Source organism: Hibiscus syriacus, unplaced genomic scaffold (genome assembly GCF_006381635.1).
Source record: "Hibiscus syriacus cultivar Baekdansim isolate YM2019G1 unplaced genomic scaffold, ASM638163v2 tig00002237_pilon, whole genome shotgun sequence".
Lineage (NCBI taxonomy): Eukaryota > Viridiplantae > Streptophyta > Magnoliopsida > Malvales > Malvaceae > Hibiscus > Hibiscus syriacus.
In genome coordinates, this window is record NW_024061918.1 from 8,416,950 (window position 1) to 8,489,038 (window position 72,089).

Here is a 72,089-nt window from a genome sequence, read left to right on the forward strand (position 1 = left end):
CATTGAACCATGCTACCACCAAGGAAGACACAAGTTCCAGATATAGACCTTCTATCATCAACGTTGCCTCCCCAGTCAGCATCAACAAAAGCCATAAGCTGAAGTGGTTTTGTCATTGGCAAAAACACCAACCCATAGTCGAGAGTCCCTCTAAGATACCTCAGCACGCATTTAACAGCCACTAAATGTTGTTCACAAGGTGCATGCATAAATTTTGCTAACTTATTCACACATTAAGTTATGTTTAGTCTCGTATGACATGCATGCAGCAAAGAACCAACCAAACTACGGTATTCCTTTGCATTTACTAACGATCTACCTGCATTAGCACTTGAGACCTTAATCGATGCAACCATAGGACTTGGAGTTGCTGTAGCTTTACTCATCCCTAATTTAACCAGAAGCTCCATTATATACTTCTTCTGGCTAAGGAACACAACACCATCAACACAAGTAACTTCAATACCAAGGAAAAAATTAAGTGGACCCAGATCTTTGAGTGAGAACATTTCTTCCAGTAGCCTCACAACTTCCTTAATATACTCATTTTTACCTCCTGTAACAATAATATCATCAACATATGCTAGAACATACGTACTATTATAATCACCATGTTTGATGAACAATGAATTATATGCACGAGATCTTTGAAACCCCAAGCCCACCAGAAAGTCTCTCAGCTTGGAGTATCAGTTCCTTGGCGCCTGCCTCAATCCATACAAGGCTTTTTGTAGATTGTAGACCAACATTGTTCCATCTGCAACATGTTGTTCAAAGCCTTGAGGCTGCTCCATGAAAACCTCTTAATGTAGCTCACCATTCAATAATGCATTATTAACATCTACTTGCCTTAAACTCCAATCATTATGAGCAACAATTGTCAACACTACATTCACTGTTGACATCTTTACAACAGTACTAAAGGTGTCTTGAAAATCCTGGCCAGACACCTATGACACCCTTTGGCCACAAGCCTGACTTTATATTTTTGCACAAAGCCATCTGCGTTGCACTTGACTCTAAACAACCATTTGCATCCTACAATAGGCCTTCCTTCTGGAAGTGGAACAAGTGACCAAGTATTGTTCATGAGAAGAGCTTCATATTCAGTAAGAACAACATCCTTCCACAACGGATTCTTGAAGGCTTCTTGAATACTTAGAGGTTCAACCTCATCTTCACTGTCATTGTCATGGTGTACAGGTTCATTCCTACCACCACTGAGAGTAGAAGAATATAACTTGGGTTTAAACACTCCATTCTTGCTACGTGTGTGATGGCCTGTCACTGGTAATGATACATTATTTTGAATATCACTGCCTTGACTACTGTTGCATGTTTCTTCACCAGCCCGAGTAGGTGAGATAATAACTATCTCCCTTGAATTTTTCTATACAAACATATTTTCATCTTGCTGCTCAACATCATCTACCTCATTATTTCCTGACACCACAACATCTGACTATGAACAGAATCTCCAGGTAGATTCACATTGTTGAAAGGGTTTGACCCTGACTCATCCACACTTAACACAGTGTCATTACCATGTGACTTATCACCTCACATGCAAACACCTTGAGCACCATCCATTATAGGAATCTTTATGCAATTCCTACGCAACGTACATTTACACCCAATCTTGCCACTCAATACTGCAAAAGGAAAGAATTCTTCATCAAAAACTACATGGCGTGAAATAAACACACGACCACCCAAATCCATGCACTGATAACCTTTAGGTTGAGTGATATATCCTAAGAACACACATTGAGTGGACCGATAACTGAGCTTGTGAGCATTATACGACCGTAGATGAGGAAAGCACCGACACCCAAAAATCTTAAGGTAACTATAATCTGGTTTCTTAGAATACAACACCTCGTATGGAGACTTGTCTTGGAGAACACGTGTAGACAACCGATTGATGAGATGCACATCAGTACACACTGCATAGGACCAAAACTTGAATGGAAGTGAGGCTTGAGCCATTAGAACTAAGGCTAATTCAATGATGTGTCTATGTTTGTGCTCAACCACACCGTTCTGCTCAGACGTATCTGGACAGGCCAAACGATACACTACACCCAGTGATTTAAGCCAAGTCGAGACCGATCGATACTCACCTCCCCAATCGATTTGAACTTCTCTTACTGTAGTATTAAATTGAGTTTGTATCAAACTTAAAAACAACTGAAAGGCTGGCAGGACTTGATCTTTAGTTTTGAGCAAGTAAACCCAGCTCTGCCTCGTACATGCATCAACAAAGGAGACATAATACCTATATCCATTGGAGGCTATATGTGCTGGACCCCATACATCTCTGAAAACTAGGTGAAATGGCGTGGTATACACAGTTTGAGATCTACTAAATGATAGTTTATGGCTCTTACCCAATCGACATACAACATAAAATGAATTATCAATTCTATTATTTTGAGAGGGAAACATTACACCAACTTGTTTACAAGCTTGCACAAGAACAGAATGAGCATGATGCCCAATCCTCTTATGCCATAGATCATAACTTCTATTACTACTACTAGAGTCTTCTACCATCGTGACATAGCATGTTTTCAATCCTTCTACATCTGTGGTAAATTGATAGAGACCAACACATTCTTGTCCCTTCAGCAGCACGTTTTTAGTTACCTAATCCTTAACCAAGCAAGACCCGGTATGAAACTCAAAGAAAACCTTGTTATCTCTAGAAAAATTTGACACATAAAGAAGATTTTTCAGTATTGAGGGAACATGCAACAAATTATTAAGAATCAACATGCGAGAGTTAGTAGCCATAACTGAAGAACCAGCTCGAGCTATACTTAGGCTATGCCCATTACCGACAACTACCTTACCTGGTCCAGTATAATTTGAACTAGTAGTAAGATTCTAGACATCAGGAGTGATGTTATGAGTAGCCCCTGTGTCCACAATCCATATACCAAAATTTGTAGATACAGTATGTGCTTGAGCTTGTACACCACTACTGCATGAATTGCATTCATCTAATATAGTATGATGTGCCTTAGTATTCTCATTATTGTCAGCCAACACACCTGGAAATGTTTGATCGAAGTGATGCCAATAGGGATCAATCGAGTGCCCATTCTTTCCATACAACTGACATTGTAACCGAGGATGGCCACGACCACACCCTGTAGATTTTCCAGCCCTATTATAATTGCCAACTCCATTGCCATTGTATACCTGAGCTGCAGACCTACCATTCTCACGACTGTTGCCTCGTACACTGACCACATTTGCACTCATAGGAAGAGACTGTTGAAATTGAAAACCATTCAATTATGATTCAACATCCATCAAGATTGTTTTTACACTATCAACTGAAAACATATCTTTGTTGGATGTGATCATGGCCACAAATGGTTGATATTCAACCGAGAGACCATTGAGAATGGTAATAATTTGTTCAAGATCAGAGATCGCACTCCCACACGTTGCATCACACACTTATTTAATCTTTGTAAGATAAGATCTCAAGCTATCATCACCTTTCTTGATAGACCTAAGTTTGCAATGCAAACTCAACACACTTGTAGTTGACCGGTTAACAAAGAACTTCTGAACCGTTCTCCATACATTAGCCGCTGTTTCAGCACCTACAAACTAAGGTAACAAAGGATCGCTGATCGTAGAAAGCATCCAGGATGCAAGAGAACTGTCCTGAGCAACAAAGCTTTCATAATCTTCATTAACAATACTTGCACCTGATTCATCAGTAATTCGTGCCGGTGGTGGTAACAGCTCTCCATTGAGTAGTCTCTCCAGCCTATGACTATGAATCGTGAGTAGTACTTGTTGTTTCCACAGTAAAAAATTCGCTTCGTCCAGCAAGATGTTGATCTTCTTATTTGTAAAGATCTTGCCACTACGAACAGATTCATCGAGCTCGAAAGCAATATTGCCACAGTCACCCATGGAAACCGCAAGCTCCCGGATCAAAAGACGAATGATACCATATTAGAATATGTAGGAAACATTAAAACTAAAAGAAACTTCTTGATTGATTTCCATTAATGAATACATGGCTTATATAAACTCGATAAGCAGCTCCCTAATCTGGTGTAACTAACTAACAACCTAACTACCTTAACATTCTACAACACATGCACAACAAATCGCTCAACATTCTAGACTCATTCTAGAACACTCCAATATATATAACAATAATTTATGAATTTATTCATAAATATATCTATAACATCCAACAAGTGAATAAAGACAAACCTAGAAGTACAATGTTAAGCTTTCACATAATCAAAATCTTCCCATGATCTACGATTGTACTTGAATAGAAATGATTTAAACCCTTCAATATCTGTGAAGTAAATAAAAAAAAAAAACTCACAAATGGTTAGACTTTGTCTCTTGAACGCACATAATCAAATTAGAAAAGAAAAAAAACAATGGCATCTCTATAAGTAAACTGATTAAACAAATTAACTTAATATTAAATTATATCAAGTTGAAAACACACTATGGAATTACAAATTTTAAATTTTAAATTTTAAATAAACATACTATTGAACCTTAAAAAAGGTTTATTTTTTGTATCAAAAGAATAATTCTTGCATGTCCAATGTCCTGATAATATTCGATGAAACGTGAACGTTTATGAACTACGATATATAAACCCAAGCAAAAAAGAGGAATATGCCTAATAATCTACTTAAGAATCTGAACCAAAGCAAAAATTACATAAAAAATTAAATGAGAAAGTAACTAGTAGGCAATGGTTCTGACCAATAGTCAAGTATTGCAATTAAATGAGAAAGAGGAGACTTATGATAACGGCAGTAACAGAAAAAAGAGGGGACTTACGATGGTCAAAAAGGCAGAAAAACATGTGAATCTCTAAAATGTGTTTAATTTTGATTTTTTCAACGACGATTGGAGTTGGAGTTAACTAAAAACAACGGTAACTTTGAAAAATAAATTTATCGACGATAAAGATTGTTGAATTCACTTTGACCGACAATAACTTTTCTTCTTCAATTGTGGAGAAGATGAACAATTATTTTCCGTTCTTATAGAAAACTAAATAAATCTCTGAGGTGATTTGAATTTTAAAATTAAATTAACAGTTAATAGTTTATAAATATCAAGTTACTGGGGGAGAGGTGGTTTTTAAATAAATGGGCAGGAGATGGTTATGAAACCATTTTGAACTCAAATACTAAAATGATTAATTACCGTTTGACTCCTCTAACATTTTAAATATTTACCAAAAAATTGTGGTGGATATCAATGAATAGCGTTATTGGTGAATAGCGGTGAATGACACCCGGTCTAGAGTTTTCCTTAATAATTATACATTTTAAGATTTTTTTTGGGTAAAATTACCTAAAATTGGAAGACAATCTACGGACGCTTGTGAAAATTGAAAACAACACGTGTTCATCACGCTTTACACTAGGGTGTTTAAAATTCGGTTTTAACCGAATTACCCGATTAAACCGAATTAGTTCGATTAATTCGGTCGGTCACCGAATTAGTTCGATCGGAGAACGATTAAGAATTTTTTTATAATTCGGTTAACGGTTAATTCGGTTCGAAATTGATTAATTAACCGAATTAACCTTTAAATATAATTATATTAAGAGACTTAGCCGGTCTAATCCATTTAAAACCCAAATTGGTGCAAAGTTAATACTGATGGCTCCCGTAAAATAGGAAATGGTTTTGCTACATGTGTGGGCGTCATTCGCTCTTCGGATGGTAGTTGGATCCTTGGATTTGCTAAAGTACTGAATATGCTTTATCGTTAAGGCGGAGTTATGGGGACACATGAAGGCCTTTCCCATGTGTGGAATCTTGGTGAAAGACAAATCATGGTTGAAGCGGATAACTTGGAGGTTATTCGGATGTTACAGGGAAATACTAATAGAGATTCGATATTTACTTTGTTGGATCGAGTTCGTGTTTTATTAAATCAGGAATGGTCAGTTACTTTGAAGCATATTAACTGGGATGCGAATAAAGTGGCCGATAAACTAGCAAGGTTAACAGCAGCAAGAGGCGATGTTCATACATTTTTCTACTCTCCACCGTCGGAAGTACTTAGTTTAATACAACAGGATTCTTTTGATTGTAATGTGGCAGTAGCACACTAGGTGCAATCCTACATCTTTATTTCATAAAAAAACCCAAATTAATATTAATTAATTAAAATAATCTCAAAACTAAATATAAAATATTTGAATCAAATTAATTAGATATTATTTGTAATTAGATATTATTTAAATTAATTGTAAATTATTTTTTTAATTAAAAAATATTAAATTCTAAAATTTTAAAAAAATTTGGTTAATTCAAAAATTAATCGAATTAACCGAAATTTATTCGGTTCGATTAATACTTTAAAAAAAAGTTCGGTTGGATTAACGGTTAAAGAAAAATAAGTTCGGTTAATTCGATTTAGGGTATTTCGGTTCGATCGACCACCGTTTTAACCGAATGAACACCTCTACTTTACACTTCTTACGTGTGAATCATTGATCTACCATTTTTTTAATTAATTATTGATATCTAATCTATTGATCGACTAATCCAAAACGGATACTATAGAGGTAAGCGTGACTCTCCCAACTCAATTTACTTCATTCAAAAATATGAGAATTTGAACCTCTGACCTTACTTAAGTAACCTAATGCTTTATCCCATTATATCAATTTGTTGATATTGATGTATTATTTTTAAGGTGCGATTACAGTGGTATTGCCACGTACAACCACTATAGAGAATTAGTTGCTCTGTCTATAGCAAGCCTAAACTCGTAAATATTAAAAAAAATGGGTCAATCTCGAATTTCACTCAATATCCCGCGTCAGTCCCAAGCTAAACTAATTTCCAAAGGAGTGAAGTAGTGTTTCTGTATCTCGCTCGAGTCTGAACAAAACTCGGCCTAACTTTTGAGAAAATTTTGGACCTGAAACAGAGAGAGTATGAATCGCCACCACGATCTGTAGATGCTTAATTTGTCTGGGCCTATATCATGGGCAAATGAAAGTAGTTTTTGGGAGTTAAAAACCAGAAAAAAAAACATGGGGGAGGACACGATCAGATAACAGAAAACAGGAGACAAAGAAGGGGCATAAGAGAATTAACCGGGGGGAATCATAACAAAAATTGAGAAAAGAAAGCACAGAAAAAAAAGAGAGAAAAAGCAGAGATCATTTTCTGGAAAAAATCAGAAAAGCACAAGAACAAAGGCCCAGAAAATCCTTCATTCATTTTTTTTCTATAACAAAGCAAATATAAAAAGAGTGTGTAAGTATTATTCCTGGCCCGAGCTGTTCAAAGAGTACGCAATATAACAGGGGTACCTTACCTTTTTCGAAAGCAATACAAAACAAACTCAAAATTCAATTCCTGTAAGATTTTATTTCTATGATTATTTTCATTTGCAATTTTTTATATATTTGTTTTAATAGCTTTCAATATAAATTCAAAACTCAAAACAAAGGAAATAGAGTGAGTCTAGTTTACTGTCGAAGTAGAGAAGTAGACAATCGTTGAGGTCCCTTCGTCGGAGTTGTAACGTCGTCAGAGTCGAGAGAATCCCAGATTCAAACTTAGATTTAGGACATTTAAGGTTTAGTTTCATTCTTAGGCTACAGATCTGAAATTTGGGAGAAGATAAGGGTTTGTTTAAGTCTAATTAGGTCAGTTTTGATCTCTCTGGCCGCAAATGATGGCCGAACCGCGGTGATGCCATCTTTGGGTGAGTTTATGCCCGAGCGTGGAAGAGAGGAAGAGGGTTGAGAGATAGGAATGGCGTCGTTGAAGAAGAGAGTAAAGGAGGGGAAAATGAAGAGCGACAGTATGTGGTGGTTCTGTTTTGTGAAGGGTCTCGATCGAGAGATGTGAGGAGAAGGAAGCATTAGGTGAGAGACTGCTCTCCACTTTAGTTTTAGGTTAATGCCGTAAATTGCCATAATTTGGCATGTATACTTTAGGTTAAAGGTTTATTTTATGGGTTAGTCCTTATAGTTTAATATAGGTTTTGCTTTAATCCTAAACTCTGATTGGTTTCATGTTTCCTTGTTTAGTTTCTTAATTATTTAGTTTTATTGGATATTGATTAAAATTAGAAAATTTATGGCCTTGTAATTAATTAGAATTTAAATTTGGTCATTTATATATATATATATATATATATATATATATATATGTACATATACTTTTTAAATTTTTAGTTTAGCATGTTATGTTTTTGTTTTTATATTTGAGTCATATGTACATTATATGTTAATCTGCATGGTTTATATTTTTAATTTTAAATGCATGTAAATGATTTTTTGTATGTCATGTTGTGTGATATTTTTAATTTTGTATAATTAATTTTGGCATAACATACATTTTTTGCATAATTTGTATGATACCCTCATGTGCATAACTCGACCATACGACATAATTGGATTAAGGGTAATATATTTTTAATTTAAAATTGTTTCAAGTGGGCAGTCATAACTGATTTGAGGTCCGCTTTTAGTGATTTTAAAATAAAAGTGTATCCCGAAAGTGAAACCAAAAATTGATTCGTCAACTAAAATTTGGGGAACGAAAGAAAAAGAAATGTTCGTTTATTTAAATTTATCGAGAAAAGGTTGTTATAACTTTTAAGACCTGGACTCGACATTTGTAAATAATCGAACATTCTTTATCTTTCTAAAACGACTCGGTAATTTTAATTTAATTTATTTGAGTACTTTTGAATGTTTTAAATTTACATTTTTATTTTATGGGATCAAAAACTAAATTAAATTCGAATTTGTAAAGTTCATTACAAAGACGCTAATTAATCGACTAGGTACCGATTTAAGGCGCTGTGGGGGTGCTAATCCTTCCCCGCACGTAACCGACTCCCGAACTTGAATTTTGGTAACGCAGACCTTAATTTGTTGTTTTAATTAAAATTAATTTTTATTTAAAATAACAAAACATTTTTTGGGTGCCCAATCACACCCTAATCAAAGATTGGTGGCGACTCTTTGAACAATATTTTTTTTTAACGTAAAGAGAATTTCAAAATTTTCGAAACGAGAGGTTTTTAAATCGCATTTGTTTTTAAATTAAAAATCAATTGAAAGAGATAAGTTAAAAATTGATGTGGTTTTCAAAATCTCACCTTTTCACATTTAAGAAAAAAATCGTTTCGACAGCTTGGCGACTCTGCTGGGGACTTTTTTTTTAGAGAGTCAAGCCGATAGTCGATTAATTAATTGTCTTTGCAATTGAAAATTACAAATTCGTTTTAATTTGATTTTTGATCCCTTGCTTTGTTTTTAATAAGTTTTGTTTGTATTTTGATTTCTTTAATTTAATTTGATTGACAATTAAATAGTTATACTTATCTGTTTGCTAATGATTTCAGAATAATTGTGTGTTTTGAAAATTGATTTTGAGTGTTTTTATTGTTTGTTTTTTCGCTTTTCCTCACACACTGCACAGCTGCATTATCATAACATGAGCTAAAACCCCGCTTCGTCCTAATTAAGTAGGAGTGAGAGACTATGCCCTCGTGTGGTTTTCACCTCTGCATGGGATAGTGGATCGCTCCTGGAGCTCACGCCTTATGGTCCTCGTGATGGTAATCACCTCCGCATGGACATAAGGAGGTGTGTTCCCTCGAAATTGAACTCAATCCCCTAAAGCCTGTGATGGGCCAGGATTGAGGGTTCGGCAGCCCAATAGGGTACCGAAAAGGACAATTCGAGAACCTATTACTTTAGAACCTAACCCGGCATATAGTGAACGTAGAGCCCGAACTTAGGTTGAGCTAAACCCGAACCTTAAGAATCCCGTGAGGAGGGTACACAAGGAAAAGTTTTTTTGAGTCATTTATTTTCGTTTTTTTTCGAATAAATGCATGCGAACTAGATATCATGCAGTTAGGTTTATTTTTTGAACAAGCATGTGAATTAGATATCATGCGGTTAGGATTTATTTTTGTTATTAACAAAGCATGGGGATAGATATCATGTTGGGTAGGATCTGATAAAGCATGATGGGGTAGTCAGCATTTGTGGGTAGGATTTTTGAACAAATTATTATCCTGAATTAATTGCTTCGTGTTTACTAACCGATCTTTTGTTGTTTATGCCTTGTTTTTTTTTCTATTTTGCATTGCATTGTCCATTACATGGTGTTGATTTTGGGTCGATGTCCATATAGAAGGCCAGTAATATGGAACGAACAGTTCAGAAAGAGGTTGAGGACAATGCAGATGTTCTGAGGTTGTCGGAACAGTCCCAATTGACCAATGGAGACAGCGTGATGCCTGGATATGTGTCAGAGTTATTTGGTTACACTCACATCAACGTACGTCAGAATGATCTGAGCGAGCTAAGAGAGATATGGGGAAGATGGGAAGCAGCCGATAAGGAGATGTTTTATCAGTTGTACGGCGATATTCCTTATCTTCTGGATGTTTCTATTGACCGAAATCTGTTTAGAGCATTGGCGCAGTTCTGGAATCCTGCTTATAACTGTTTCACATTCGGTAGAGTGGATATGACACCAACAATAGAGAAGTATCAAGCATTGGTCCGTTGTCCGAGGTCCCAGATAGATAGAATATATACCAAGCTTCCAGTCACTCCTTCATTTAAGAAGAAATTACTATTGATGACCGGAATGAGTGAAGATTGGGTAATCATAAACATTAAGAAGAAGGGAGACAGTGAGTGCATCTCTTGGGCTGCTCTGAAAGAAGTAATTGCTCATCATCCTGATAAGAGAAAGAAGCTTGACTTGTTTGCTTTAGGGATTTATGGGCTCGTTATTTTTCCAAAGGTGTTAGGATATGTAGACGTATCAGTCGTTGACCTGTTTGAAAGATTAGACAAGCACGTGGATCCTGTTCCAGCCATTTTAGTTGAGACGTTCCGGTCTTTGAGTTCTTGTAGGCGCGAGGGAGAAGGACGCTTTATAGGATGTGCGCCTTTGTTGCTAGTGTGGATTCTGAGTCATTTTAAACATGTTGAAAGAGCACTAGGACGAGTGTTTCTAGAGGGGTTTTCACCTTTGAAAGATTTTCTTTCTAAAGAATGGCCTGGGGGCTCCACCGAAGAAAAATGGATGGTTATCTTCAAGGATATCAGAGATGGAGATATTTTGTGGCGAGCTTCGTGGAATACCTCTTCGAATATACTTTACCGATGTGGAGAGCGAGATTGGGTTCCTTTGCCAGGTATATGGGGTTCTGTTGGGTATGCACCGCTACTAGTTTCCAGACAGTATGGATCGAGGCAGTTCATTCCAGCCACGTGGGACTTGGTAGGATCGGATTTTGCATTCAAAGGAGATCAGTATAAGGGTAAAGTTAAAGGGGTTGCTGAGGCCTGGAAGCAAACTCGTCGTGTGAATCTGTTCACTTATGATCTCGAGTTATCTCAAGAGTACGAGCAGTGGAGAAGTGGTCGAGTAAATGACAATATCCCGATGGTAAATCCTGAAAATATTCAGCCGGTGGAGGAACAGTTGAGAGTGGTGCCATCTCCATTAGAGTTAGCCAAGCGCGATTTCGAAGCAGAACGGAGACAATGGAGAATGACTTTGCAGAAGCTAGAAGATGAAGTGTATCAAAAAGGATTGGAGATTGACATTCAGAAGAGTAGAGCAGATCGAATTGAAAAAGTAGAGAAGTAACTTCGGCTGGATTTTGACGATCTTCGGTCAACTTATCAGCGAATGGTAAAAGCTCAATTAGGTTCTAGCTCGAGTAAATCTGTCGAATTGAGGCAAGAGGTGGCGAGCCTCAAAAGAATAGCCGGAGAGAGTCAAGAAGAGCTCAAACAAAGCAGGCACCAAGTTAAGCTTTTATCGAAGGAAAATGATTCTTTAGAGCAGCGGTTACAAGAGAGTCAAGCCCAGAATGAGAAGTTGAAGGGGAAAATTTCAAGTTTAAAGACTGCATTACGACGATACCGAAGCGGGGAAGGTAGCTCGAGCCGTGGGGAGGTTGAAAGTTTGAAGAGACAAGTGGGTGAGCTTGAAGCCATAGTTCAAGAGTTTCAGAGGCAAGCAAGTGAGCTATCGATAGTTCCCTATGAGGGGGATATACAGTGGCGTTTTCGGTGGGAACGAGCTCAAGCGATAGTTAAGCAAATAGAGGATTTTATTGCTTGTTACTTAGACCACGCGCGGGGAATAGCTCAATATTTGGTCATTCTATCTGAGGAAGCTGCTGATGTGACTGAAGAACTGGATCCCGAGGCTGAAGAAAACCAGAAGATCATGGAGTTGCTAGCACATGTATAGCTAATAGGAGAGATAGTGCAGATTTATTTGTGATATGTTTCAACTTTGTAACTGAACGTCGTTCTAATATAAAGAGTTGTTCTAAGGAGTCGTTCCAGGATCAACACCTTGCATTTTGCATATGCATTTTTATTGCATTTAATATTTGCATCGCATTTTATTCATTCATAATCATATATTTCATATTCATTAATAAATATCAGCGATAACAAAATGACTCTGTGACAGAGTAATACTGGAAAATCCCAAGCATATCTACAGAACCAGGAAGAAAGTTATGGAAGACAAACTTGCCCAAATTGAGAAGGCTCAGTTGGAGTTACAAGATAATATCAAGAAAATGCAAGAAGATATGATGAATGCCCAAAATGAGATGTTTGCCAAGTTTGCGAGTATGTTGGAAGGAAGAAATCCAGAACATGGGAAAAGCCCTATGCCAGAAGGTGTAACTGAGGACCCACTTCATCATCCAGGGTTAACCCCAGAACAATCTCAGAATGTTCAAGTGACCCCTGTTCATGTCGGAAAGGTGCACATTAATCCAGTCGGTGCTTCTGTTAACGTACAGCCTGGATCTAGTTCGTATCAGGAAGAACATCAATATCATCAAGTTTCGGACCTTGATGAAGAAGCCAAGAAAGACCAAAAACAATCTGTTGGAAGAGAAATGGAAGCAGTTAGAAAGAGAGGTCAGAGCCATGAAGGAAGATACCAGTGTCTATGGATTTGACGCAAAGGAGTTAAGTCTAGTTCCTGATCTGGTCTTGCCTCCAAAGTTTAAAGTTCCTGACTTTGAGAAGTTTGATGGTACTAGGTGTCCCTCTGCGCATATCACGATGTTTTGTAGGAAGATGACCGGATACATAGGGGACGATCAATTGTTGATACACTGCTTTCAGGAAAGCTTAACTGGCTCGGCAATCCGGTGGTATAACCAGCTGAGTAGAGCTAATATTAAATCGTGGAAAGACTTGGCTAAGTCCTTTCTTGAGCAATACAAACATGTGAAAGATGTTAGGCCCAACAGGATGATGTTGCAAGGAATGGAAAAGAAGTCTAACGAGAGTTTTAGACAATATGCTCAAAGATGGAGAGATGTAGCAGTGCAAGTCCACCCGCCATTAGAAGAGGAGGAAACAAATATGCTTTTTTGTCAACACCTTAAAGGCTCCTTTTTTCTCGCATCTTATCGGTAATCCTTATCGAAGTTTTGTTGATGTAGTTACGGTGGGAAAAATGATTGAAATGGCTGTTAAAAGTGGAAAGCTCGAGGGAGGAGAGTCTAGTAAGAGGCCACCAACGAGGAAAAAGGAAAACGAAGTCAGTAATGTGAGGCAGTACGATTCTAATAACATCACTATTTCCCATCCTCAAGGAGTAGGGTCATCAACACAAAATGACAATAGACAAGGAGCAAGGGACCAAAGGAGAGAGAGGCCTCAATTTGATCCAATTCCGATGACTTATAAGGAATTGTTTCAGATTTTGTATGATAGACATGTGGTTTTGCCGTATCACGTGACACCAATGCAACCTCCTTTTCCCAAATGGTATGATGCTAGTGCTCAGTGTGAGTACCATGCAGGGAACCCTGTGCATTCCATTGAGAATTGTACTGCTTTTAAGAAGGTTGTCCAAGCTTTGAGAACGAGGAATGTCATCAACTTTGGTGACAGTGAGCAGCCAAATATAGCTCAGAATCTGTTGCCAAGCCATGCAGGGGAAGGAGTTAATGCGATTACTGAAGAGAAAAGAAAGAGAATTGTAAGGAAGGTTAGTGATGTAGTATCACCCATGAGTTGGGTGTGGTGCCAGATGGTCAAGGTAGGATTGTTGAAGCCCAGTTTGACAGGTGAACAGTTTAACAGTGGAGAGGTATGTCTGTATCATAACAGTGAAGGACACAATATTCAGCAATGTCCTGACTTCCTATCTTTGGTACAAGACATGATGGACAGTAAAGAAATTGAGTTCTTTAGAGAGATTGCTGAAGAAGAGGAAGCAGAAGTTTGCGCTTCAGAAGGATCGTCTAAAGGGGTATACAATGCCAGTTGTCCCCTAATTATTACTCCCAAAAATCGAGTTGCTGAGAAGGTAGTCCCGAAAGTGGTTATTACACCTCCATCTCCATTCCCATATCGGGATAATAAACAAGTGCCTTGGAGATATGATTGCCAGATGGGAGATGTAACAAAAGAGAATGAGGAAGCAGATGAGGTGGGACGCTTTACTAGAAGCGGTAGGTGTTATTCTCTTAATCCACCTAAAGAGTCTGAGAAGAAGGTTGTAGTTGATAAGGGGAAAAAGGTTGATGTGCAGATAGAAGAAGATAAGCCTGTTATCAATGAACCAGTAACCGAGAGTGAAGCGGTAGAATTTTTGAAATTTCTGAAACACAGTGAGTACAGTGTTGTGGAACAGTTACACAAGTTGCCTGCCCGTATTTCTGTTTTATCATTACTTTTGAGTTCACAGGCCCATAGGAATGCTCTGTTAAAGGTTTTGAACCAGACTTTTGTTCCAAAAGAATTACCCATTGAAAAGTTGGATCAGTTAGTTTCTAATATACAAGCTGATAATTTTTTATCTTTTTCTGAGGATGAGATCCCTTCTGGGATGATTGGTAGTCAGAAGGCTTTGCACATTACAGTTAAATGTAAAGGGTATGTGTTGTCCCGGGTCTTGGTTGATAATGGTTCAGCTTTGAATGTGATGCCCTTAGTGACTCTAAAGAAGCTTCCATTAGATAGTACACTTATGAGAACCTATCAAAGTATGGTTCGAGCTTTCGATGGGACTAAAAGAGAAGTGTTGGGCAAGATTGATGTTCCTCTGAATATTGGTCCAGTAACTTATGAAGTGGAATTTCTCGTAATGGACATTATGCCTACGTACAATTGTTTGTTGGGAAGGCCTTGGATTCATCAGGCTGGTGCAGTTCCGTCCACATTGCACCAGAGACTGAAATTTGTGATTAATGGAAGGTTGGTATGTATTCATGCTGAAGAGGACATTATTGCTTATGTTTCTACTACTGTTCCGTATATTGAAGTTGATGAGCAAGCCGTCGAGTGTTCTTTCAGATCGTTGGAGTTTGTCAATGCTACGTTTGTGGCCGAAGGCAAGAAGATACCAAAGCCTCGATTGTCAAACTGTACCAAAATGGGGCTCAAATTGACTCTTGGAAGAGGAGCGAAAGTTGGAAAGGGGTTAGGTCGACAGTTTCAAGGACCAGTGAATCCAATATGCCCTGTTACTAAAAGAGATCGATTTGGTTTGGGGTATCAGCCAACTCCGAGGGATAAGCTGAGGGGAATTAAGAAGGGTCAGGAAATGAGAAAGGCCAGATTGGCTGGTAAAGACCTTAGCTGGGAACCCATGATCTTCCCGCCGTTGAGCAGCATTTTCATATCTGGAGGGTATATGTTTCAAGGGAATTCAAGGAACACCGAGGTGATGGTTGAGAATGCCTTGGGAGATTTACGCATTAATGTTATAACTGATGGTGAGTTTGAGGAAATGAGAGCTATGGGCATTTATCCTGCACCGCCGGGCTTCGTGTTGAACAATTGGACTGCGGAAGAACTGCCTGTAGTTTACAAATCTTTTACAGAGTAATGCACTGGAACTTTCTCCCTGTTGTTCATACCCTGGGGCAATAGGTGATTTTATGTAAAGGGTTAAGCTGTTTGTTTTTTCTTGCTTTCAATAAAAGATGCATTCTGTTAGTTCCAAATGGCAAACATTTTCCTATGCATTTCATTCATTCATTCATTCTTTGTTGTATATATGTATGTATTTATTTATTTCTATTTATTTATATGGGAAAAGATCCTCCCATATGTATATATGTATATATATCTTCTCTTTCATTATTTTTTCAGGAGTTCAGATATCAATAATATGAATGCCAATGACTCTGACCCAGAGATTGATTTCGAGAAGCCTATATATCAAGGAGAAATCGAGGATTGTGATGATGATGAGGGATGTGAACTACCTTCTGAATTGCTGAAAATGGTGGAAAATGAAGATAAGTAGATTCTACCTCATAAAGAGCATACTGAGATTTTGAATCTGGGGACAGATGAAGATAAGAGAGAAATAAAGATTGGTACCACTCTGTCAGTTGGAGGTCGACATGATTTGATAGAATTACTTCAAGAATACAAGGATGTGTTTGCTTGGTCATACGAAGATATGTCGGGTTTAGATACAGAGTTGGTTGTTCACAAACTGTCAATAAAGCCTGAATGTAAACCGGTACAATAAAAACTGAGAAGAATGACACATGAGATGCTGCTCAAGATTAAAGAAGAAGTGAAGAAACAATTTGATGCAGGGTTTCTTAAAGTGGTTAAATATCCTGCATGGGTAGCGAATATTGTCCCAGTACCGAAGAAGGATGGGAAAGTTCGAATGTGTGTCGACTACAGGGATCTCAACCGAGCTAGTCCAAAAGATAATTTTCCCTTGCCACATATAGACACTCTAGTGGATAATACTGCTAGAAATTCTTTGTTCTCTTTTATGGATGGTTTCTCTGGCTACAATCAAATTAAGATGAATCCTGAAGATATGGAAAAAAATGACGTTCGTTACCATGTGGGGAACGTTTTGTTATAAAGTAATGCCGTTTGGACTGAAGAATGCAGGGGCAACATATCAAAGGGCCATGGTGACGTTATTTAATGACATGATGCATAAAGAGATAGAAGTTTATGTCGATGATATAATTGTCAAAGCCAAGACAGAGGAAGAACATATTGGGAATTTGAGAAAGCTTTTTAAAAGACTAAGAAGATGCCAGTTAAAACTCAACCCAAATAAATGTACTTTTGGGGTGACATCTGGGAAGTTATTGGGATTTGTAGTAAGCCAAAAAGGAATTGAAATAGACCCAGATAAAGTAAAGGCTATTCAAGACTTGCCAGCCCCACGAACACAAAAAGAAGTCAGAGGATTTTTGGGGAGATTGAATTATATAGCTCGGTTTATTTCACAGCTGACGGAAAAGTGTGATCCCATATTCTGCCTTCTTCGCAAGAATAACTCAGGAGAATGGAGTGAAGACTGTCAAAGAGCTTTTGAAACAGTGAAGAGATATTTGTCAAGCACTCTAATTTTAGCGCCACCTATCTCAGGCAAACCCTTGATTCTTTATTTGTCAGTTTATGAAAATTCAATGGGGTGTGTGCTGGGGCAACGTGACCAAACTGAGAAGAAAGAAAGGGATATCTATTATCTCAGTAAGAAGTTCACTGAATGTGAGACAAGATACTCACCTATTGAAAAGTTGTGTTGCGCTTTAGTATGGGCTACCCGAAGGCTTAGACAATATATGTTGTATCATACTAGTTGGCTTATATCCAAGCTTGATCCCTTGAAGTATTTAATGGGTGTGCCTGCATTATCTGGAAGATTAGCTCGTTGGTAGATCCTATTGTCCGAATTTGACATCCAGTATATAAACCAGACGACAATTAAAGGAAGTGCTATAGCGGAATTCATTGCAAGCAGGGCTTCGGAAGAATATGAGTCGTTGAGCTTTGATTTCCCAGATGAGGATTTAATGGCTATTTCGGTAGAAGAAGCATTTGCATCCACTAGTAAATATTGGAAGTTGAACTTCGATGGTGCTTCAAATGCCATGGGACATGGAATCGGGGCAATTTTGGTCTCACCAGAGGGAGAGCATTATCCTTTCACCAGTCGGCTTAATTTTGATTGTACTAACAATATGGCCGAGTATGAAGCTTGTGTTCTGGGTCTTAGAGCTGCTGTTGAACGCAAAGTAAAAATGCTCAAGGTGTATGGAGATTCAGCTTTGGTAATATACCAGCTCAGAGGAGAATGGGAGACAAAAGATCCCAAGCTTGTAGAATACCGTAAGTTAGTTATGGAACTTGTTGAAGAATTTGAAGAAGTAACTTTCAATTACCTCCCCAGAGAAGAGAATCAAATGGCAGATGCCTTAGCCACACTGGCAGCAGCATTTAAGATGAACGAATATTCAAATATGATGCCCATTGAAATGAAGGCTTATGAGTATCCAGCCCATTGTTTTAATATTGAAGAGGAAGAAGATGGAAACCCTTGGTATTATGATATCTTGCAATATATAAGGTATCAGAGTTATCCAGAATAGGCTACTGAGAATGATAAGAGAACCATTAGAAGAATGGCATCAGGGTATGTGCTTGATGGTGAGACCCTATACAAGAAAAGTCTGGATCAGGTCTTGTTAAGATGTGTGGACGCAAAAGAAGCCAAATTGATTCTTGAAGAAGTTCATGAGGGAATATGTGGTACCCATGCTAATGGGCATGCTATGGCTAGGCAGATTATGAGATTGGGTATTATTGGTCAACTATGGAAACAGACTGTATCAATTATGCCCGAAAATGTCACAAGTGTCAGATTTATGGGGATAGAATACATACTCCTCCTCATCCGTTGCATGTAATGACAGCTCCGTGGCCATTCTCAATGTGGGGCATGGATGTTATTGGACAAATTTTGCCCAAAACTTCAAATGGTCATCGCTTCATTCTGGTAGCCATAGATTATTTCACCAAGTGGGTAGAAGTAGCTTCTTACGCAAATGTTACCCAGTCTACAATATGCAAATTTTTGAAGAAGGAGATCATTTGTAGATATGGTTTGCCCGAGAGGATTATCTCCGATAATGCGTTGAATTTAAATAATAAGATGATGGACTCGGTCTGTAAACAGTTCAAAATAAAGCATTATAATTCCACAACTTATCGCCCAAAGATGAATGGGGCAGTAGAGGCGGCCAATAAGAACATCAAAAGGCTCATAGAGAAAATGACTGAGACCTATAAGGATTGGCATGAGAAGTTGCCCTTTGCTCTGTTTGCTTATCGAACTTCAGTACGGACTTCAACCGGGGCAACTCCGTTTTCTTTGGTTTATGGGATGGAAGCTGTCTTACCTATTGAGGTGGAAATTCCCTCACTTCGGATTTTGTCAGAGGTAAAGCTCAATGAGGTAGAATGGGTCCAAGCTAGGTATGACCAGTTGAATTTGATTGAAGAAAAGAGATTGAAAGCTATTTGTCATGGTCAGATGTACCAAAAACGTATGATACGAGCACATGGTAAGAAAGTTCGCCTTCGAGAATTCCATGAGGGAGATTTGGTGCTTAAAAGGATTTTGCCTATTCAGAAGGATTTTAGAGGAAAATGGATGCCCAATTGGGAAGGACCTTATGTTGTCAATAAGGCCTTTTCTGGGGGAGCTCTAGTCCTAACTGAAATGGACGGATCAGAATTACCATATCCAGTGAATTCCGATGCTGTTAAGAGATATTTCGCTTGAAGAAGAAATAAAAGAGAAAAAATGAAAAAATGAGAAAAATGAAAAATGATGGAAAAAACGAAAAGGAAAAAAACAAGAAAAAATGGAAAAGGGAAGAAAAAATGAAAAATGAAAAAAGAGAAAAATGAAAAAAAAGAGAAATAAAAGGAGGGTTCAAGATGAAAACCCGAAAAGGGCGTCTTGGAACCAAAGGAGGTCTCAAGTTGAAAACCCGCAAAGGGCGACTTGAGTTGAATTTGAAATTCAGAATTCGTGCATGGTGGAAGGTTCTGAATTAATTTTGGAAGTGGAAAGAGCTCCTGATATGGATAGTAAAAATGACAGTTGGTGATCAGGGATTAGACTAAAGATTAATGAGTCTCGATTGAAATAACCAAGAGAAATTGAATGCACATAAGATTCAATACTGGTTTAGGGCATCTAATGATAGAGATTTGGGAGTTTAGAAGTAGCTTCATACTCTTAAGCATCATAATTTTGAAGATCTTTTTGACAGAAGCTACGCTCGAGACATTCTAACGGCGTGCCAGTTCAAAAGCATTTGCATTATTGATATTTGAAGACGCCTACTCTTTTGTTCTTTTACTGTTTCCAGTTAAAAGTTTATCATTTAGTTGCCTAAAATTCTCTGTATTTATATAAATAAAGAGATGTCTTTTCTTGATAATTTCCCTTTTGCAAACATCTTATTTTGAAAGGTTAAAACATATAGCTTAACTTGAAGTACATGAGATCATTTTGTATTATTGTGCAAAAGATTTTGGAAAATGCAGGTATTCTGAAGTTGACAATGGTTTAAACATGTAAGCTTGTGTGGCCATGGGAAATTAAAATCCTCAAATTCAAATAAAATCTCAGCCATTAAAAGATGACCCAAGGAGGTTATCATTGATCAAGAAGTTGGTCATGGGTACTGACGGGTTTCAAGAAAGAAATAAGTCAAGGTACTGTTAAGCCGAGAGATATGGAATTGAGATTGTTAACTGGGGTGAACTGGTTAAATGTTCTGTGCCCAATATGAAACCGAGTTCCATCGAGATCAAAAGGAGATAGAGTTCCTTCAAAGAAGAAAACGCATTGAATTGCATAATTGCATACATTTTAGGCATGAGTAGGATCATGGCATTCATAATCGCATGATGGCTTAAATATCTACAGGTTTCCCAGGGATAGTTGAAGATTGAAGATATGAAAGCATCGAGATGAAGATAACTGGTCTTGAGATTTTGACAAGAATGATGTTTATACGAAAATTGAGTCAAAGCAGATTCAAATATCCAATGGCTCCAGACAAGTTTTCACGATGGAGATGGATTTTCAAAAAATTTCTCAACTTCTAAATTTTTTTAGTATAATATTTTTCAAATATACATTCATGATGAATAATGTTTGATTTTCAGGTTTGACCTTTGAAGCAAATCATCTATAAGCCTTCACGAAAGAGTAGTGAAGCAAATTCGTTTGTTGAAGATTGAGTCCTATACTCTCTGAAGGAATAGGGAGCGGACAAGTTCGTTGAAGATTGAGTCCTATACTCTCTGAAGGAATAGGGAGCGGACAAGTTCGTTGAAGATTGAGCCCTATACTCTCTGAAGGAATAGGGAGCGGACCCATTTTTTTTTTAAGATTGTTTGAGTCTTATACTCCCTGAACGAATAGGGAGCAGACACGTTTACTGAAGATTATTCGAGTCTTATACTCCCTGAATGAATAGGGAGCAGACACGTTTACTGAAGATTGTTCGAGTCTTATACTCCATGAAAGAATAGGGAGCAGACCCGCCATTTGAAGATTTTTTCAAGTCTCGCTTATCCTGAAATAGCAGAGAAGCGGATTAATCTTCTGAAGTTCTAATGGCCGGACAAACTTGATCATCTATTTATCTTTGCTCTATTCTCGTTGCACAACAATGAGCAAAGAGGGGCAGCTGTAGATGCTTAATTTGTCTGGGCCTATATCATGGGCAAATGAAAGTAGTTTTTGGGAGTTAAAAACCAGAAAAAAAAACGTGGGGGAGGACACGATCAGATAACAGAAAAAAGGAGACAAAGAAGGGGCAGAAGAGAATTAACCGGGGGGAATCATAACAAAAATTGAGAAAAGAAAGCACAGAAAAAAAAGAGAGAAAAAGCAGAGACCATATTTTGGAAAAAATCAGAAAAGCACAAGAACAAAGGCCTGGAAAATCCTTCATTCGTTTTTTTCTATAACAAAGCAAATATAAAAAGAGTGTGTAAGTATTATTCCTGGCCCGAGCTGTTCAAAGAGTACGCAATATAACAGGGGTACCTTACCTTTTTCGAAAGCAATACAAAACAAACTCAAAATTCAATTCCTGTAAGAATTTATTTCTATGATTATTTTCATTTGCAATTTTTTATATATTTGTTTTAATAGCTTTCAATATAAATTCAAAACTCAAAACAAAGGAAATAGAGTGAGTCTAGTTTACTGTCGAAGTAGAGAAGTAGACAATCGTTGAGGTCCCTTCGTCGGAGTTGTAACGTCGCCGGAGTCGAGAGAATCCCGGATTCAAACTTAGATTTAGGACATTTAAGCTTTAGTTTCATTCTTAGGCTACGGATCTGAAATTTGGGAGAAGATAAGGGTTTGTTTAAGTCTAATTAGGTCGGTTTTGATCTCTCTGGCCGCAAATGATGGTCGAACCGCGGTGATGCCATCTTTGGGTGAGTTTACGCCCGAGCGTGGAAGAGAAGAAGAGGGTTGAGAGATAGGAATGGCATCGTTGAAGAAGAGAGTAAAGGAGGGGAAAATGAAGAGCGACAGTATGTGGTGGTTCTGTTTTGTGAAGGGTCTCGATCGAGAGATGTGAGGAGAAGGAAGCATTAGGTGAGAGACTGCTCTCCACTTTAGTTTTAGGTTAATGCCGTAAATTGCCATAATTTGGCATGTATACTTTAGGTTAAAGGTTTATTTTATGGGTTAGTACTTATAGTTTAATATAGGTTTTGCTTTAATCCTAAACTCTGATTGGTTTCATGTTTCCTTGTTAGTTTCTTAATTATTTAGTTTTATTGGATATTGATTAAAATTAGAAAATTTATGGCCTTGTAATTAATTAGAATTTAAATTTGGTCATTTATATATATATATATATATATATATATATATGTACATATACTTTTTAAATTTTAGTTTAGCATGTTATGTTTTTGTTTTTATATTTGAGTCATATGTACATTATATGTTAATCTGCATGGTTTATATTTTTAATTTTAAATGCATGTAAATAATTTTTTGTATGTCATGTTGTGTGATATTTTTAATTTTGTATAATTAATTTTGGCATAACATACATTTTTTGCATAATTTGTATGATACCCTCATGTGCATAACTCGACCATACGACATAATTGGATTAAGGGTAATATATTTTTAATTTAAAATTGTTTTAAGTGGGCAGTCATAACTGATTTGAGGTTCGCTTTTAGTGATTTTAAAATAAAAGTGTATCCCGAAAGTGAAACCAAAAATTGATTCGTCACCTAAAATTTGGGGAACGAAAGAAAAGGAAATGTTCGTTTATTTAAATTTATCGAGAAAAGGTTGTTATAACTTTTAAGACCTGGTCTCGACATTTGTAAATAATCGAACATTCTTTATCTTTCTAAAACGGCTCGGTAATTTTAATTTAATTTATTTGAGTACTTTTGAATGTTTTAAATTTACATTTTTATTTTATGGGATCAAAAATTAAATTAAATTCGAATTTGTAAAGTTCATTACAAAGACGTTAATTAATCGACTAGGTACCGATTTAGGGCGCTGTGGGGGTGCTAATCCTTCCCCGCACGTAACCGACTCCCGAACTTGAATTTTGGTAACGCAGACCTTAATTTGTTGTTTTAATTAAAATTAATTTTTATTTAAAATAACAAAACATTTTTGGGTGCCCAATCACACCCTAATCAAAGATTGGTGGCGACTATTTGAACAATATTTTTTTTTAAACGTAAAGAGAATTTCAAAATTTTCGAAACGAGAGGTTTTTAAATCGCATTTGTTTTTAAATTAAAAATCAATTGAAAGAGATAAGTTAAAAATTGATGTGGTTTTCAAAATCTCACCTTTTCACATTTAAGAAAAAAATCGTTTCGACACGATCCAAACCCTTTCGATTAAGAAGAAGTCAATCCATTTTCGGTACTCTATTCCTTTTTTTCATTTTCTAATTTTCCTTTTTTGTCCATTTCAGATCTGGATTTTTTTCTGTTTTAAGTGTGCGGTAGCTGGTTTCCTGACTTCTCAAGTGTAGTTTGGGAATAAGGTTTCGAGAATACTGGATCTAAGAACTATGCTCGCTAACATTTCGGTGATGAAAATGGATTCTAATTGTGGGGTTTTTTTTTCATTTTATTGTAATTAATGAAAAACTATAGGATTTGGCAGTCGAGACTTCAGTGTATAGTTTTTTCATTTTTGAACCTTAAAATGTAATATATATTAAAATGCTAATCCTTATTTTTCATATATTGACTATAGGTTCTAAATTGGTTGTATGATTTGGAAATTTATGGACCATAGAAGTTCAATATAAGCTGAATGTGAGTCTATTTCTTCATTATTAACCGTGAGACCGTCTATGTAATAACCTTGATACACACTAGTCATGTATATAGTTTTTGCCATGTTAAGTGCTGTGATTTGGACAATTAATGCTTTGTTAGGCATGATTCATGTCTCTTGGTACGGATGTTACCCGTGTCGTACTTGGTCGTGATTAGTTGTTCAGGTGTGCATTAAATTTAAATATATTAGACTGTGCTATTTAGTGTTACTTATTTGTGAGTCATTGCAGAATGGCGGTGTTGTTGGTCCTGCACGCCCACTGGCATCTGAGCCTTTGGGTTTTGGGCAGAAACATGATGCTACTGTAGATATACCTCTGGATACTATGAATGTAATGAAGTTTCTGTTTCATTTACATCTATAAGATGACTACTCAAGGGATGGCTTATTACTTTAGTTTATTGATATTGATTATTGCAGGATTCCAAGAAAAGAGAAAAGGATCTTGCTGCTTGGGAGGCTGATCTTAAGAGGAGGGAAAAGGTTTTTTTAACTTGGAGCTTGATTAGAAGCACAAATGACTTCCTTTCTTTTTTCCTTAAGTGAAGGCTTGTTCACTTGATTATATCCTGTGATGTCTCCTTTCTCGTGCCCTGCATTAATTGTTTTTATGTTTTTAACTTTCTATTTAACCTTTATTCCTCTATTTTGTCATTTTTATTTTCAGGATATAAAGGGAAGGGAAGATGCTGTTTCCCAATGTAAGAGAACTGGAGCACAAGAAACTGTTTACCTTTACTTTCTTTTCAAGTGCTCTGGTAGAGTGGTAAGTGTTCCCTTTTTTTGGTATGTCAGCTGGTGTATCCACAGATAATAAAAATTGGCCACCAATTTTCCCAATTATACATCATGATATAGTTAATGAGATACCGGTTCATGCTCAGAGGCTGCAATATCTTGCATTCGCAAGTCGGCTTGGTATGGAAGTTTATTTTTTGGCTTCTTATTGGATTTGTCTGTACTATTCATTCCTGACTTTTAGTGTAAATTGTTATGCGAAAGATAACTTGTAAACTTTATTGAATTTAAGTTTTTGCACTGAATTTTATTGTTATATTAGGTGCAGTTTGATAAAGTGAAAAATTAAGTGCTAAAAGCTAAGCTTTGAACTGTAAATACTGAATTTTATAAGTGCTGGATTTATATTTGGAAATTGTTTTGTAAATTAGAAAAAATAAGTACCGAAGTAAGTTTTTTTTTTTTTTGAAATGATTTATTTCTTAATTTTAATACTATTAATATAGAATTTTATATTATTTTTGGAGAGTTTGGGATCATAGGTGTAAAAAGCGCGTCTGAGGCGCAAAAGCGCAGAGGCTCATTGGACGGGGCTTTTTCAACACTGAAGCGAGGCACGTAGCATAGGCGCACCTAGGCGCAGCGAGGCTCTGAGGCGCGAGGCTCAGTCGAGGCGCAATTGAGGCGCGCGATGTGGGATTAAAACCTTGTAATTATTACTGTAGGGCCTTCTCTTCTATGCATACATGGTCTGCAAAAATGAACGACCATTTTCGTTATGTTGTTTCAAACAAATAAGCTTTGTAATCGTTTTTGGTCCTTTCTTCACCTAAGTTTATTTATCTATCAGTATTTGATATTTTCTTTTTCGCTCATCAAAATTTGTGACAGTGTAAAAATTAAGCAAACCTATAATAGGAATGCATTGCGATTAACAAAAGAAGAAACCGACTTGCGCAAACTCAGCTCAATAATTTAGTCTATGTGAAATATAATCGAGCGTTAAAGCGGCGTTATAATCATCGTGATGTCATTGATTCAATCTCTTTGGATGACATTGATGAAAGTAACGAATGGTTGCTTGGTAGAATGGATGAGGATGAAGAAGAAAATGAAGATTATGTGATTGATGATGACGATTTGACATGAAATGATGTTGGTATAGCTTCCGGAGCTTATGAGCATGACCATAATACTAGAAGAAAGAACGTTGTTAGTTCAAGCTCGAAAGGAAAGGAAAAAGCTAGACCACACCTTGTAGATGAAGATGATTAAGTTGTTATGCTAGAGGAGAGTGACACTGAAGAAGAAAACATTGGGGATTGTGAGACGGATGAGGAGGAAGATGATGACATACCACTTGACGATGATGATGAGGATTAGTTTGATGTTGGATGATGATTATCAGTGACTTTATTTGATGTTTTGTTTTTGCATGTTGAATGTTTTTGTTAAACTTAGTACTTGATTATGCTTGTTGATAACTTTTATGACGTTAGGTTGGTATTTTGAATTTGAGAATAAACTCTATTGAAGCCTAATATTGGGTATCTATGATATTTGAGTTTGATTGCATTAATATATACATGTGTTACAATTTTTTGTATATCATGCGCTTCGCCTTCGTGAATCCCGCGCCTTTCATGCGCCTCGTGCCTCAAGGCTCCAAGACACTTTGCGCCTCGATGCTCCTTGAGCCTTTGATAACTTTGTTTGGGATAAGAGTTAATTATAATAATTTGAATTTTTAAAAGTTAATTTATTTCAAATATAGTTTTTTTTAAAAATAAAATCAACTTTACTTTTTCAACATAAGTGGTATGTAGTTAGCTTCCTAATCTTCTTCAGCTCGTTTTTGTTGTTTTTTTGTCCAGTAAAAAAATTAATATAATTACCGAACGCATTAAAAAATTAAATTATATATTTTTTCATTTTCAATGATATACCAAAGTAACACACCCTTAGCTTTTACTCAAATTTATATAAAATTATCCTATTCACTTTATTTCTTTTTCCAGTTTAATCCTCAAGTACGCAATATTATTATTATTTTGTGCATTCATGCATGTGGAAAGTGATGGTCAATTTTATGTTATTCGTGTAGATGCCATTATCATGTAATGTGTTCAGAGTGTCTTCTCTCTTTTTATTTTATTGCTTGAACCTTGAAATCCTCAAGTTAGGAGTTTCATTGAATCCTCATTTAACGGTTGCAGTTTGGAATTAATTTTGGCAAACAAAGTTTATACCTTATTACATCTTGTTCTGTATTATTGACTTGCTTTAATTTTTCATATTTCAGGCATAGTTCTTTGCCTTGTTTTTAACGTTATTGCAGTGATTGTTTGTTGGGTTCAAGGTGGTGGTAAGTATTTTCTAATTCTCTTTCATTCTGCCTTTATTGTGGAATGCTATCTAGGCATACAATAGTCTTTTTGTTCTAACTTGGTTCATATGTTTTAGGTGTTAAAATCTTTTTCCTAGCTGTAATCTACATGTTACTTGGATGTCCTCTTTCATATGTGTTGTGGTACAGACCACTTTACCGAGCAATGGGGTAAACATTAGTGATTGGTTAACATATTCTATTCTAAGGATGAAAAGAAAAAATTTGGTGTCCTAATGGTTGTTCTACTTGGTTTCACCTGGCAGGACAGATAGTGCATTGAATTTTGGTTGGTTTTTCATGTTCTATGTGGTGAGTTTAGTTGTGATTGGGAGGCATTTTTATTATTTTTTGTTTCTTTTTGTTTAAATTGTCTATTTACATTGTGTAGCTCCACCTTGGGTTTTGCATTTTTGCTGCAATCCTCCTCCTGTTGTCTTTCATGGGAAGTCATTAACGTAAGTTCTTCACTCCCTAATTTGTTCCTGAAGTCAGGACCTTGAGTTGGCATATCTGCTGATTGTCTGAGTAATTTTGTGCATGTTTTAGTTGTGATTGAATGTACAGATGATGCCAGCTTGTTTAGCTGCTGTTATTGCTAGTTACTATGACATTTCAACCTATATTTTTTTTTTGGGGGGGGGGGGGGGGTTAAGTTTTGTTGCCTTGTCAAAATGGTGCTTGTTCGAATGTTCTCATGATTGTATCACACGTTGACTTGTATTTGACCATATTTATCTGTTGCCTCTGCAGTGGTATCCTGGCAGCAATCGATGTTATCTCTGATAATCATACGTTAGCAGGGGTAAGTTTTATTGCTTTTGCATGTTGGAATTGTTTCTCTTATTAGTAGTGAGTCGTTGATGTGCACTCTTTTCTCCATCACAATTTTTTTTTGACATATAATTTATTAATTTGGTATCATTGTTTGGACACTGTAGTTCTGAGGAGAATATATGATCACACATGGATGCTTTTGCTTCTGATAGTCTTTATATAGTTTTCTTCTCAAAACATTCTTTTATTAAATGTTTGTGCCTAACTAATTTATTTGTGTTTTACAGATTTTCTTCTTTGTTGGTTTTGGTCTCTTTTGCTTGGGGAGTCACTGCTGAGCTTGTGGGTTATTCAGGTTAGATACAGCGAATCTCTAGATTCATAACAGTTAAATTTATTTTATTGAAAAAGGATGTCCATTTTATTTGATTTTTTCCCTTTTAAGATTCAACTGAACTCTATTTATCATTCTTGGTAAGAAATATGCTTGTACTCGTTCTTCCCATTACATTTTGTAATGCGTACAATTTATTAACAATACTGCACATGAATCTGCGTTGTTGCTTTTATAAGGTTTGGTGAATATGTATTTGAGAAGATATATACACTAGAGTTTCATGGAATTAGTGTCTTAATAGGTTTAAAATATTTATACGTTTGATTATGTAGATTCTGACACTTAGATTTTTCATTGCTGTACGTGGGTTTGCTTTGATATTTACTTTTACCATTTGTGTATTGGTATGTGCAGAAAATTTATATGTACTTTAGGGGGCACAAGTAAGAGATATGGAAGTGCGGCTATGCCGTGATCATACGCAGACGATTGTTAATGGTTCACTCTCCATTTATTGGTATTCTATATATAATACAGCGTAATTGCGTTATCATGTTATGATTGTAGAAAGGAGTGATATAATGGGCTTGTATGCATCATTACAACTGAGTATATTCTAGGAAATTGTAGTTCTTGCTGGTTTTTTGAGAGTTGGAAAGAGTGTTCCAAGTCATTTCAGATTCTTTATCGTCGCAATTTATTTCCAATATCCGGTTTCTACTTTCGTATGTTTCATTTCCTTGACATTATTCAAATAAATGAACCCATCTTATGAAATGTAAAACAAAAGCGAGAGAAATTGAAATTATTCTGTATTTTTTTCCAAGTAAACTTGGGTCTTCGTTCAAGAATTGAGTTAGGAATGGATGGTACTCTAAGTGGGCCGGCAAGCTTTTACACTTATAACCCAACTTGAAGGGCTTGGAAAAGATATCCATTATGGGCTTACTTCTGTAGTAGCAGTGATCTTGATTGAAAACAAAGGTTGGCTAAGCAGCTTTGTATGTAGATGTGAAGGCACAAAGCGAGAAAAGCTTTTGCAAACCGTCGGCTGATGCTAGTCTTCTGCCCATTTATTTCTTTGTGGGTATGAAAATGAAATAACCCCTTAGACATTACTCCTTTCCATATCATTTATGGTACGCTCAACTCTTCCACACTCGACACAGGAATAGCCCAAAGATTGAATTACATAATGCATGGCACAGGCTCCATGTCACCTCAGCTCATCTCCACACCACACCTCACCCCCAAGCCCCTCATCTTTAACCGGCCACTCCTTTCATGCCACTTGGCACATCAAATATCCTAAACTACTACTCTAGTAGTAACCCCATGCTTTGTAGCATATGAATTTCGAAATGACTCTTTTATCCATTGCCAATTGAATCAAGTCCATTAATGTACCTTGATGTCACCTACAAAAACTAGGGACAGTCGCAGGAACAAAGAAACACCTCAGCCCTCCATCACCATAGCTATACCTTTTTTCTTCAACCCTTCCCTCTCGGTTTTTTGTGTTCCAAAATCTTCCGGGGAAGGACAAGAATCCAAAATCGTTTTTATGTGGTCTTTGAGGGCCATCTAAAACAATTTACCGGGGCACCCATTTTATCAATCTCTGTCTAGAGTTCTCTTTCATAGCAGAAAGAAGTTGAGAGAAGTAGCTAAGCAATGGCAGTTTGCACAGTGTACACCACCCGATCTCTCAATTCAACATGTTCAATCTCAACACCATCAAAAACTCAACAAAATTCTCACCAAAAGCAGCTAGTTTTGTACAGCAGCGGCAAGAGAAGCAGCAAGAGAGGTAGCAGTAGCAGCAGCAGGCCATGGGTGATAAGCTGCTCAGGCTCAGCTGGTGACTCACAAACGGTTGTGATTGGTCTGGCAGCAGACTCGGGGTGTGGGAAGAGTACCTTCATGAGGAGGCTGACAAGTGTGTTTGGTGGTGCAGCAGAGCCACCAAAGGGAGGCAACCCTGACTCTAACACACTCATCAGCGACATGACGACCGTGATATGCTTAGATGATTATCATTCACTTGACAGAACTGGAAGGAAAGAGAAGGGAGTGACAGCACTCGACCCCAGAGCCAACGACTTTTGACCTCATGTATGATCAAGTGAAGGCTCTCAAGAGTGGAGTTGCCGTCGACAAGCCTATCTATAATCACGTTACAGGTCTCTTAGATCCTCCAGAGCTAATTAAGCCTCCAAAGATCCTTGTCATCGAAGGCCTGCACCCCATGTAAGCCCAAAACTACAAATAAAACCCTTCATTTATTCTAGTAAACATTTCGGTTACAATTCTACTTTTTTTTTCTTTCCATCAATATTCACAGGTATATTGGAGTAACTTTTTCCCTTTTTTAAACTGCAATTGTTGATGCAATTAAGGGGTGCTTTGATATAGGTTTGATGAGCGTGTGAGTGATCTGTTGGACTTCAGTATCTATTTGGACATCAGCAATGAGGTCAAATTTGCATGGAAAATTCAGGTGACATACTATTGCAATGTCAAATATGTTGTTCTAAGCTTGGATTTTGCTCATCAGCGTCATCTTACTTTGTTGAAAAACATTGCAGAGGGACATGGCTGAGAGAGGACACAGCCTTGAAAGCATTAAAGCCAGTATCGAAGCCAGGAAACCCGATTTCGATGCCTATATCGGTAATTCCCACCACATCCATATCCAATTCTATTTACAAGGGACCGCGCACATCCCATTTGCATAAATAAATCCAGCAATGGTAGCTACAAGTTTAATAATCATGTGTTTGGTGGTTGGACTGCAGATCCTCAAAAGCAATATGCCGATGCAGTGATTGAAGTGCTGCCGACTCAGCTGATTCCAGATGACAACGAGGGGAAGGTTTTGAGAGTTAGGTTGATAATGAAAGAGGGGGTAAAGAATTTCAGTCCAGTTTACTTGTTTGATGAAGGCTCAACCATTTCATGGATACCCTGCGGAAGGAAGCTCACCTGCTCTTACCCTGGCATCAAATTCTCTTATGGACCCGATTCTTACTTCGGCAACGAGGTATTCTTCCTTCTCCGTCAACACCAAAAATGAACTGTCAGGTTGTGTTTGATGCCACTACATATGTTTTTGTCTCTTCAGGTATCTGTTCTGGAGATGGACGGGCAATTCGACAGATTAGATGAACTGATATACGTAGAAAGCCATTTGAGCAACCTGTCTACAAAGTTCTATGGAGAGGTCACACAGCAAATGCTGAAGCATGCTGATTTCCCTGGAAGTAACAACGGAACCGGCCTCTTCCAAACCATTGTTGGGTTGAAGATAAGAGACCTCTACGAGCAAATTACCTCTACCAAAACCGCAGCTCCACTAGAAGCAACAAAAGCCTGAGTGTCCTTTTGGCTTTGGCTTCACTCTTTTCAGCTTTCCCCAATTTCCACTTCCTATTTAACGTTTCATTTTGAGTGTTAGGCTTTTGCTCTCCAAAGAACGAATATGCTCCTACGTATTTATTTTCTTCTGTTGTAATTTAGAAAAATGAATCCGAAATCAACTTCACGTTAAGAAGTTCACACAAGCCTGACATTCCCATGTTGTTTGTAGCCTTTAATGATGCTTATGATTTCCTTTCTATTTTTATGGAATAAGAGAAATGGGTATGGAGGCATAACCATAATGTGAGGTTCTCCTTGAATCTGTTGCGACACTTTTTAATAAGATAATGATTTTGCCACCTATGTATTTATTGATTCACCACCACCCATGACAGATGAAGCAAACAAGTAGTGCAGAGAGGGAGATAATATACAATCGAAGTAATATATATGCGAAACTACAGCAGTTTATCCTATATTTGACTGTAACATGCGTAGCTCAGTGGTCCTTCAAGTCACGAGGCTCTCAAGGATGATGAGCTTCAGCTGCAAGCCTCAGAGCTAGTTTCCAATATGCTGCATTGCTTATTTGTCTCCCGGCCAGGCAAGCAACCGGCCTGGCCTGTTGGGCTCATGGGAAGATGAATTTCTCTTCTTTACTTAATTTTGCAATTTTACATTGGGTAAACCACACATTTAATACCTAAACTATCAATTTTGGTATGTTTTACTATCAATTTTTTCAAAACTATACCTAACGTTTAGTTTTCATTTCAATTTTATACCCCACCGTTAAAAACTTAACACGTTTGGTTCCTAAACTATCAGTTTTGGTCCGTTTAGTACCTAAACTTTCAATTTTTCAAAACTTATCGTTAAATTTTGAATGGGATACTAAAATGAAACAAAAACTAAACTTTAGGTATGGTTTTGAAAAAATTAAAAGTTTAGATACTAAAACGAACCAAAACTGATAATTTAGATATTAAAAGCATAATTTACCCTTTTATTTAAAAAAAAATCTCCGGAGATATTACAAAGGAATACACCTAAATAATAACACATTCACTCAAAGGAGAAATTACAAAGGAATACACCTAAGTAATACCTTAACTCAAAGGAGACACCTCCTAAATAAAAATTCTCAAAATATAACCTAAACCACATAATCTTGGATAAAAACTATCATCCTTCATGCCACTCAATAGCCCTCCAAAGAGCCAACATAAAGGAATTACCATTATTAGAATCCATACTTGAGCCTTTATCCGGATCCCCTTTCACCATGAGTCCCATATGCCTTGCATCCTAATAGGTCACACATGCCACCTATCAGAGTTGTAAATGAGACGAGACAAATTACATGCTATTTGAATTTGACTCTAACAAAGTTTGAACGACACTCGAATATAATAGAATCTACTTAAGTTTGAACTTGACTCAAGTCTTTGTTAGGCTCAAAATGATTACCCGAAAACCACTAAGAGAAGAGTGAATTGACCTTTAAATTTTTTTGGTGTGGAAGCAATGAAGATAGAAAAATTGACACAACGATTTATAGTGGTTCGACTTCTCAATCAAGTCTACGTCATTAAGGATTTTCTAACAAATTCACTAATTTGTTATTTCTTTTTCTAGGCTCAACTTGAACCACTCCTCTTTTCAACAAAGATTAACTTATGTAAACAAGAAGACCTCTCTAGGTAGGTGTTTACAAGGATTAATCTCATAAGAATGGATACAAAATATATTCAATTAAGCTCTATATACTTATGTACAAGAGAAAAATGAAGGAAATAAGAATGAATACTTTTTTCTCTTGATCTCTAAGCTTGGATAGGTGTAGTAGCCTTCTTCCAGTGTCTTTGGGTTATTTTTATACGATAGAGTGAACTTGTGGCCGTTTCTAACCGTTGGGGATGTTTTAGAGCCATTGGAAGCCTTTAATCCCCTCAATTTTAGCTTTTCTGCATTGTGGTTTCGAAACGCTCTTGAAAAAATGTTACCGTTGGAACATGGGTTTAGAAACCAATCAAGGAGTTTTGAAACCAGGGGTTTAACAACCAGTCAGGGGGTTTCAAAACCAGAAGGAAATTTTGACCAATTGAACATTTTGTCTCAAAGGTTTCGAAATATTATTCCAAAAATTTAATATTTTGACATATTTTGAGTCCTAAACATACTTTAAGGTGTAGATCAAGTCAAATATACTTTGAAAATATTTCTCAAGTTTTGTGGGCATTGAATTATTTTTTAAATCATTTGAACAAATTCAATTAAGTCCAAAAATATTTTGCCCTTATTTGTTATATCAAAATATAGGTGCAACCTTGGAAAGGCAAGCAACTGAGTGGATTGTAGGTGGTCACAAAATCAACTCAAACCTCCAACGAAAATTGCAAATCTTTTTACAACACTCAAACGTGATGAGTGCGACATACGTCTCTTGCGAACAAAATCAATTATGTGTTTCAAAATATTCCATGTCATTGGAAGGCATACAACAAAACGCATACGTCATTAATCTACGTGACAAAACATACGACTGCGGAGTATTCTAAACATTCAAATATCCGTGTCCGCATGTCATTTTCACTTGTTCTTCTATAAGGATTGACTACGTGCAATTCGTTGATTGCGTATACTTACTGGAAACCATATTCAATGTGTATCTGTACGAGTTTCCTCCGATTGGAAATGAAAGGGATCCGGATGCGGTTGACGATTACGTCCATATTTTGCATTACAACACCAATAAAGGGGCCATCCACGCTCAACGAGGATTTACTGCGACGAAGATTAGGTCGACCATGGAGAAAGAACCAGACAACCGAAGCTTTGTAGTATTTATAGGAATCCTGGGCACTCGAAGAACAAATGTCCTAATCGATCATGCCCAAATCCAGATTAGTTTGTTAGCATCTTCTTCATTTGAAAAAAACAAGCTTTAGAACCATTTTTAACGCGAATTTTACCCCGAATACAATGTCTCGTATGCGTCGATATTATTCTCAATCGAAAAATAAGTTATATTACCACACCTGTACTCCTATAAATTATTCAATTAGTTAGATTAACTACCAGAAAAAAACCTTTGAATATGTTTACCAAACCATTTTAGCATTTCCTTATGCACAAAACAAGCTTTGGAACCATTTTCAACCTAATTTTTAACCCGCTTGTGATATCTCATATGTCTTTATATTAGCCTCAACTGAAAGATAAATCCCAATACTACGCGAAGAGTCTTATAAATTAAAAAAATTTCTAGATTAAATAGTCAATCTTCCCCCAACATGCCTATAAGCACTTGTGGTTTGCTGGGAAAACATGCCTCGCTTCTTGGAAGACGCGGGGTACATTGAATACTTTTCGCGATAAATTTTCCGGGACGGTTCAATACTAGTGTACCTCACATTCTGGGAAACGCGAGGTATTAAATAACCATATTAAATTAGGTGATCTGAAAAGTGCATGGTATCTCGCGTCCTATGAAATGCAAGACACATTCACGCATTGGGTAGGTCGCGAGTTAGTCCTAAGTGTGTACAAAAGGGTTATTTTTTAACAAATATGCTAACGGGTTATTGTTAAAAAAATAATTTATGGGGATTTTTAATTTAATAACGCCCGATTGAATTATAATAATTTTGTAATTATTATACTTAAAAATTATATATCGATATTGATTCGAAAATGAAAATAAGTCTGTTGTTGTAGGGTCCATTAATTGAACAAGATAAAGGACTGGAAATTACTTTTGGACTGCATTTGGGAGAGGGTTAATGTGCAAAATTTCACCGAAGAGATTGATTTAAATGGTAAACAACTTAATATCCCTTTAATAGATTTTGAGTTCAAAATTTTGTATTAACAAATTTTTTTTAATAAGAAGCCCCTCCACTAAAATTAAGTGTACAACACATATTGATCCAAATTAGTTAGAACAAAACTCGAGAGAACTGAAAGGGCAAAAAAAAAAAAAATCAAAATTCCAAGTCACCTCAGCAAGAAATGGGGGAATGTAATTTTGTGTTCAAAAATAGAATCCCTAGGCCAGTGGCCACAATGGTTTATTCTTTTCGGTCTTCGATCAACCACTCAATACAACGAAACAAATCCATCATATTATTGTAATAAACCAATTCAGCTAAACAAATACTCTAAAAGCCGGCTATACGCATAATGCAACCAATTCAAAATCACGTTAAAACTCCACTCGATGGTTTTTGAACTCCCACTTTATTATAATCATCAAGCAACCGTCAATGTGTAACAAACAAACAAACAAACAAACCATCCTCTAGTACATAACTGAAACACAAAACTCAGTTTTCAAAAAAGAAAATTGTTTGGACTCCTCGTTTTCTTATATATTATAATACCAATAAGTGCAGTAAGTAATTATCATAAAACCATGACTATGGGCCACCCATCTCCTCATCCCCCTACTTTTCTGGAAAAACTTCTGCCAGATTGTATCTGTCGGGTCGGTCTAAGAAACATGTCATTTTTAGATTCCACATTCCACTGAACCCCACCCTTCTTTGCTGCTGCTGGCCTTAATTGCCCAATATTCTGCCTCTGATTTCCAATTGTAACTTGTGCCAACTTCTCCGCTACGTCCAAAGCTCCTCCAGCATTTCTATGCTTGTTGATTGAGGCTGCTGTACCCAATATATTTTTCAAATTCCAATATCAAACAAAACTACACTCGTATTCTAATAACAAAGTTCAGTAAGCAGACAGGAAATTTAACCATTTCTAATTACAGCTACTGCCACTTTACATTTGATTTATATTATAAATTATGTACGCTTAATTTTGCATATTTTCCATACGAGTGATCATGATATGCTTGAATCTATACTAAAAACAAAAGTCAAACTTAAAAATACCAAAGACTCACTCGGACTCTTTCTTCCTGGTGGCCGATACCTTGGTTGCTTCTCAGTGTTCTTCAAGGATTTCTGATCATTCAGTCATTGATATTCAGATGATTTAGGTATAGAAAAGAAAAAGACTTTTTAGAAGCAATGTACAGAAAATACCACTCGAGAAGCAGAACCACTAAGATACATTACATGATAAGTAACAATTACCTGATTAACCATCTCCAGCTTGCGTTGCACACCTGCTAGAATTATGATAATTAGAAACCCACCATATAAGATCTTCAAGGAAGTAAACAGCACTTAAGAGTTAATGGACAAGGAAAAAAACTTGATCATGCACTCGATATCAAATATCATTAGTAAAATATTTATATTTTAGTAGATAATATACAATCCACCACCTGTTGTTGCACCCATAGAAGCACTTGACTTTAGACAAGAAAGATTGCCCGTGGGCCCTGCATTGCGTAGAACACCAGAATACATTTTAGCTGATTGCTGTTCCAATTTTTGTCTCACCCCAACTACAAGCATTCAAAACAGAGATTAGACATATAATAGCCAAATAAAGGACAAAAATTGCAGTGTATTAGATCAAACCAGATGGAGGAGTTCTAGAAACAGCTGCTTTAGGACGCAGAGAGGGTGGAACATAAAGGCAACTCTGCACATCATAAGAAAATTCAATGAGCAGAGCACTAGCTACAACATATATATTTCATTTGACTTCATAAAACAAAGAACATTAATTTTTTTAAAATACTATACCTTAAAGAAGGGATGTTGAAGCGCCTCAGCAGCAGTAGGCCTTCTGCAAGGATCCAATGTACAGAGAGACTAGAGACAAACAGCAAAGAAAATGTCAATTTGTCTTCAAACAATCCAAAATAATTTAATAGTGACATAACAGAAAGCCCTTCCTGCGGCAGAGTAAGGGTAGAAAGGAATAAAAGGTAACAGAGTTAGTAGAGATGCACTCAACTGTAATAAGGTTTATTGCATCATCACTTGCAGAAGGAATCAGTGCAGAAAGATGCACACCAGTGAACTTCGAAGTTCAATAACAGACGGGACAAAAAGTATTAGATTCCATATGCTGGAAAGAAAATCCATATGAAGAAAACTACTGAGAATAAATACCTCTGGGAACTGATAATTTATAGTTCTTGCAAGATTAAGCCCATCCGGCCATGAATCTTCAGTTGGAGTGCCTACCACACTACAAATTTTGTAAATTTCATCTGCTTCACTGCACACATAATAATACGGGTTGGCATCAATTCCGTGAATCACCAGGCAAGTACCCGCTCTCGTTACTAATTAGAAAAATACACATAATATCATCTAATGCCTACAAAATCCCATGATCTCAAGAAGTACAATCAACACAGAATAATGATAAAGGAAAAAGAACATACCTTGTGCCAGGAAAAAGAGGACGTAAGGTGAACAACTCAGCCATGATTGCACCCATAGCCCACATATCTATGATCAGGGAGAAAAACCGTAATTAAAAAGGTTTATCATCATTTTTATCTTAAGTGATTCACTATTAATTACACGGAAAACACACCAACTTTTGAAGTGTAAAGGAATGATTGAAGAAGTACTTCAGGGGCACGATACCTAAAAAGGAAGAAAGCCTAGCTTAGAGTTGGAATGAATATAGGGAAAAAAGGGTCAAACAAACACTAATTCTCAAATATCAAACCTACCAGCGTGTTGAGACATACTCTGTGTAAGGTGGATGTGAACTTATTTCTCGTGCAAGACCAAAATCAGCTATTTTGATTATATCTTTAGTAACCAACAAATTCTCTGGATATAAAAAGGCAGTTAGTGACAGGATATTCCTTTTTAGTAAATGTAACAAAAATATAAATTCTATAGAAAAAATAAATAAATAAACACAATACCAGGCTTTAGGTCGCGATGAAAATATCCCCGCTGGTGCATGTATGCAAGACCTTGAAACACTTGGAAACACCAATTTCTGATTTCAACTTCTGAAAAAAGCTTTTCCCTGCCTTTCATAAGTTGGTATAGGTTGCATTCCTGTAGCAATTTCATGCTAACAGTTAAATAACTTAACCCCAAATGATTAAAAACACGTTATGTTAGAACGCACATAGCTTACTAACCATATATTCAAACACAAAGTATAGAATGTCATTTTCTCTGATGACCTCCTTAAGCTTCACAATATTGGGATGATTCATTTTCTGCAGTGACTGTCAAGGGAAACAGGTAATCATGCATAAGGGGGCAAAACTAGGGGAAAAACCAGAGAGAGAAAAAAGCAAATCATATTACCTTTACTTCTCTCAGATTCACACACTCTTCCCATGAGTAATATTTCTTCTTCATTTTCTTAATTGCAACCTTCAACACAGAAAATAATTATGTCAAAAAGGATATACCAACATCAACATATGAAAAGAAACATGTTTGTAAATCAAAACAAATATATCCCAGGAATACTCACAACTTCACCAGAGTGTTTATTAATAGCTCTCCACACAGTTCCAAATGTTCCATCACCAATTTCCTTAATTAACTTGTACCTAATATCATTGAAACATTGATAAGAAAAAACTGATCATGCATAGAATGAACATTGTGAAGTACTATAACAGAGTAAGCAACTTACCTTTCCATTTTATAGCAGATTAAGAAGTAGTCGTTCCTTTATTTAAGAGACGTATAAGAACCAACGATGGACATGTGAAATCTATCTTCACTAGAAGATTGCTTTTATTAAATGAAAACTATAAGACATTAAAAGGAAAAATTGTCCGGCCGGTCAGCTAAATCCACCAGAAGCTTGATGGCGGAAGGCCCTCACAGCATTATTTGGTACGAAACCCACAGCTTCAAGAACAAAACAACACATCAAAGGAAGATACAGATGAGCTCCACAAAACATACTTATACGAACCAACCAGAATGATTGCTTCAGATAACATAAAGGATACCAAGCTCAATATACATCCACTCGGTTCAGAAGCTTAATCGCAATTAACTCACAAATACTAAGAACACGCAGTTGCAGTACCTGCAAGATCTCATCAGTAATCAGTAGCCATCAGGGCTTAGGAGCAACAATAGAAAATTAACCAAGTACTCTAAAGCTTAGTAATCACATATCTACTGTGAGAGTTCAGCCCTGTGATGATTGAGGAGGAAATAGAAAAATAAGATGAAGTTTACAAAAATGAATAAATAGTTAATAGGTATGGGAAAGATAATCATGTAAATATATATATTACCTGGAAGGTGTTTTAGTAAAATATTTGGCCAAAGTTTGTATCTACAAAGCACTGCCAAGAATAATATTTAGCACCTTACTGTCTAATTTTAGTCAAATAGAGGAGGAGAAAATTGCTTACTCGCAGAAGTGTGCTAAAGATCTAGCACCTATCTCTGAAATAACATGCATTACACTTCCAGTGTTGGATATTAAAAAGAGAGAATCGGCACTAAGTGCAATTGACGAAGGAAACCAAGAGAAAATCTCCATGGACAATAAACCGCCAATCAATTACTTCTTGGAATAAAAAAATCCGGAAAAGGTGGCAATTTGACCAGAACCACACTTGTTCCATGTCTTCAAAAGGAAACTATATCCTTTTAAATCCAGGTCCGGTGCAATCTAACATTAAAAAAAATCAATTGAAATTAGAGTCGAGATATCTAAGAGGAGCAGATAATCTAATAGGATACAAAAACTTATTAGGAATAGGAAAATAGTACAAGATCATGATATAATTGGTGACTAATCTAAAAGCGAATAGCAGTTCTATAAAATAAGACGCAGTGGTTCAATAGTATCACATGCAATTATGTACAAAAAGTGGAAAATTCAAGTAATATGCAGATCAAACATTCTCAACTTCAGCCGACATATCAGATCACGACAAAATCAATCCCTAGTTCTATATAACAATCCTTTCCCCGATTACAAACAACCATACACCGGAAACTCCGTGAAAGGAGCATCACGAAACGAAAAAAAATCAACAATCAATTGAGGAAAAAAGGTCGACAACAAGTCCAAAGTAATATTCCAGTACATCAAAGATGCAAACCCTAATAGACTAAATCAACAAAATGAAGATAAACGAGTTCCTAATTAAGAAGTGGCAGCAAAAGAAATAAAAAAAAATATCCAATATAAATCAGATCCAGGTGAATTTTTTTAAAGATAAGGATTGAGAGATATACCTGAAAACAAGAGGAATAAGCACCGCCGCCAAGGACGGGAAGAGAAGGAATCCAGAGGTTCTCTATTTCACCGTCTCCCTAAGAAGCAAAAAATAGTACAATTGTTTTTTTGTTTGGAAATTGAATCGAAATATCTATTCGTTTTTCTGATAACGAAATTAAGGGTCGGGGAAGCATGAGAAAAACGCTTATATTTCGGTAGTTAGGCTGCATCTTTCTCTACGCTACGCCCTAATCTATTATGCTACGCTACGATGATGGACGGTCGGATGTCTGCATCGTTTTCTATTCCTGTCTGTTCTTTGATTGGGATTGGGGATATACCGTGCTCAGGTGTCCAGCGTCTAATCCATTTTTCTTACATCCCATCTTTAAAATAAAATGGACTTCTAACCAAATTTTGATTAGTTTTTTTTAACCAAACTAATTTTTGATTAGTTGTTATTGCTTTTGTCATTTTTAATATATATATTTGTACTTGAATTTATAACTTTTATAAATATAGTATATATGTTTTAAGGCTTTTTATTATAATAATATTATATAAATTTCTCAATTAAATTGATATTCAGGTCGAATTAAAAATCAAAATAGAAATAATATTGTTGTATAGAATAATTTCACGAATGGCCAGTCACACTTTACCTTAAGCTGGAACGAATGTAGGATTTCATATTAGGGGACGAATTTATAAAATTTAAAGTATGAAAATATGAGGAAGTAACTATACCAGCAAATCATCAACCCATAATGCATGTTATTCATTGAACTATAACACTCTTCATATACAAGAGTTTACAACCAACTTCTATATCTGCTTATCACCTAACAACTAACAACCATTCCTAACAACTTCCTAACTATACACTAACCGTACACATAGCTTCATCATTTAATAACAGCTTCATCATTCAACATTCTTCCTACTTATTCTTTCTCCCACAAAAAAGAATGCACATTCACCCTGGCTTTAAACATTTCAAACCGAGAAGCAGGTAATGGCTTTGTGAATCCATCAGTAATCTGATGACTTCCTGGCACATAGTTCACCAACACCTGCTTCAACGCCACATTCTCACGAACAAAGTGAACATCAAGTTCAACATGTTTACTCTTTGCATGATAGACAGGATTAGCTGTCATGGCTACAACACTACTGTTATCACACCACAATATTGGGATTTTCTGCCTTGCAACGCCATTTAGGAGAGCATCCACCCATGTTGTTTCAGCAGTAACATCTACTACACTTCTATACTCAACTTCCTTGTCGATATGGAAACTGACTTTTGTTTCTTCGAGTTCCACATTACAAGATTATCACCTACAAACACACAATAGCTCGAGACAGATTTGTGATCATCAGTGCTTATAGCCCAATCAACATCAACAAAAGCTACTACATTGAATCCTGCTACTTCAGGTGCAACGACCAAGCCATGATTAATAGTTCCCACTAAATACCTCAAAATCCTCTTAACAACAACAATATGTTCTTGTCTTGGAGCATGCATGTACTGTGTTGCCTTGTTCACACTGAATGTTACGCCTGGGCGAGTGTGACAAGCATACAATAATGCAACTACAATTCTTCGATATTCATAAGCATCTTGAAGCAACTCCTCTGCATCTTGACTCAATTTAGCAGACACAAGCATTGGTGTAGATGCAGGATTTGTAGTGCTCATTTTTGTCTTCATTAATAATTCTAGTTCCTTTGACTAAGAATTAACGAGCTGCCACAACGCTTAACTTCTATGCCCAAAAAGTAATGTAGATCACCAAGATCCTTCAAGGCAAACTCTCTCCCAAGTAATTTCACTACTTCTTCAATCTGTTCATTTGAACCTCCAGTCAACACTATATCATCAACATACATGAGTATGTAGATACATTGACCATCTTCCCAGCGGACAAACAGAGAAGTATCTGTTGACGACTCTTTAAACCTGATCTTAACTAGGCAATTCTTTAATTTGTCATGCCAGTTTCGAGGGGCTTGGCGTAACCCATACAACGCCTTTTCTAATCTACACACCAAGGGACTACCATCTGCAGTTACTTGATTGAAACCAGGTGGCTGCTGCATGAACACCTCTTCATGCATATCACCATGCATAAACGCATTGTTCAAGTCCACCTGGCTTAAATGCCAGCCATTTGTAATAGCTAGTGAAAGAACTACATTCAACATTGCAAACTTGACAACTGGACTGAATGTTTCACCAAAATCATGTCCTAGCATTTGATAAAAAACTTTAGTTACTAATCTAGCTTTATACCTGCTAATAGAGCCATCAGGGTTCTTTTTCAAATTGAACAACCATTTACACCCACCATTGATCGTGTTTCAGTTAGTTTCACTAGGGTCCACCTACCATTCTTCCTTAGAGCTTCAACCTCAGCATGCACTGCTGCTCTCCAATGAGGTGACTAAATTGCTTCATGAACATTAAGGGGTTCCATGTCATTATAGCTGCCACATACACTTTAACCTTAAATATCCCACATTTACTCCTTGTCAGCATCGAATAATGGTTCAACAAACTGGAATCATTGCCCTCTCTTAAAGAGAAAACTTTGTCAAATGAACCAGTCACTGCCACAGTCTGCCTTTGGTTTGCTGACTCAACAGCTTCAGTTACACCAATTACACCACCTTCTTCATCAACACCTTGTTGAGCAGCAACTTCTAAGGAAGTTTCACCTATGTAAACCATATCTTGACTCATATGGCCAGAGTTCTCATCCATACTAGCTTCACCTGCACTAACCGTTTCTTGTGGAACAACTTCAGTCAAGCCAGCTAGATTCATGTCATCAGACGTTGTTCCTTGTCCTACACTAGCCAAGTTGCCTTGAAATTACCTTATGTCAGTAACAACTTCAAGTTCAGCAAACATTTGTTTTTTAACTCGAGGTGTATTACTCGATCCTTCAGCCCCTGCAAAAAGAAAGGTAAACTCATAAAAAATAACATGTCTGGAAATATATATTCTGCCACTAGTTGCTAAACACATGTAACCTTTGTGCTGAGGGATGTAACCAAGGAATGTACATGGTTGAGAACGAAATTCAAGTGAGGAAAGCCTTTACACCCAAAGACTTTCATAAAACCATAATCTGGCTTCTTCCCAATCAATTTCTCATAGGGTGACAGCCCATGCAAGACTCTAGTAAGAAGTCGATTGATAAGAAATACTGTAGTAACAGCTGCATAATACCAGTAACGCAAGGGCATGACAACTTGTGCTAACAAAACCAAGGCAAGCTCAATGATGTGTTGATGCTTCCTTTCGACCACACCATTCTGTTCAGATGTATGGGGGCAAGCAACACGATGTACAACCCCTTCTCTTAACAATACAACTGATAGACTGCGATACTCTCCATCCCAGTCACTTTGCACAGCCTTCACAGCTAGTCCAAACTGAGTTGCAACCATATACTGAAACACCTTAAACGTGTTTACTTCATGCGATCGATCTTTCAAAAAATAAACCCAACTGTGTCTTGAGTAAGAATCAACAAACGAAAAGAAGTAGTGATAGCCATTTGAAGCTACATGAGATGGTCCCTATATATCAGTGTACACAAGTTGAAAAGGTTCAGTATAAACAGTTTTGGAATGGCAAAAAGGCAACTTATGGATTTTGCTAATTCAACATGCTTCACAAATTTTATTTACATTTTTATTAACTTGTACATCAATAGCTTTGCATACACTAGTAACTGTATCATACGTTGCATGCCTTAACCTCCTATGCCAAAGACTGTAAACATTACTAGCTGTAGCAACATTGACACAAATATTTTTACAAGCACTCGACATAGTAGTACTAGGAAACACATAAAATCCTTTTTGCATTCTACCTCGAAGAAGCACCTCTCCATTAACTGCATCACGAACACAATAACCTTGCGCATAAAACTTAAATACCATATTGTTTTCACTAAAAAACTTAGACACAAATAACAAATTTTGTGTTATGCCAGGTACATGAAGTAAATCATTAACTAGTAGTACTCTAGAAGTAGACTTCATGACCATACTACCAACCAAATCGACAGGTAATAAAGCAGCATCACCCACAACTAGCTTACTTGGACTACTGCAACCAGATTTGCGATTTACAACATCTGCACCTGGAGTAATATGATGGGTGGCTCCAGAGTCAATGATCCATTTATCCTGCTCAGCTATTGATGCATCAGCACTGGTCGAACCATGTAACCGAGACCCCTTCGAAGAATACATACATGGACACTTATCACACACAACAGTGTGAGCTTGAACAGGTTCTTCATCATACCTCGATTGATTGTTACTAACAATCTGAAAGGATTCATCATAACGATGCCAACACCGATCAACTAAGTGCCCAATTTTACCATAAAGTTAGCACTGAACACGCGGTCTACCTTATCCACGACCTGCTCGACCACCTGTCTTGCCACTTGACCGAGCAGCAGTCATATGATCTCTATCATAGCTTGAATATGATCATTTGGATTAATTACCTGAAGCAGCCCCACGAGCAATATGAGCCGCAACCATCACTGTTTTTTCTTGAGTTGCAAAACCAACTATTTACGTCTATGCATCTATTAACATGGTACAAACTTTATCCGAGGGAAACATTTCACCACTCGATGTAATAACATCCATAAATGGTTGATATTCATGCGATAACCCTTTCAAAATATTGGCAATATGCCCTACAAGAGGAATCAGACTTCCACATAAAGCCAAATCATCATAAATCTCTTTGACTTTAGTAATGTAAACCCGCATAATGTCTTCTCCTTTCTTGAGAGACTGGAGTTTACAGTGTAAGCTCATCAGAGAGGTTGAAGAACTGGTTGCAAAGTATTGCAACACCGTAGCCCATATCGATGCAGCTGTCTCATCTCCCACAAACTGAGACAGAAGATGTGGACTAATGATAGATAGCAACCATGATGCTAACACACTGTCTTGGGCTACAAAATCATCATACACTTCATTAGGAACCAGACTGCCATCTTCATTAACAGTCATCTCCGGTAGAGATTGTATAACACCGATGAGAAGGCGCTCAAGTCTATGACTGCGAACAGTAAGTAAAACTTGTTGTTTCCACAACAAGAAATTTGTTTCATCCAATACCACATTGATTTTCTTGTTAGTGAACATGGAATCACAAAAGAAGAACAAGAAACACCTAAAAGATTTGTTAATCAATCAAGAATACCATACCAAACTTGTTGAATAACCACCTTACATGCTTAACAAGAACACTATGGATTACGCAAAAAGAAACATAGGACTCCAAGAACTTATGGCCATTGATACCATATGAGGAAGTAACTATACCAGTAAATCATCAACCCATGATGCATTTTATTCATTGAACTATAATACTCTTTATATACAAGAGTTTACAACCAACTTCTATAACTGCTTAACAACTAACAACTAACAACTAACAACCATTCCTAATAGCTTCCTAACTATACACTAACCGTATACATAACTTCATCATTCAATAACAACTTCATCATTCAACAGGAAGAACTTATAAAATTTTAAAAAGACAAAAACATATTTTTAATAGAAAATATAAAAAATATCTAAAATATATAAAAAATTAAAATTTTTAAAGGGCAATTATCCTACTTACCCTCCTTTAAATCTGTCCTAAGTGGTAGTCAAGGTGGTAATAAAGAATATTTAATCTGTTAGAAGGGAAAGACATGACTAACCCATCGTATTTTTTCTCAAATTTTTAATATGTTCAAAAGCGTGATCGATTACACATTTTCTAGTTTTTTCTTATTTCTTTATTATGTTCACTTTTATATATATTTTATTTTTTTCTTTTTGATTTTACAAGTTTTTTCTCATAATTTTTCCTAAAGTGTATTTAGTTTTTTTTTTCATAATTTTCTTTATTTTACATGTCATCAACGGGTATCCATTAATTAAAGGATTAATTTTGTTTGAATTAAATTAAAATTAATATCAAATTAATAGATTATGTAAGTAAAATGATCAAATGTCTAATTATATCAATTTTTAACTATCGCATAAGCTTTTCCGTTAAGTAATGCTGAAATTGAAGTCAGGTGTACAAAATCAACCAAGTCAATTAATCGCTAATCCACCTCGTCTATCCTTTAGTGATATGGTGTATGGTGATGGATTTTTGCCGAACCATTTAAGTCTCATAGATGGTTTAGACGTTGAAGTTATTGTGGAGTATATTTGTATAGAAAGCGAGAGTTATTTCCCTATAATTAGCTTCTCGGAATGAGTCCACAAGTCAATAGATGAGAAGTTAGTGAAATCAATGATTGTCCGATTGCTTAGAAAATCTATTGGGTATAAAGCGTTATTGAATCACATCCAAGTATTGTGATCGTTAGCATGAGACATAAGCCTTTATGACCATGATAATGATTATTATCTTGTTTGTTTTGATTCAGAGGAAGATTATAGTAAGGTTCTCACTGGAGGGCGTGGATGGTAAACAGTAGCTATCTGACTGTACAACTATGGAGTCAAAACTTTTCTACATTGGAAGATAATCCTTCAAAGGTCCTAGTTTGGACTCGTTTACCTGGTTTGCCTTATAGATATTATATTAAAAGCATCTTTAGGTACATAACCGTGACTTTTGGTAAGGTGGTGCATATATATTACAACACAACTATAAGTAAATGAGGACATTTTGCTAGGCTTGTTGTGGTAGTCGATTTGGAGAAACCTTTGATCTCTGGTATTGTGATTGATGACAATCGCCAAATGATGGAATTTGAGGGGCTACCGACGATATGTTATGGATACGAAAAATGGTCACTCAAAGGAATCATGTGATAAGGGGTTGGTTTTACCTTAAGAGCAAACCACTAAACCATTATTGAATAGTAATCCAGATGACATGTATTTTTCTTGGATGCAAGTAATGAATTGAAAGAAGTGGATTTAGTCAAGCAAAAAACTTAGTAACAATGGTGTGACTTCTGCAATGGACACAAGAAATGGGTAAAGTTCTTGCTATGATGCCCTTGCAGGTTCTCTTGGAATTGAGGAAACGATCAATGTACCTAAAAGTACTTCTATTCTTATTAAAGATGTTGGTGGTCATGGGATTCCTACTTTTTTGACCTGAGAAAAGGAAATTGCGTTAGTGACGACATGGCCTAGTAGCAATGGGGTAACAAGATAAAGGTCAATGGATTTCCTAATGAAAGTAGTGATTGTAATTGTTGGGATTTTAGGCTATACGAATCAACAAAAAATATATCCAATATGGGTGAATTGGCTTTTTGAAAATTTGGGAATTAAGGAGAAATGATAAGGAAATTAGGTACAAATATTTATAGTGGTTCAACTTCCTTAATGAAGTTTGCATCCACTTTCTTAGCTTTACACTAAGGATTTCTAACAAATTCACTAATTTGTTCTTTCTTTTTCTAGGCTCAGAGTAACTTTTACAAATTCCCTATCTTTTTAATGGCTAATAAAATAGAACCACTCCCTTTTTACAAAAGGATAAGATTGTGTAAACAAGAAAACCTATAAAAGGTAGGCGTTTACAATTTAAGCTCACAAAACACTTTGTGTACAAGAGAAAAGGAAAAATAAGATTGAAAGAGTTTTTCTCTTGATGTGGATTGCTTGGATAGGTGTTGTAACTGTAACACCCTAATCTAGTCCGACCCAAAGATCCATGCATTACGATGCTACATGGAACCACCAAAATGGTCAACCCAAAAATTTCTTTTCAAAGCGTTTGTAAACATCAAAATCATTCATCATAGTATAAACGAAGTCATAATCAAAGTTTCCAAAATATGAGAGTATCCTAAATACATACAAATACAACCATTAAGTTTTAAATCAAAATAGAGTTATGACTCGAATATATACAAGGTCCATATAAATACATGCCCTCTAAAAATACTCAAGACATACTCTACAAGTGTCTGGTCTGGAATGTATCTCTACGATAGGCTCCTTGAAAATTATATACTAACTTGCACACGAAAACACGTTCCATACACTGAGCTCATAAGCTCATTACCATGAAAATAACTATACAATATTGTATGCATTCATTACATGAACTGATGAACATGCCAGTGCTTAAAGTCATAAATATGTGAAAATACGTCAACAAACATGAGATATGCCTAGTGATGTGGTAGGAGAAATTTTACATATATCTCGAACAACATACTAGCCTATTTAGAACGTGATAGCTTTGGGGTAAGAACCAAATTTTTTTGTGCATCGAAACTTATAGCCCTAGTTTATCTTGGATACCTGAGAGGTTGGGGCAAGGATTGAAATTTTAAACTTATCAGAAGCTTACATCCCAAACCTATTCGAGCATTAAGTTACGATCCGTAATTTTATGTGCATCGGGTACGTACCTAGTCAAATAATTTTTGGATATTTCACAAACAAATGACAACCGTCATAATGTAAAAGTAGCTCGAGTGTCCTGTGTTAGAGTATGCCCAAAGACCAATCATATGATTATTGTAATGATACATTTTATTTACATATTTTATTGAATAAAGGCATTGCCACTATTATTTGTAGTTATATATTTGTGTTTAACATAAAATGAAAGATAATAAAGTCTATATAATAATGTAATTATTATTATTCAAAGATCCTTAGTCAACTATTATTATGGGTATGGACAATAATAATACACTTAAGACTAATATGTTATTGACTGATGACAATGAGTTGTCATTGACATAGAGATTTCAGAATTGATACATGATTATATTGTTAGAGAGCAATGTATTGGATTGACCCACTATGAGCATATGCCTTAGATTATTATGTGACGATCCCAATATTGCTCATGGTGGTGACTATATGTATGATCCGACTTAAGATCATTCTATATCAACATATATTGTTTTATTTTTTGATACAGTTAAACATGCTTCGTAACTGGTTGCACTATAAAGACTGTTATTGAATATATCTCAATATATGTAGTGGGGTGTGTATGATTAAGATAAGATTTGTCCTTCATACATAATAGGAAATATATTGGATGCCACTTGATTGAGTGAGACTAGAAATGCATGGCAATGCTCGAATAAGTTGATATGAGATATCACAAATTATTCGTTAATTATAGTCTACTCTAGATATCAAGAAACAATAGATGGGCTATACAACTATGACTATTCCAAGACTTGTTCTTATTATATATATAAAGGACAAAAAATGTAGTACATAAAAGAATTAATCATGAAGATGATATGTCGAATCATAATTTCTTGTAACTTAGGTGACAATGATATATTGTTAGATGTCACTCATTGTTTGTAATATTAGAATTGTTAATTAATACTAAACTTACAAGAACCTATAGTGTCGCACACTAGGGTTAAAATGAGCAAAGATGTACAGTTTGTTGTATGTTACTAAAATATATATCTAGAGTTAATATATATATATATATATTTGATATACATATGATTTTAGTTATCCCAAATATAGTAAGTAAATATTAAAAGAATGTAATTCTGATTACAACTCTTTTAATGGATATTTAATTCTGAATAATTAAATAAGAGTTTAAATAAACATTAAAGAGTGTAATTCAGATTATAAGTCTTTAATGGATATTTTATATGAATTAATTAAATAAGAGTTTAATTAATTCGAAATAAAAAAACCTTAATATGTTAGGGTAACTTGGATATTTAAAGATAATTGAGGTCTAACAGCTGCACTTAATCTTCAGCCATTTTCTCAAAACCGTTTTTGGAAAAAAATAAATTTACCTCTAACCCGAGTGAACTAAGTAGAGGCCGAGACATTTTTCGTTTAGGCTAGGATTCGAATAGTTTGTAATCATCAATAGCCACTATTGTCTTTGCTGATTTATAAGGAACCCAATGTAAATAATCACATCCCTTCTTCTTGATTTAATATTTAACATACTTGGATCGCTTGTGAGACCATCGCGTTTTGTTTCGGCTACTCCATTGGGTGCGTTGATGGTCCCAACAGTGGTATTAGAGCCACTTGTAAAATCCAGATTTTGGTTAAATTCTTGGTTGATGCGATATGTATGAGATTCATATTTTGGTTTTACTATTTTCGAAGATTATGTGATATTTGTGTGAAATCAGTAGTTGATTACAGTTACGATTAACATGCTAATATGCTAATGAATTTTACAATCATTATGTTGTGTCAAAGATTTTACGAAATACATATGTTAATCGTTGACATAATGATAGGCGAGTATCTGATGGCAGATCACATCTAACAGAGGAACAATGGTTGTTTCGATGCTGGAAAACCTAAGGGATTGAAAATCCCAAAAACAAGATTTTATTGATAATTATTATCAAATCGTGAGGTTTTTTTTTATAGAAACAATAAGTGTTATTTTTCAAAATTTCCAACTGATCATGCCGGCGCGGCCTACTGCCGCAAGGGGCTTCGCCCCTTTACCCCTTCATAAGCAACATAGATTGTAGGCCCATATTGTTAATATATTTATATATATATGTGTTTGTTTGCACGGTGCTTGACATGCATGGTTATAGCCCCATTTTTAATTTACAATGGTTGTAATTTTAAAATGCGACATGCATGTCATGTCTTTCCATATTTAAGTTGTATTTCTCTTATCATCTTATTCCCTTATATGTAAAACAAGTTTCTTAAATTGTAATCCTATTAAGATTCAAAAGGAGTAGAAGAATGGACTGAGCTAAAGGCAAGAAGATATTTAGAGAGTAGTCTTAGATTTTAGGGCTTTTGGTTCTCCCATTGGCTTGGGATAGGCCACCTTAGTTATATTATTTTAGGGTATAACCATTGCATCTTATTTATTGCTTATATCTTGATACAACAAATGATATGTTAGCATGCTAAAATAAGAATCAATGTCGATAATGTCAATAATGGTCTGAAATTAAAACAAACAATGATGAGATATTTACGTAAATCTCTCTCTATAATATAAATCAACTTAACCGTTCAATATTTACCATTGTAAGGCTTTAATCGGTATTGTGTGGGCTTTGCCAAAGCATTGTCACATAAATCTATCTTGGTTAAACACGAAGAATAAGAAAATGATATTCACCGGTTGAAATATTAATAGTAACTTAGCTAGGTAATTCTAATAGGATTAGAAACCTACATGTTAATGAGTTGGATGAATCATAAGATGATTCGAACAAGAGTTGTTCACCAAATGAAGAAGTTACATGAGATATAATTAGTAAAGTGTTACTTACCCAAATAATCACTACCCTAAAAGAAAAACTAAAGCTGATTTAGGAAAATGATGAATTATGGATCCTCACTTACTAGAAAATATTTCGTTGAATTCTTCTGAAATTAAAGACGAGATGGTTTTTAATTTTGAATAAAATAGAGGGGGTAATTTGTAAATAAAGAACTATTTATAAATTTTAAATTCGGTAAATTACTTATTTTAATATTTCCATTATTGTAGATTCAATGGAAAACAACAACACTTTATCAGTGCGATCACTAATTAAGAAGGAGAAACTGAATGACATAAACTTTCTTGACTGGTTCTACAACTTGAGAATTGTACTCAAATAAGAAAGGAAATAATATGTCATTGAAGAACCTGTTCCTAATGAACCTGTTGCTAATGCTTTTAAAGATGACAAAGATAAATATAAGAAACATATGGATGCTATGTTAGACATGGGATGAATAATGCTTGCCACCATGACTTATGAGCTTCAAAAGCAACATGAGGATATGGTTGCATATGAGATGATCCAAAACCTTAAGGGATTATACAGGGGACAAGCACATCAAGAGAGGTATAAGACCTCTAAATCTATATTTCAATGCAAGATGGTAGAGGGATCTTCTGTAGGAGAGGATGTCATCAAGATGACTAGGCTACATCCAAACGTTTGAAAATTTGGGATTTCTTCTCAAATATGAATTAGCTACTGATGTTATCCTGAAATCATTGACAGATAGCTTCAGTCAATTTGTCCTTAATTCCAACATGAATGAAATTAATAAGACTTCGCCACAGTTACTTAGCATATTACGAACTGCTGAAAGTAACATGAAAACAATTGGACCTAAGCCCATTCTAATGGTCTGCAAGGACAAATGAAAGGTAAATAAAAAGATAGTGGAAAAATCTAAGGGAAATGACAAGCCCAACCCCAAAGGAAATGATGCATTAAACCCTAAAAGGGGAGTTAGCAAAGAAGAAAAATGTTTCCATTCTGACAATACTGGACACTGGAAGAGAAACTACCCATTGTACCCCTAATTGATCAAAAAGGAAAAAGCAAATAGAAAGTCTGTTTCAGGTATTTATGTTATTGATTTTAATTTGTCAACATCTACTTCTTGGGTATTAGATATTGATTGTGGTTCTCATATTTGTGCTTATGTACAGGGACTACAAAGGAGAAGGAATCTGGCTAAAGGAGACGTAGACTTACGAGTTGGAAATGGAGCTTGAGTTGCTGCATTAGCTAGAAGAACCTATGTTTTATCTTTGCCTAGTGGACTTGATTTGCATTTAGAGGATTGTTATTTTATTTCTGGTTTAACTAAAAACATTATTTTTATTTCTTGTTTGGACAAGATTGGGGTTGAGATTATTATTAAGAATAATTTTTGTTCTTTTTATCTCGATAATGTTTTTATGGTTCGACATAATTAGTTAATGGCCTTTATATTTTAGATCAGGAAAATACCATGTATAACATATATACTAAAAGATCAAAAACAAATGACTCAAATCAAACTTATCTTGACACTGTCGTTTAGGCCATATAAGTGAGAAACACATATCAAAGCTCCATAAAGATGGATTCTTAGATTTATTTGTTTTGGAACAACTAGATGTATGTGAATCTCGCTTATTAGGAAAAATGACTAAGGCTCCTTTTAATAGTAAAGGTGAGCGAGCAAGTAATTTATTAGGATTAATACATAGTGATGTATGTGGGCTAATGAATACACAAGCCAGAGGTGGATTCCAATACTTCATTACTTTCACTGATAACTTCAGTCGGTATAAGTATATGTACCTTATGTGCAATAAATCTAAAACCCTTGAAAAGTTTAAAGAATTCAAAAAACATAATCAACTAGGCAGAGTATTAAGGCTCTTCTATCAGATCAAGATGGAGAATACTTAAGCATAGAATTTGATGAACTCCTGAAAGAATATGAGATTGTCTCACAACTTACACCACCTGACACACCACAGTGGAATGAAGTTTTTGATATAAGGAATCGAACGCTGTTAGACATGATTTGATCAATGATGAGTCATAGTGATCTTTTGATTTCTTTATGGGGACATGCACTTGAAACAACTGCTTTTGCACTAAACCGTGTTCAATCTAAATCTGTTCAAAAGAAACTATATGAGATGTGGATTGGGAAACGTCTTAGTATGTATTTTATGAAAATTTGGGGTTAGAAAGCATATGTCAAACATCAGATCTCTACAAAGCTCAAACCCAAATCTCGTAAGTGTATTTTTGTTGGATATCCTAAAGAAGCTAAGGTATATTATTTGTTTAACCCTAAAGAGAACAAAGTGTTTGTTGTTTTGAACGAGAGTTTTTCTCGAAAGAGAATTTCTTTCAAAGAAAGGGAATGGTAGAAATATTCAACTTGGAGAAGTTCAAGAACAACATTTCACTGAACCTGAGGTTGAGCATGTTCCACAAATTGTTGAGGAACAATCAACATATTTAGAAACACAACCACTGCGTAGATCCACAAGAGAAAACCATGCATCTGAGAGATATGGATTTCTTGTTACCACACTTGGAGATGTTCTTCTTATGGATCAAGATGAGTCTAGAACTTATCAAGAGGCAGTGTCGGGCCCAGACTCTAAGAAATGGCTTGAAGCCATGAAATATGAGATGGATTCCATGTTAGTAAACCGAGTATGGACTTTGGTTAAACCACTTGAAGTGGTCAAACCTATAGGGTGTAAGTGGATTTTCAAGAAGAAAACTGATATGGATGGTAACGTACAAACATACAACGGGAGATTAGTTGCTAAAGGTTTTCAAAAAGTTCATGGTATAGACTATGACAAAGCCTTTTCCCCTGTTGCTATGTTTAAATCCATCCGGATTTTGCTTGCAATAGTTGCATTCCATGATTATGTAATATGGAAAATGGATGTCAAAACCACTTTCCTTAATGGAAAACTCGAAGAGGATGTGTATATGACACAACTAGAAGGTTTTTCCGCTCCAAGAAATGTTGGAAAGGCTTGCAAGCTACAAAGGTCTATTTATGGACTAAAGCAAGCTTCTCGAAGTTAGAATCTTCATTTCATTGATGCAATCAAAGAGTTTGGTTTTATTAAAAACGAAGACGAGCCTTGTGTTTATAAGAAGGCTGGTGGGAGTATTGTTTCTTCCTAATCTTGTATGTAGACGACATACTCATCATAAGAAATGATAAACCTACTTTATAGTCTGTTAAGACATGGTTGGATAGTTGCTTTTTTTTTAAAGCTTTGGGTTAGGCATCGTATATAGAGATAGATCTAGATGACTTCTACGTCTGAGTAAAAGTACATATATAGATAAAAGTGCTGAAAGGTTCAATATGACATAATCCAAGAAAAGGATTCTTGCCTATGAACATGGTATTTCTCTTTCGAAGGAAATGTCTCATTCGATACACAAGAAATAGAACAAATGAGTAAGATTCCATATGCTTCATCTATTGGTTCTATAATGTATGCCATGATATTTACTCGACTAGATGTATCGTATACTTCGAGCATGATGGGTCGGTATCAGGTAAATCCTGGTAAAAAACACTGGGTTACTATTAAAAATATCCTTAAGTACTTAAGAAGAACTAAGGATACTTTTCTTTTCTATGGAGGTGTAGAAGAGCTTAGTGTAAAAGGTTATACTGATGCCAGCTTCCAAACTGATAAGGACGACTCACAATCGTAATCGGGTTTTGTCTGTTGTCTTAACAGAGGTGCTGTCAGCTGGAAAAGTTCAAAGCAAGACACAATAGCTGATTCTACAATAGAAGCTGAGTATATTGCAACCAGTGAAGCAACAAAAGAGGTTGTTTGGATTAAGAAGTTCATATCTGAACTAGGGGTTTTCCCTAGCATGTCATATTATGTTGAAATTTATTGTGATAATAATGGAGCCATTGTACAAGTAAAGGAACCCAAATCTCATCAACGGTCCAAACATATTCTTAGGCGCTTCTATCTCATTCGAGAGATCATAGATCAAGGAGATGTGGAAATATGTAGAGTACACACGGATGACAACATTGATAATCCATTGACGAAGTTTTTGACACAACAGAAGAATGATCGTCACACTGATTCACTCGATATTAGATATGTGAGTGATTGGTATTAGTGCTAGTGTGAGATTATTAGAGTATGTCCAAAGACAAATAATATGATGATTTGTAATGATACATTTTTATTTGCCGATTTTATGGAAGAAAGGCATTACCACATATATCTATGTTTAACATAAACTAAAAGATATTAAAGTCCATATAATAATGTAATTATTATTATTAAAAGATCCTTAGTCAATTATTATTATGGGCATGGATAATAATAATACGCTTAAGACTAACATGTTATTGATTGATGACAATGAGTTGTCATTGACATAGAGATATTAGAATAGATACATGATTATATTGTTAGAGAACAATATATTGGATTGACCCAATATGAGCATATGTCTTGGATAATTATGTAATGGCCACAACATTGCTCATGGTGATGACTATATGTATGATCCTCAGACTTGAGATCATTACTATCTCAACATATATTGTTGTATGTTTTGATACAGTTAAACATGCTTCGTAACTGGTTGCACTATAAAGACTGTTATTGAATATATATCGATATATATATATAGTGGGGTATGTTGGATTAAGATATAATTTGTCCTTATTACATAACTGGAAATATATCACAAGCCACTTGATTGAGTGAGACTAGAAATGCATGTCCGTGCTCGAATAAGTTGATATGAGATGTCATAAATTATTCGTTAATTATAGTATACTCTAGATAGCATGAAAAAATAGATGGGCTATACAAGTGTGAATATTCCAAGATTTGTGTCTATTTTAGATATAACGGATAAAAGGATGTAATACATAATCACGAAAATGATATGTTGATTCATAATTTCTTGTAACTTAGGTGACAATGATATATTGCTAGATGTCACGCATTGTTTGTCATATTATAATTGTTCTAATAATTACTACTAACGTTACAAGAACCAATAGGGTCACACCCTAGGGTTGAAATGAGTAAAGATGTACAATTTGTTGTACGTTACTAAAATATATATATCTAGAGTTAATATATGTGTATTTTATATACATATGATTTTAATTATCTCGAATATAGTAAGTCAACATAAAAAAAATGTAACTCTGATTACAACTCTTTTAATGGATATTTAATCCATAATAATTAAATAAGAGTTTAAATAAACATTAAAGAGTGTAATTTGGATTATAAGTCTTTAGTGAATATTTAATTTGAATTAATTAAATAAGAGTTTAATTAATTTGAAATAAAAAACCCTAATATGTTAGAGTAACTAAGATATTTAAAGATAAATGAGGTATAATAGCCGCACTTAATCTTCAGCTGTTTTCTCAAAACCATTTTTTGGGAAAAGTTAAATTTTGTTCTCAACTGGGTGAACTAAGCAGAGGCCGTGATATTTTTCATAGAGGCTAGGATTCAAACCGTTCGTGATCATCTATAGTCGCTTCTATCTTTGCTGATTTACTAGGAACCCAATGTAAGTAATCGCATCAATTCCTCTCGGTTTCGAATTTCATGTACTTTGATTGCTGGTGAGACCGTGCATTTTATTTTTACTGTGCCAACGGTGCCAACATCCTGACCGTTTCCCAAGCATCATACAAAGACCAATCTTATGTTATCCTAGCTTGCTTGATTTCTAGATGTGCAATTAGTTACTTTAGTTGTTTCCACTAGTATACAACCTTGAAAAACCTATACCATTTGAACTAAAATGCCCAAAATCGGATGACCCTTAGGTATCGATACCACCCTGAGTATCGATACCGAAAATAACTATGACGTTTTAAAAAATTATCGATACCCTTATTGGGAATATCAATACTTTACCCTTAATATTAATACTCCCATGGGTATCCATACTAAATTTGTCTACTGGAATCCTTAAATCACTTTTGGTATCGATACCACCCCTTGAGTATCAATCCTGGACCACAAGTATCGATACTCTTTAAAGGAGTATCGATATTACCCTCAAGCTTTGCCTTTGTTTTTACACTACATGAAGAACAATATCGGTATTGTTCTTCCATAATCGATACCAATAACCTGAAGTGCCCTGTTTTGGGCATCCACTCCTTAAGACTGGCATATATTATTAAAGTCTTATTTAGGGTCTTAGAGGTCAAAAGGTGTAACCTTTCATGCTTACAAACATTAAATGCAAAATTTAACATGGATTTACTATGAGCTAAGAAAATCATTTATGCACATTCACTGACCTACATGTGTTATAGACAAGCTAGAATTGTGTTACCTTGATGCTAGGTTGCTAAAAGCATTCTTAAATCACCCAAGTGTTAGCTTCTCTTTGCCCATTTCCTTAGAGTATCACCTTTATCATGCACTAATAAAAAATAAGGAAAATGAATTACTAACTCATTTTGAAACTTAGGATGATGTTGGAAATAATCCTACAACTTAAAACTCTCCTAAAAATGAATTGAAATCCTAAAGTTCCATAAACCCTACTAGAAACCACCTTTGGAAAAAAAAACCAAATCATACAAATTGGGGCTTGAATGTAAGCTTAGAAGATGTAGGTTATGAATCTTACCTCAGAAGTTCTAATGGATGCTTGAAACTTTTAAAGTTTCCAACTTTTGCTTGGTTCTTAGAGAGGAAAAAAGATAAATAGTATAAAAGAAGAAGATTTGTGGTGAAAAAAAGATAATATTATCAAATGTGAGATCGTCCCAAATTAATGAGATTCAACTTTGATTCAAATAAATTTGTTAATTACTCATTTAGACCCTTCCCCTTTGGTTTAAAATTAAAAAACCCTTTTTAGTTCTTATTGTGTCCATCTCAAGCCCAAATCAAATTTACTTGGGTTACACTCTTTATCAGCTAAGGAGAATTTATTATAATATCTAAACGAATAAACCTGAAACTCCTATAGTAAAATTCAAGGCATTACAACTCTTTCATCCTAAGAAGAAATTTCATCCTCAAAATTTACCTAGATAGAATAGATGAGGATACTGAAGCTGCATACCCTCATTCGGTTCCCATGTTGCCTCATTTGCACCATGGTTTCTCCAAAAAACTTTCACCAATGGTATTCTCTTGCTCCTTAATTACTTGACCTCTCTAGCTAAGATTTTGATTTGTTTTTCCTCGTAAGTTAGGTCTTGATGCACTTCAACTTGCTCAAGGAGTATGACGTGGGACGAATCAGATCGATATCTCCTAAGCATGGATACATGGAACATGTTATGAATGCGCTCTAACTCTGGAGGCAAAGCTAATCAATAAGTCACTGGTCTAAATCTCTCTAAAACCTCGTAAGGTCTTATGAATCGGAGTCAGTTTTCCTTTGCACCCAAATTGAAGTACATTTTTCCGTGGGGAAACATTGAGAAACACCTTGTCTTCCATAGTGAACTCTATCTCTTTGTGCTTCAGGTCAACATACGACCTCTATCTGTTAGAAGCCTCTTTCAACCGACTATAAATCAACTAAACTTTATCTTCAGTTTCTTAGATCAAGATAGGGCCCACGATTTTACCCTCATTGTGCTCCGTTCAACATAATGGAGTTTTATACTTACGCTTTACAAGGGTTCATTGTATGCGAACTCCACCAATGGAAAGTAACCTCCCCAATTGCCCTCAAGATTTAAAACGATGCATCTAAGCATATCTTCTAAGATCTGAATAATGCACTCAAATTGTCTGTCTGTTTGAGGGTGGAAGGCAGTGCTAAACAACAATATAGTACCCAAATCTCTATCTAGTTCTTTTCATAATTGAGAGGTGAAACATTGATCTCTGTCAGATATGATCAAGAAAAAAACTTCATGTAACCTTACAATCTCGCGGATGTACAACTATGCAAATCATTCTAACGTATAATTCCTCTAAACTGGAAGAAAATGATATGATTTGGTTATATAGTCTATTATTACCCACACTGCATCATGCCTAAATCTTATCATTAGTAGACCTATTACAAAATCCATGGTCACTCGTTCCCACTTCCATTGCGATATCTGAATCGGTTGCAGTATCCAGTGGAAACCTGGTGTTATACTTTAACTTGCTGGCACACTGAGCACTTAGGAACAAGCTCATATACTTCCCTTTTTATGCCTAACCGCCAATACTATGATAGGAGCTCTTGGTACATTTTGTTGCTGCCAGGATGGACGATGAGGGGCTATAATGCGCTTTGTGAAGAATCTTATCAAGTTGTTGCTTTTCTATAAGCACAGACAAACAACCTCTAAATTAAAGTACACTTGTAACACCCCAAATTTTGGGCTAATAGTTTTGGGTTACCCGAGAGGTAAGTAGGATTTGTGAATCTAATTAATTAAGTTAATGGGCTTAATTGCGTTGGTTTTGGGGCTCAATTAGTCATAAAAAGGGGATTTTTAATTAAGGGACAAAATGCAAATGACTAAAAGAGTAATTAGAACGTTGCTGGAAAATGAAGCTAAAATTAGGGTTTTATTTCAAGTTTGAATGTGAGCTTCCCATTTTTATCTCCATCTTCTTAATTTCTTCTTCCTAAATTTTCTCCAAGTAGACATAGTTACTAAGTAAGGTCTTGATCCTTTTTCTTATTATATTTTTCATCCTAAATGCCCCCAACAACATCATTTTATAGATTCAAGCTTTGGGTTTTTATTTTGCAAGAAAAAAGAGGTTTTCTTGATCCAAGTCTTGAGAATGGTGATTTCTAGTTAAAGAAGGTTCATTTTGGATTTCTAAAATTAGGGTATTGTATTTTTAATCCTTTGGAGTATTAAGATTTAATAAATCACAAGTATTTTCTAAGATTTTTGTAGTTGAGTATATTAGGGTTTAAATTTGATTTCAAGATATAAGGACGTTTTAGGTGTTATTAATGTGTTTTATGACACCTAGAGACCCTAGTTAAATTGAAAAAACTTCAATGCGTGATTTAGAATCAAACTATCGCCTTTAAGATGATTTTCAAGTGTTTTCCAAGCCTAAAATATCCATTTCAGAGTTTGAGTATCAATGCTGGGATGAATAGTATCAATACTAGTTGAATCGGGGTAAAAATTAGGGTTTTTATTGGGGAGTATCGATACTTCCATGGAGAGTATCGATACTACCATGGAGAGTATCAATACTTCCCTTGCAGTATTGGTACTATTTTTGCAGTTCTAATACTACGAGTACCAATACTGCGAGTGCCAATACTGTGAGTACAATACCAATACTCTTCGACACCAAAAGATTCAAATCTAGCTCCTTGCATCATAATGTCTATAGATTGTAATAAAATATACAAATAAGCTTAAGAAGGGGTCCTAAATTATGAAATAATCCAAAGAGAAAATAACCTCAGTGACCAACAATTCCTTATAATATACGATTTTAACCAACTTTTTTTGGATTTGCCAAAATGACTAACTAAATCGCAATGCGATCGATAATTCGTAACGCGATCTCCGGTATCGCAAATCAGTTTCCAGATTCGCAACGCGATTCTGACTATCGCATTGCGATTTCCCAAATTCGGGTTGCGATTTTCCTAATTCGCAATGCGAATACGTAAATCGTAATGCGATTACGTAAATCGCAATGCGAATTAGGAAAATCGCAATGCGATTACGTAAATCGCAATGCGAATTAGGAAAATCGCAATGCGATTACGTAAATCACAATGCGAATACGTAATTGCATTGCGATTTACGTAATCGCATTGCGATTTTCCTAATTCGCACTTCGATTTATTTAATCGCATTGCGATTTAGTAAATCGCAACGAGATTCTGACTATCGCAATACTGAATTTCAAATTCGCAACTCGATTTCTGAATTCGCAACAGGTTTTAATTTCGCAACACAAATGTTTTAGGTATATAAATACGCAGCAGCAATAACTCATAACCTAAATCCCTAAATCGCAACTCATTCCATCTCCATCTATCACTCTCTCCGACGATATCCGTTCCTATATCCAACGACATCCTTCCCCATCCGGGAACAGGTTTTAGTTTCGCAGCTCGTTTGTTTAGTAAATTAATTTACAATAATGAAATCAGCTAATGTTGATCATGTTTGGATAGATTTGTGTTTTGGAGGGTCATGGGAGAATGTTCATGGTGTTTTACAATATATGCCTTTACCCATGAATCTTCAACTAAAACTGTCATTAAAAAAGTTAACTTATGAAACTCTAATGTTACGTGTTGCAAATAAATTGAATTTAGAGCCCCTAAGTGGATTTAGGCTATCTTATCAGAAAAATGGTAAAGTTTATTTGTTAACCTACAATGAAGATGTTGAACGATTCATTGCTTACATTAGTGTTTCAAGTGATGATGTTACATTGTATGTTGTTGAACCTAGAAGTAGTGATGTTGGGTCAGTAGCGGGTAGTAATCAACTAAGTTTTTCAACCCCAGTTTATGGTGCTCAAAATTTAATGGTTCCACCACAATTTCATCACCAAGAAAATATTGTTTCACCACATTTCCAATAGCAAACACAATCTCAAAACCCACAACCTTTCCCTAATCCAAATCCCAATAAACTTTTAGCACCAAATTTCGGTTTTCGTATTGACCAGTTAGACGATGATGAGCCAACAAAAAAAATTGTGAGTACTAGTCAGTATTCGAAATTTGATCTTGGTCAATAACCGGACTTTGATCTTGGTCAATACTCGGATTTTGATGATTTTTCAGAAGAAGAAACAGACCCTGCGTGTAATGATTTTGATATTGGTCAATACCTGAATTTTGATGATGAAACAACCGTTGCCGAGGAAGATGTTGTTAATGATAATGAGGAGGAAGTTACGACTGTAAATGAACATGTTGAACATCCATTCTGTAATTCATATACCACTGAAGAAGAAAAATAAAAAGAAGAAATCCCCAAAGAAAAGTCCCCGAAGAAAATGCCACGGGAGTATAACTGGAATATGCCAGAATTACTTCAGATACCAGAAGAAGAGTTGGTAAAGATAGCAGTTGATTATCACACAAAAATTATTCGTATCAAGAAAGATGATTGTTTTGATACAAAGGAAGACTTGAAGATAGCTTTGTATACGAAATGTGTGGAATATGGCTATCAACTAAAAGTTAACAAATCAAGCAAAGATCGTTTCGAAACAAGGTGTATGATTGACAAAAACTTTATGTGGCGTATGATTGCAAAGAGGATAAAAGATTGCGAAATGTTTCAAGTTAGGACTTTTATTGATAAACATACATGTTCAAGAACCCAAGTTTTTCCTCACCATAGACAGGCAAACAAAAAGGTGTTGGGTGGTTTTCTGGCTGAGTTAATGTTTTTGAATGGTAGGGTATATCGGGGACATGAAATTATGACTGACATGAATGCTCGGTTCAAGATTAGTATCTCATATTCTCAAGCTTGGAGAGCCAAATGTTATGCCTTGGAATTGTTGAGGGGGTCGCCAGAAGCATCGTTTGCCCAACTGCCGGCTTATTGTCACAATTTAAAGCTGAAAAATCCTGGGTCGGTAACTCATATCAAAACAGATAGAGATGGATGCTTTGAGTTGCTGTTTATCGCCATTAGTGCTACGGTTAGTAAATCAATATAATTTTGTTGACTCATTTTTGTTAGTTACATGCATTTCACATTTAAATGATTATATTTCTTGTGTATATGATTTTGTAGATTCGTTCGTTTATTAATTGCATGCGCCCAGTTATTATAGTTGACGGAGCACATTTAAAAGGTTGATACCTTGGAGTAAACTTATTAGCAGTAGCCATGGATGCTAACAATGGAATACTACCAATAGCTTACGGGGTTGGAAAATCTGAAACCTCTGATTCATGGACATGGTTTATGGGGCATCTTAGGGATTGCATAGGTCCTATTAGCAATATGACAATCATATCCGATATGGCAAACTCAATTGACAACGTTGTTAGAAGGTGTTTCCCAGATGCTTTTCATGGACTTTGTGGTGTTTATTTGTGTAGAAATCTAAAATCAAGGTCTGCTGGTATAAAAAATCACAAATGGACATATTGGAAGGCTGTAAAAGCTTATCAGGAAGTGGATTTTAATAAGCATATAAACTGTTTAAGACGTGTTTTGCCTCAGTGTGCTCAAACACTAGAAGATGTCGGGTTTGAAAGATGGTCAAGAGTACATCAACTTAGAGCAAGATATGGTTTCATGACGTCTAATAGTGCAGAATCAATCAACGCTCTAAGTCGTCATTCCCAAAAATTACCCATTACTATATTAATGGAGTTTTTTTGAGCCTCTATTCAACAGTGGTACTACAAGAAAAGAAACCATGCAGGTATTATTTCTTTAAATTCGTAACTTATCATATATTTTACTAAGTATTATTTATTTAAATTTACAGGAACATTGGAACATCGTGTTACACCATGGACAGAAAAAAAGATAACGAAACGTGTTGTGAAGTCAATGTCATGGAGAGTTGAACCATGTTCAAACACTTTGTTTGAAGTACTGGATAATAACTTAAATGGGCTTGTCAATCTAAATGCAAAGACGTGTAGTTGTATGAAATGGCAAACATCTGGTTATTCGTGTGGCCATGTTATAAAAGTTTCTCTTCATCTAAACCAAGATGATTCAAGCGCATACGCTATAGATTGCTACACTACATAAGTATATCGACAGACTTATGGCGAGATTGTCTACCCTATTCCACATCCTTTTGAGTGGGACAAACCAGATGACTTACAAACAGTTTTTCCACCAGCCATGGATAGAAGTCTACCTGGCCGACCAAAAAGTCACGATCGTATACCGTCTAAGGGTGAAGAGAAGAAGAGATCGACATGTAGTCGGTGCAAAGAAAGTGATCATACAAGGTTGACATGTGGATCACCAGTGCCATCACAATCATCTTTTCCTCTACCAAAATATGGATCCTCATCAAAATCCAAAGCTCATATGGTGTCAAGCAAAAGGCAATCAAAATCGCAATCATCTTTAAAATTCCAATCACAACCGGCTTCACCTTTTGAGACTGTTAACTTAGGTGATTTTTAAAAGCAAACGTTGTATTATGTGGATTTTATGTGTGAACTTTTAACATTTTCAGTTAGGCATGTATTAGTAACTTGAGTTTGAAAATTGCTATGATCTATTCAGTTGTTATCACTTATTAGGCATTCATTTGACCATCGCAACACGGAAATGACGTTCGCAATCATCTTAATGTCTATCGCAACGTGGAAATGACTATCGCAATGTGAAATGAAAATCGCAACGAGAGAATCGCAATGCGAAATGAAAATCGCAACGAGGGAATCGCAAAGCGAAATGAAAATCGCAACGCGAATTTAGTTTCAAGTTGCGATTTTAGTTTCGCGTTACGATTTTATCGTTGCGATTCTCTCGTTGCGATTTTCATTTCGCATTGCGATAGTCATTCTTGCCTTCAACATAATGCAGATTGAAATCAACAAAATCAACCATTACATTTCAATCAATTAAACAAGCACAAATAAGAATTATGTTCACATCAATTAAACAAATCAACTTTTACAAATCATCTTTTACAAATCAATTAAACAATCAAGAAATAAGCAATAATTATTTCCTCTTCTACTATTGAATCAACTTTTGCAGCCATACATCATTTTCACGCAGCCCACTTCTGAGATTAACCTGCAGAAACCAAACATTTGCTCAAACAACACTTTCTACACATCTAAAACCTACAAACAGCAAATTATTGAATTCTAGGTACTTAACCAAACATTTTCAAACCACAAGCCTATAAACTTACCAATTATTTATGGACATTTTTATAACGCGGATGTAGGTAGGCAGCGTCTCGTATATATCGATATAGCCATATAATGCCGAAACCACAAGCCTACTGCAGCTCTATCTCTATCGGTGGGAGGTAGATACTTTATACTTCCTGTGATCAAACGCTCCAACGCCAAGTATACGAGAGGACCACAATCCCCTCTGGGTCCTTTCTTTTGTTGTGGTGCGGTCTCGTCTCTGCTAACTGTAATATTGAGCTTCTTTGGCTTCTTGTTTCCAGAACGAGTCCAATAATTTATCGCATCCAAGAATTTAACCAAATGAGAGCTCCATCTCTTAATAATATCTCTTAAATCAGCCAATGATATGTAATTTATCATGCTGTCATATACTATTGCCTTAAGGGATGGGAGCTGAAGCTCGACGAGAAGCCAATGTTTACGTTCCAAAACAGGGATAAACACCTGCAATCATAAGTAATAATTCATTCATTTGCGCACTTATTTATGAATACCTTTAAACTCAATCTAAAATAAATACTAACCTTATCGACCTCCCACCATGCAGGATAAAGTTTAGCTTGTCCATTGCCCAACGCAAATGATTCATCTCGTTGATTCTTGAAGTGAACGGCATTAAAAGACGTCGGTATAATTGTATATCGTGTATTTCTTTTATTTTCCTTAAGTTTCCTAATTATTAGAAGACGTGACACCCACGCATCGATATGCTGTTTTACAAAAAAAGACATATATTAGTAACTTACATAAATTAAAAAAAAATAATCAAATTGAAATACAAGAAAAATATAAGATTTGCCCCTCCATCGAAATAGCCATTGTCTTCGACCCCTAATAATACGCCCCACCAAGACCGATCAAGCAACAAATAGATATCATCGTTGAGCTTGCATATGTCAGTGAAACACCCCTGGCTCCGCTCATGTAGATAAAAATCAACTGCGGTCTTAGCCCAAAGGGTGTTATCCAGAATTATGTCCGGTATTGTCTCCTCTCCACTTCAGATATCGGTATGGTACTGGCTGGTAACTCATACGAGAGCCAACTTGAATCCATCATGTCCGGCACGTCAGAGAGTTTCTCAAGAATCCTACATATGACGCCATGTGAATCGGGCTCTTGAATGGTGGGAGGGACCTCTTCAACGATGACAGTGGCCTCTTGAGGGATGACAGGTGAGTCGGGCTTCTTCTTGCGGTGTTTTCTCACTATTGGGGTGTACAGAGACTTAATAGCACGTGCACGTCGTCTGATGCGTGAACTCTATCGTGCAAGAAAAACCAGACGTAAAGCATCCACCTTATCGGGCCTCTAAATAATTAAATACAAATATCAGTAAATAAACATACATGATATTTAAACAGTGAAAATAAAGACAAATATGTTTCAAACTTGCATTGAATTCACCCAAGTCATTATTCTATCATAGTTCACAAAATGCATCAGATAACAAAGGCAAATATGTTTCAAACTTGCAACACTGTCAACTTAGTATTTATCTTTGTCTATTGGTTGAAGTAATGCAATTCATTCAAGTTTCAATTTGCAGAAGAAGAATAGTTTCTGGAACTTAAAATCGCAACATAAAAAATGACTATCGCAACGCGAAATGAAAATCGCAACGAGAGAATCGCAACGCGAAATGAAAGTCGCAACGACAAAATCACAACGCGAAACCAAAAATCGCAACACGATTATAGTTTCGCGTTGCGATTTTTGGTTTCGCGTTGCGATTTTCATTCTCTCGTTGCGATTTTCATTTCAACCAAAAGACAAAACAGTGTTACTAAATTAGTTTCAAGAATAAACTATTTCATCTTCTTCTGTAAATTGAAACTTGAATGGATTGCATTACTTCAACCAAAAGACAAAACAAAGACAAATACTAACTTCAGAGTATTAAAGAATACACAGATTAGCAGAATTGGCAGCAAACGAACAAATTTACTTTCAACCAAAAGACAAAACAAAGACAAATACTAACTTCACAGTGTTAAAGAATACACAGTTTAGCAGAATTGGCAGCAACCGAATATACTTCAACCAAAAGACAAAACAAAAGACAAATACTAACTTCACAGTGTTAATAAACAGTTTAGCAGTATTGGCAGCAACCGAATAAATTTACTAAGCAATCTAAGTGAAATGGTTAATCTAAGTGAAATTACGAGTAAATTTATCATCAAGTTAAATATGGAAAATCTTAAACTTACCTCGTTGCGTAGAGTATGAACCTCATTCTGTAACGATACTACCATCTCACGTAGAGCGGCAACCTCACCACGTAAAGTAGACACCTCCACACGCCATGCACCATCGTTATCGCGTAGAGTACCGATCTCCTCACGCAAGGCATTAACCTCATCACGTAACTCCCTTGACTCATCTCGTGGAGGTGGAGAACAGGGAGATAGAAGTCGTGGCATCTTTGCCGGTCGCCTATCATGAGGTGATGGTGGAGAAGAGGCTCGATGATGTTAAGGGATAGGTGATGGCTCTCATTGTAGAGGTGTATAGTCGGGTCGATTAGGTGATGGCTCTGGGTGAGGTGATGGCTCTCGAAGTGGAGGAAGTGGAGGCTGCTCATCATTCGTACCATCAAGAAAACGCTGACTAGCTTGCCACCAATCAGTGGCAATTTCAGCCGCCGTGGGTGTCAGTCTCATTAATGGAGTGTTGGCCTCCTAAAAATATAAAAACTCAAACAAAGTTAAACGTCTATTATTAATAACTTGTTTATATATGATAGTATTTATGTTAACTTACATTATTTATTGTCGCATATGGTATTAAGTCTTCCCAATCCAACAGACGTTTCCTCTTCCAGGAAATAGCCCTAGGAATATCATTTGAGGTTTTTAATGCATATGTCCGCATGCTGGGGAAATCCTCGAATATCCAAATCTACAAATAATATAATAACAAACATTAGTAATTATTAAATAATTAATTATAATTTTGAAAATATTATATAGAAATTCTTACCTTAAAGGCCCAAACAAAGCCTGACAAATTGTATTTCGTCCCATCGCCCCGCAAACTTTTGCGGTCATCAAAGGTAGACGACAACTTAGTCCAGGTAGCTTTCCATATATACGAACCCCACGGAAACAGATTCCATGCATTTAGGTCCTCTACCAATAATATTAGCTCCTGAGGAATAGGTTGTCTGGCCTCTCTGCCTAAAAAGCTGGCATACAAAAGTAGTAGAAGGCATACTCGGACAACATCGACGTCATTCATCCGAGTAAAACTATCTTTCTTATTAAACAATTTCTTCAGGTCGTCGACGTGTAAGTTCGGCTTCTCTATTGACTCATCAGGAAAAACCCTGGATAACCATGATGGGTGGGTGATATGACGAGTGTACCGGCCTACATCATCGTGTCCGAATCGTAGACCAGTGATTAAGCAGAACTCCTTCCGCCCAAAACAAGTATACACCGGTGGAAAAAGAAACCATATCTTTTCCTCACCACGTTGTATACTGTCGGGTAGATCGTTAGTCATGGTCTGAAGCCACAAATGGGTCAAATTAGCATCTCCACCCGGATGCTGTACTTTCAGCCATGGTCCAAAGCAGGTTTCCTCAAACAATTTTCTTTGTGCAGGTGAAAGCTTCGAAACAATTGTAGTGGCTAGGCTAACTTTATTCCGTAATGTCAATGAAGCCGAAAAAAATTTCTACAAAAACAATAAACATACCAAGTTATATATACCAAAAACTACACTGTGAAGATATACCAAAAACAATAAACATAAATAGTAGTTTATTCTTGAAACTAAAATTTGCAACACTGTTTTGTCTTTTGGTTGAAATGAAAATCGTAACGAGAGAATGAAAATCGCAACGCGGAAATGACTATCGCAACGAGAGAATCGCAACACGAAATGAAAATCGCAACGAGAGAATCGCAATGCGATTTTGGTTTCGCGTTGTGATTATCTCGTTGCGATTTTCATTTTGCGTTGCGATTCTCTCGTTGCGATAGTCATTTCCGCGTTGCGATTTTCATTCTCGAAACTATTTTTCTTATGCATTACTTCAACCAAAAGACAAAACAAAGACAAATACTAACTTCACAGGGTTAAATACTAAACAGTTTAGCAGTATTGGCAGCAATCGAATGAATTTAATAAGAAATCTAAGTGAAATGGTTAATCTATTATTGAAATTACCAGTAAACTTATCATCAATTTCAATATGAAAAACCTAAAATAATGCAAAAATTTCAAAATAAAAATAATTAAAAAAACTAACCCTCGGAGGTTGATTTTCCATTTCTGAATGATTGTTAGGGATTTCTGACCGTGAATGGTTGTGAGGGATTTCGCCGGCGATGGGGACAGAAATCTTCGGAGATGGGGACGGATTTCGCCGTAGAGAGTGAGAGATGGAGATGGGACTGAGTGTTGTGATTTAGGTTTGAGGTTATGAGTTGCGATTACTGTGGACGGTTCAGTTTCCGATATATTAAGAAAAAATTCGTGTTTGGAATTTGAAAAAAAAATACGCGTTAATACGAATGGCGCTATGTAAATCGCATTGCGATAGTCAGATTCGCATTGTGATTTACGTATTCGCATTGCGATTTTCCTAATTCGCATTGCGATTTACTTAATCACGTTACGATTTACGTATTCGCATTGCGAATTATGAAAATCGCAACGCGAATACGTAAATCGCAATGCGAATTAGGAAAATTGCAATGCGAATACGTAATCGCATTGCGATTTACTTATTCGCATTACGATTTTCCTAATTCGCATTGCGATTTACTTAATCGCGTTGCAATTTACGTATTCTCATTGCGAATTAGGAAAATCGCAACGCGAATTTGGGAAATCGCAATGCGATAGTCAGAATCGCGTTGCGAATCTGGAAACTGATTTGCGATACCGGAGATCGCGTTGCGAATTATCGATCGCATTGCGATTTAGTTGGTCATTTTGGCAAATCCAAAAAAAGTTGGTTAAAATCGTATATTATAAGGAGTATGAAAACTAGGTGGCTTAAATTACCAAAATACCCTTATTGAGTATGAAAACTTAAAAGTACCTTCAAAGGAGTACATATAGAATATTTATGAATGATGGATTGTTGTGAAGTAAATGATTGTAAACGAGTGGTTTAGTATACGAATAATGTGATAAAAAAATTGTGTACCAGCAAAAATTACTGAAATACCCTTTATGTGCCCAAGTAAATAAGTTAATCTATGCTATTAAGAGTTAAGGATGATCTCTAATTGTAGAACTTAAACTGTGGGGGGACATAAATGTCCAAATAAACTTAGAAACACTCAGAGGAGCTGGTTACAACAAATATAACCATATTAGGTAAAATACATCGAAGTATCTTCGATTGAGGATGTATACGAATAATTGGGACCAAGGATCGTTATGTGAGACATCTGATAAGCGGTATGACAATTATGTTAGATTCACCAGTAGTGAAAAACATGAGCTTTGAGAATGTCAGTGAACTCAGTAAGAGTAAACCGCCCTTTTTAGTTCAAGAGGTTTTGAAGAGAAGTATGATAAGTTTGAATAGAGTATTACTACTCAAAATTAACTCAGAATTAACCCGAGTCAGTTCTTCTGATAATAAGTAAGCCTTCATACAATGTTTTAGACAAGAGAACGAGCGATATAATAGCCAATTTGATGTTGATTTCACTTTAGTGAGTCCGACCATGTTAAGATGTACCCAAGTTACCTTAGTTGCCCTAGTGGGGCATTGTCAGTGCAGAGGCACTTTAGGGGCTAACTAGGGAAACCTAGATATTCACGTAGAGTAGGTTAGCGATGTAATGTTGTGTGGCCTTTGGGTCTTAGATATCCGTAGGTAGTTATGTCTGTTAAGTTCATTTGGGTAAGCTTCCGATGCACTTAAATTTGGGTTCTTAACCTTAGGTTGTTTCGTATTCAAGGTAGGATGCAGTGTTGCTCCGAGATGTACGTAAATTTTGCCGACCACACCACCAGACCTTTCTCATGTCTATTTATATCATACATGTATGTGTAGTCC

At 35.9% G+C, this 72,089-nt stretch overlaps 1 protein-coding gene and 2 pseudogenes across 4 annotated transcripts; 2 read left to right on the plus strand and 1 right to left on the minus strand.

Moving 5' to 3' along the window:
- Window positions 1-5,798: 5,798 nt before the first annotated feature.
- On the plus strand, window positions 5,799-28,904 carry LOC120140576 (annotated as a pseudogene).
- A 968-nt stretch (window positions 28,905-29,872) lies between these two features.
- On the plus strand, window positions 29,873-32,007 carry LOC120142841 (annotated as a pseudogene).
- A 4,043-nt stretch (window positions 32,008-36,050) lies between these two features.
- On the minus strand, window positions 36,051-39,749 carry LOC120142814 (cyclin-dependent kinase F-4-like). Of its 4 annotated transcripts, none has more exons than XM_039157309.1 (16): window positions 39,363-39,749; window positions 39,198-39,276; window positions 39,026-39,094; window positions 38,854-38,943; window positions 38,629-38,767; window positions 38,428-38,530; window positions 38,286-38,338; window positions 38,131-38,197; window positions 37,853-37,961; window positions 37,695-37,760; window positions 37,481-37,549; window positions 37,313-37,376; window positions 37,114-37,236; window positions 36,920-36,951; window positions 36,727-36,796; window positions 36,051-36,487 (listed from the first exon to the last, which is right to left on the minus strand). In XM_039157309.1, the coding sequence occupies exons 1-16, from the start codon at window positions 39,368-39,370 to the stop codon at window positions 36,258-36,260; spliced, it is 1,371 nt and encodes a 456-aa protein (XP_039013240.1). In that variant the 5' UTR covers window positions 39,371-39,749; the 3' UTR covers window positions 36,051-36,257. The 4 variants fall into 4 exon arrangements, with proteins under 4 accessions (XP_039013240.1, XP_039013254.1, XP_039013249.1 ...); XM_039157323.1 differs by having other exon boundaries at window positions 36,051-36,373; window positions 39,363-39,745; XM_039157318.1 differs by having other exon boundaries at window positions 36,051-36,484; window positions 36,727-36,787; window positions 39,363-39,744.
- Window positions 39,750-72,089: the final 32,340 nt, after the last annotated feature.

What these genes read in the sequence shown, in the direction of transcription:
- LOC120142814 (XM_039157309.1), bottom strand. An exon ending in ATGCAATAAACCTTATTACA is followed by an intron (nt 37,550 to 37,694) that starts GTTGAGTGCATC and finishes GTTTGTCTCTAG; the next exon opens with TCTCTCTGTACATTGGATCC. An exon ending in TTCTAGAACTCCTCCATCTG is followed by an intron (nt 37,237 to 37,312) that starts GTTTGATCTAAT and finishes GAATGCTTGTAG; the next exon opens with TTGGGGTGAGACAAAAATTG.